The sequence below is a fragment of the Macaca mulatta genome, chromosome 7 (assembly GCF_049350105.2).
Source record: "Macaca mulatta isolate MMU2019108-1 chromosome 7, T2T-MMU8v2.0, whole genome shotgun sequence".
Classification (NCBI taxonomy): Eukaryota; Metazoa; Chordata; class Mammalia; order Primates; family Cercopithecidae; genus Macaca; species Macaca mulatta.
The window spans coordinates 6,849,712-6,921,800 of record NC_133412.1 but is presented as its reverse complement, the minus strand read 5'-3'; the positions used below and the strand labels follow the sequence as shown (position 1 = coordinate 6,921,800).

The following is a 72,089-nucleotide window of genomic DNA, read 5'->3' as shown; positions in this document are numbered from 1 at the left end:
CAAAACACTATGCTACTGGCATAAAATCAGACCACAGACCAGTGGAACAAAAGAGAGAGCCCCAAAATAAATCAAAATATATATATACAGTAAACTAATTTTTGACAATGGCACCAAGAAGACAAAATGGGAAAAGGATAATCTCTTCAATAAATCATACTGGTGAAACTGGATTTGCATGTGCAAAAGAATAAAACTGGGCCCTTGTACCATACACAAAAATCAACTCAAAATGGATACAAGACCTAAATGTAAAATCTGAAACCATAAAACTCCAAGGAGAAAACACAGGAGAACAGGTCCTTGACATTGCCCTTGGCAATAATTTTTGAATATCACACCAAAAGACTACAAAAGCAAAAATAAATAAATGGGAATACATCAAACTGAAAAGCTTCTGCACAGCAAAAGAAAACAATCAACAAAATGAAAAAATAACCTATAGATTGGAAAAATAATTGCAAGACAGATATCTGATAAGGTTTAATATCCAAAATTTATAAAAAGTTCACACAGCTCAATAGCAAAAACATACAACCCAATTAAAAAATGGGCAAATTATCTGAATAGTTATTTCTCCAAAGAAGACATAAAAATGATTCACAGGTTAATGAAAACATGCTCAATGTCACTAATCATCAGGGAAATGCAAATCAAAACCATTATGAGTTATCACCTGACACCAGTAAGTGGAGATTCCTAAAGAAATTAAAGTTAGAAGTAGCATAAGATGCAGCAATTCCTCCTCTGGGTGTGCATCCAAAGGAAAGGAAATCAGCACTATAGAGATATCTTCACTGCCATGTTCATTCCAGCATTCTTCTCAATATCTAAGATAAGGAAACAACCTAAATGTTTATTGGCAGAAAAATGGATAAAGAAACTGTGATATATGTGTGCAAAGGAATATCCTTTCGCCTCAAAAAAAGGAGATCCTGCCATTTGCTACAACATGGATGGAATTGCAAGACATTATGCTAAGGAAAATATGCCAGATGCAGAAGGAAAAAGATTCCATAATCTCACTCATATGTAAAGTCTTTTAGACAAATTCAAATATGTAGAAATAGAGAATTACACAGTGGTTACCAGGGGCAGTATGGCAGGAAGGAATTGGGGAGAAGTAGGTCAAGGGTTACAAAGTAGCAGATAAAGAGGGTAAACAAGTCTAGAGATCTAATGTAAAACATGAGGATTGCCAATACTAATAGTGTCTTGTATTCAGGATTTTTGCTAAATGAGTTGACTGTAGATACTTCAGCCCCACACACAAAACATGGGTACATTAATTTGCTTCACTATATTAACCATTTATATATATATATGTATGTATCTTTTAACATTATGATGCAAACCTTAGATATACACAATTAAGTGTATTTTAAAAATCCATCATGAAGTGCACCTTATATACATAAAATAATGAAAATCAAATTTAAAAAATGAGATTCTCCCCCCTCCCACAAAAAGAAAGGCTTTGGAAGGACTTGAATATAAGATGGCAGAATAATTTGGTAATAAATGCCCTCAACTGAGATCTGGTATATCTGTTGACTGAGATGCCAGGTGCCACATTGCATGGTATGGCATGAGGCCAGAGCCATGGGGCAGGCATTGTAGGATATGTACCAATGTCCAGTCTCCTCCACGGTGACTCTCTCTGTGCTCAGACCATCAGGAACTATTTTCTGTTGCTCTTTTGGTGTCTCTGTAAATCCTAGTTTATCTCCCCAAAATTTCCTCCTCTCCTCTGCTTTAAATGCAATGTCCTTTGAGGCCCAGCTCACAGGCCACATCAGCTATGCAGCAGCACAGCCCTGGAGGAACGAGCCCAGAGCCTGGCTTCTTCAATCTTCTCATCCTGACCTCTCTAATCGCTGCCACCCTTCATCTTTGATCCCATTGGTGGGCTTGTGCAAATGTGCAGGATGGAACCCGAGTTCCAGCCCCTTATGTTGACAATCACAGTAGTTACTTACCAGCATCCTATGTCTGGGCCCTCTTCCCCTCAGAGGCAGGTTGCCCGGAAAGAACAGAAAGAACAAAGGAATCCATTTCTGTCTTTCTCCGAGGGACTGACTGGAGCATCTCCAAAGACAGGGACTACGAAATGCGATTTGCATCACAGCCCACAACAAACAAAAAACTGCATTTTTGGAAACAGAAAAATTAAAAAAAAAAAAAACGGGACCAGTTTCTGAAGATTTGCAGATCCAAACAAACCACGTTCTTGGGAAGTGACATAAAAAGACACACAGAGAATTGAAGAGCTCTCTAGTAATTGAAGAGAAGAAGGCCATGTGATCTTAGCATAATCTCCCATGAGTTTCAAGTCAGGGTCTGTCTCTAGGTTGGCTTGAATGCTCACACCCAGCTAGAAGAGACACAGGTCAACATGAAAGCAAAGCTCACATCTGCGTCCGGTGGTGGACTGGCCATGTGGCTCCACTTCCAGAGGAGGATATCTGATCAGCCTCTGAGGCTTCATCCCCTCAGCCCCTGGCAGGTGTTGCAGCTGTTCCTCTCCTCAGGCTGCAGGTGAACGTGTGGGTGGCCACGCTTTGTTAAGTGGCATGGCCATCGAGAGTCATCGGCTCTGTTGAGGCATCATTGTCCTTTCCGCTGGAAAAGCTGAGTCTTCCTGAACCTTGAAGACAAACCACAAGCTCATTGGTTGTTGTTTGTATACATGTGTGACAGAAGAAAAAAAAATTTCTCTTGAGAGAAGTGTTCAGGGCCCCCCTCATCCTCTTGCCCAGAAGGCACCCCTTTTAGCGCAGGATGCCCACTGTCTGTGAGTGGAGCAGGGGCAGATGCTATGTGCCTGGGGACAGGCCACTTCATCTTTATGGGCCTCGATCTCCTCACCCGCGATGAGATCTGGATCACACTTCTGCTGCGTGACCGCTACCAGGTAGCCACCGGCCCATGTTTCAGTGGAAAGGAGAACAGGAGCCCAAAGATAAGAAAAGACACAGCCCTACTGTCAAGAAGCTCACTGCTAGGAAATGAGATGCCCTTTCCTTAGTTCCTAATCAAAATTCCCATTTCAGGCCAATAACCAGGATGGTTACTGGGGTGATGCTGCAGTTAGCAAGACGTGCATCCCACCCTCTGGAAATTCATGGCACCAGAAGTTGTCACAGAGTGAGTTGGGGGCAAAATGACGCTAAATGGTGTATCTTTAACCTTATGTCACAGATGTCAGCAAAATTAGTCCAAGAAGAAAAGGCAATCAATACTAATTAATACTGTTTTTACACATTATTTTGAAAGGCATTTTGATTATGCAAATAACCCACATTACATACAGAATAATTATGAAATACAGGTAAAAGGAAAATGAAAATTACAAAATTACGGATACCTAGAAATATGTGCCTCTGACTGTGGCTCTGTCTCTCCATCTTCATTTGCTCAAAAGTAAAATAATGACAGCTTTGCTGCCCTGCAACCTGCTTAGGACTCAAATGAATTTTCCATATTCATATAAATGATGAAATCCCAGCACTGTTGTTCTAATGAATGCAGAGTGATTCAGTTCAGATGTACCATGATTTGATTATCCTAAAGAAATTACAATAACCATCTTTACATCTATATATCTGTACACATCCTTATTGATTTAGAATGAATTCTCAGAAACCGAATTGCTGAAGAAAAGCACATTTCACACATACTGCAAAATGGCTAAGTCTTTTGGGTAATCTACTTCGTGGATAATAAACTGCAATATGGTATACCAAACCTTACTTCTTCCCAGCACGTCACAGATCTGCCCCCACAAGTTACCGTTCTGACTTCAAATGACACACTTGAACAAACTCAAGTGCCTGATGTTGACTCACCTATGTTATTGCACCATAAAGATGTGGAGCGCATCATGTTTTCACACAAATTAGCATGGAAAGGTGGTAACTTTATAGTTTTACCACCTCAAGTTTTTAATACCTTTCTTGCTGCAATGTATTGCCAACCAGTGTGAACCATAATAGCACCGAGAGAAAACAGGATGCAGGAGGGAAGGAAGAAAAGTAATATTCCTTAAAATGTGCAGCATCATGTTCTCTAAATTTTGAAATATTGAACAAAAAGCATTACCAAGTTTGTAAACCTTTAACACAAATCGAGGTCTATTTCCTCTGCTGGCCCCTGGGAAGGGTATGTGGCCCAGTGGTGAGGACCTGAGGCTTGGCTGGAAAGGCTCTGGGTCTTGTTCCATACTTTAAAGCTCAGTGAGCAAATCTGAGCAGATCAATTAAGTTCCCCATCTGGAACCGGATGAAAAAGCTTGCCAGATCCACCTCACGTGATACCACAATTTCCTATGAAGATTGCTGTTCAATTAAGTAGCTATAATGAAGACCAACTGGCATAACTGCTTGGGTTTGGTTATCCTCCAGAAATGATTAATACTATACTTATTTAATTAGTTGTTTTTTTCAGTTATTTGAAAGGCTCCTTTCAGGAGGATGTTGGAACACAATTACATGTGACACTTGGTTGAGAGCAGTGACTCCCAGGTCATGACCTGTCCACCTGCGTGTGCCCACAGCAGCATCAAGCAGGTCTGCGCAGAAAAGCCAAGACAGTGGGAAAAGGATCACCAAATGATCACTATTAGATTCTGTTTTCCTTAAGAAGGGGGAGGCTGGCTGGGTGCGGTGGCTCACGTCTGTAATCCCAGCACTTTGGGAGCGGAGGCAGGCGGATTGCCTGAGGTCAGGAGTTCGAGACCAGTCTGGCCAACATGGTGAAACCCCATCTCTACTAAAAATACCAAAAAATTAGCCAGGTGTGGCAGCGTGCTCCTGTAATCCCAGCTACTTGGGAGGCTAAAGCAGGAGAATCACTTGAACCCGGGAGACAGATCTTGCAGTGAGCCAAGATCGCACCACTACACTCCAGCCTGGGCGACAGAGTGAGACTCTGTCTCAAAACAACCAACCAAACAAACAAACAAACAAAAAACCGGTGGGGGAGGCGGGAGGCTATATTGCAATAATAAAATATCATCCACATTTTCTGGGACCTAAAGCGACAAAGTCCCAGAAGATTTTATGGTACTATGTGTTGGTTTTGGACTGGCCAGGCTGCGCTGTATGTTATTTTGCGCTACCTGGCAGATAAGAGACATATCAAATCACACACGGTCTCCTGAAGCTCCAGCCAGAAGTGAACAAACAGATGCCACAAACCAGAGCACAATCCCAAGGCCAGGCCTGATTTGAAAGGGAACAGGCTGTGCCTAAGGGGAAAAGGATCAGAAATATTAGGTGCCAGCAGCAGTGACCCCATACATGTGTTCTGTCATTTACCTCCCCAAAAGACATTTACAGAAGAGAAAATGGGGCATGGAGAGCTTCAGGGACCTGTGTAAATGCCACACAGCTAAGTAGAGACGAGCTTGGCCTTGACTCCAGGCAGCGGGACTCCACAGTCTGTGCTCTGTTTGTAAATTTATTTATTTATACTTATTTATTTATTTATTTATTTATTTATTTATTTATTTTTATTTATTTTTTTGAGAAGGAGTCTTACTCTTGTTGCCCAGGCTGGAGTGCAATAGTGCGATCTCGGCTCACTGCAACCTCCGCCTCCCATGTTCAAGTGATTCTCCTGCCTCAGCCTCCCAAGTAGCTGGGATTATAGGCATGTGCCACCATGCCTGGCTAATTTTGTATTTTTAGTAAAGACAGGGTTTCTCCATGTTGGTCAGGCTGGTCTCAAACTCCCAACCTCAGGTGATTTGCCTGCCCTAGCCTCCCAAAGTGCTGGGATTACAGGTGTGAGCCACTGCACCCAGCCATAAATTTATTTTTTTTAATTGACAGATACAAACTATATATTTATGGTGTATGACATAATGTGTTTTCTTTTTTTTGTCCTCATCGACTGTTCTAAGAATAACATGATGTTTTGATATACAGTATGCGTACACTGTGGAATGGCTACATTGAACTAAGTAACATATGCATTGCCTCACCTACTTACCAGTTATCTGTGGTGAGAACACTTAAAACTACTCTCTTAGAAGTGCTCAAGAATACAAGACACCGTGTCTGGCTGTGGTCACCATACTGTACAATAGATCTCTTGAAGTTTCTCCTCCTAACTGAAATTGTGTATCCCTGACCAAGTTCTTCCCAGTCCTTCCCCTGCCCCGGCCTCTGGTAAGCACCATCCCACTCTCTGCTTCTGTGGGTTGGACATTTTTAGGTTCTCTATAGAAGTGAGATCATAAAGTAGCTGTCTTTTGGCACCCAGCTTATTTCACTTCACGTAATGTCCTCCAGGTTCATCTATGCTGTTGCAAATGACAGGATTTCCTTGTTCCCTAAGGCTGAATAGTATTCAATGGTGTATTCATAACACATTTTCTTCACCTGTCGATGGACACGGAGGTTGATTCCATATTCTGGCTGTTGCGAATAGTTCTGTGATGAACATGGGTACAGATAGAGGAGTCCTGCACTCCTTACCATCGCTCATTTCTATCTCTCTAGCTACTGTGGACAGCGCCAACTATGTACCAGGCCTGGAATGCAACATTATTTATATCCGTTACTCCTGCCAATCCTGATATTATTCGTCAGATTGTACCAGTGAGGACCATGAATCTTCCCATGAGGACAATGAAGATGTAGAATGTATTGCAGTCTCCTAAGCAGTAGTCAAAGTTTGAACCTTAGCATGCCTGACCCCAGAGCCTATGTTCTTCAGCATTACCTTATGAAATTCTCAGGAGACCTAGCACAACTCTGAATTTAAGAAATATTAACTCAGCACCTACTCTGCACAAGATACATGAAACTCAACCCTCTCTCTTGCTGGCTTGTAGTCAGTCGTTAGTGATATTTGAGAGCGGTAGGTCATCCGGAGAGACTGGACGCGAAGCAATCACAGCCTACGAGCTGTCTATGAGGATTAGAAAAGAGGCACTTCTTTCTCAAGACATGTTATTTCTATCTCTTGGGATGCTGTCGTATTACACCATTTTGTTAGAATAAGATCTTCTACTACCATCTGCTAGAGAACTGTTGTAAAGCACATGCGAGTCTGTGGAAGCTGTGATGGGCATGGTGCCTGCAAGGATGTGCACCGAACTACACAACCTAAGTGGGTGGCCTGGCTATGCTCACCAAAGGGCATCTTGCTCTCCTTCTGCATTTTTCCCAGGCTGGATTCCATTTGCATTTTGTGTTCTAGGACACACAGAAGCAGTTTTGTTGTCAAGATGCAATGGCAGTGATCAGAAATGATCACCCCTTCCATGAGAAAAAGCATGAGAATCTAAAAATATGCAGACTTCCTACCTTACTCTAATGCTGAAAGAGAGTAATTTGAAGTCACCACATGTCTACTTTTTTTCAAACAGGTTTTCACTTTGCCTCCCAGGCTGGCGTGCAGTGGTGCGATCTTAGCTCACTTCATCCTCGACCTCCCAGGCTCAAGCGATCCTACCACCTCCGCCTGCCAAGTAGCTGGGACTATAGTTAAGACTATTTTTTTTCCAGTCAGGCGCAGTGGCTCACTCCTGTAATCCCAGCACTTTGGGAGGCCAAGGCAGGTGGATCACCTGAAGTCAGGAGTTCAAGACCAGCCTGAACAACATGGTGAAACCCCGTCTCTACTAAATATATATATACACACACACACACACACACACACTCACACACACACAAATTAACCAGGCGTGGTGGTGGGCACCTGTAATCTCAGCTACTTGAAAGGCTGAGGCAGGAGAATTTCTTGAACCTGGGAGGCAAAAGTTGCAGTGAGCTGAGATCGCGCCATTGCACTCCAGCCTGGGTGACAGAGTGAAATTCTATCTCAGGAAAAGAAAAAAAAAAAAAAGCAATTTTTTCCTTCTTTTTAGAGGTAGGATTTCACTGTCACCCAGGCTGGGGTGCAGTGGCATGATCATAGCTCAGTTCAGCCTCAAACTTCTGGGCTCCAGCAATCCTCCAGCCTGAGCTTCCTGAGTGGCTAGGACTATAGGCACATAGCACAATGCCTGGTGAATTTTTCTATTATTATATTTTTTGTAGAGACAAGTCTCACTATGTTCCCCAGGCCAGTCTCAAACTTGTGGCCACAAGTGATCCTCCTGCTTCGGACTCCCAAGGCACTGGGATTACAGGCATGAGCCACCACGCCTGGCCCTGCAAATGACTTCTAGTCCGCAGAGCTGAGTGTTCATTTCAGCTCTGCCACGTTCTTCCTGCTGACCTTTCACGAGTCACTCTGTCTCTGGACATTCAGCTGCTTCTCTTTGGAAAGGAATTGTGTCCCCAGCCTGTGTGCCTCACACCAGGGCCATGGTTCTGCTTTGTAAGGGCTTTGAAGCACTAGGGGAATTGGGATGCACCACATGACTGCTAGTTCTGCATCACTAAGCTCAGAGTGCTTCTTACCCTCATGAGACGCATGTGAGTTCCCACTACTAAGCCAGGCTCTGTGTCAGATGTTGAGACACAAGAATGGAGAAAACTTTACCTGCATAGTTAACTAGTGTCTACTCACCAGAAGGATTTGTTTGAGAGTAGAGAGTCTACATGAAGCTTTTCTCTGCCACCCCAACCTTGTACCTAGGACAGCTCCAAGGTCGCCAGATGAGCCTAATGAGATGTTTTTCAGTTAGGAAATATTAAGAATAAATCACCAGTGTCTCCGTGGTGTTACATTTTTCTGTGGTACCAGACGATCAAACTGAAGTTAACCTTAACTAATTTTCTCATTTCAGAAAATAAGTACTTATTATCTTAACCCAATACCTTATCTAGTTTTTAAACAGTGAATTTGGGAGGATTTAGAGGAAAGTGTATTGATTAATACAAACTGATAACAATAATACTAATCGGTACATTTTGCTGAATGATTCCTGCGTATCAGGTTTACAGCTCCAGGTTTACCAGGTGTAAGTCCGTTCTAATGGGAAAAAAACAAAACAAAACAAAAAAAACCCGTTATTGCCCTTTAGACCAGAGTGTGGAATATATCTCTACTTCAGCCGAGTACTTGACACTGTGTCTGTATCTTGATAGATAAGTTAATTTCCTGGGTAAAAGAGAATTTACCTGGGTTTAGAGATCAACCCAAGTGATTTCCTGGGTTTAGAGATCCTAACCCAGATCTCTAAAGAGTATTGACTAGCAGGTCTGTGTCAGATTGAAAGGTGATTCTGAATGTTGGCTCATCAGCATAGATTGTTTAGTACGTTTATCAGAAGCTCAAGTGGAAATAGATTTGCAGCTTGGCTGCGGAAGACAGCTTCAAGACTTTTAAAATGACATTGACAGATAAGAATGAGGAGCTCCAGAAAAATGAAGTAAAATTTATTAGGAAAAAGTGTAATAGCCTGTATTACAGAAAGTCATTTGCAAGGTACAAAAGATTCCTGGCTTGGTGATGACTCATGTGAGGAAGGAATGAGACTTAGATAAATAAAACCTCACATAAAGAAATCCTGTGACAAGGCTGCCAAAACAGTGAGAACAATTGAAATCTACCACCCAATTAGAAGGCAGCAATAATTCTGCTTTCTCTGTGAATATTACTATAACTAGAATTATTATTCCATTCGGAATTCATTTTTACATTCTAAATACATTTATATCTATTGAAAATTTTCCCATCAAAATATACATAATATTACCAATGGATCTGAAAAAATAGAAATACCTTAATAATTCAAAATAAATATTTAACTCCAGAGAATAGGATAGCTTTTCTCATGTTCATCATTGTTGAAAATGCTTATAGCAGTTATTTATATACATACCTTTAAAATAATTTTTATTAGTTCTGCTAATTGACAGAACCAGGAAAGATGACAAATTCCTTTTATAAAGAGAAAAATGAAATGAGATGTGACCCTGTCATAGGAACTCATTCAGGAACCTCATATAAGCATTGCTAGATGAGTCATTTTGGTGGGAGCAGGGCAGGTCATTTTAAGGATGATATTGACAAAGAGGGGATAACACAGATGGCAGAAAACATGAAAACCATCTTATGTGTAGAAACCTAGAATATTTATCCCAGGAGTCATAAATAATAAAGGTTTTCCACTATGTGAAGGCACAGCCTGTGAATAAGTAATCCCTGTGTTCTGAATATCACCAAATGTCAGAGCTAGGAGTCCCAAACAGGATGACTAACACAAGTTATGAGAAATAAATATACGGCCGGGCGCGGTGGCTCAAGCCTGTAATCCCAGCACTTTGGGAGGCCGAGACGGGCGGATCACGAGGTCAGGAGATCGAGACCATCCTGGCTAACACAATGAAACCCCGTCTCTACTAAAAATACAAAAAAATTCGCCGGGTGTGGTGGCGGCACCTGTAGTCCCAGCTACTCGGGAGGCTGAGGCAGGAGAATGGCGGGAACCCGGGAGGCGGAGCTTGCAGTGAGCCGAGATCGCGCCACTGCACTCCAGCCTGGGCGACAGAGCGAGACTCGGCCTCAAAAAAAAAAAAATAAATAAATAAAATAAAATAAATAAATAAATATATATATAACAACAAAAATGTTTTCAGAATGAGATAAGCTGCCTCTTAGAATAGACTTCTCTACTAGGTACATTCTGGAGAAAATCTTTAAATTTTAGGATAATCTATGGGGTGATTCATGAGGTCCTTTCTGACTATAAGGTTGTGTGCCCCGTGGTGATGATTTCTGGAGCCAAATTATCATCTGAATACTAATCCACATGTCTGGGCTCATTTCTGCCATGACAGCCACTCCCTTCGCCACAATTCCAAAATGTTTTTATTTGCAAACTCAATCTGGTGAAGTATTGAAGTGTTTGAACAAATTCTGTGATTCTTGATATGAGACAACTTGTGGAATGTGTAAGTGACTTGAGGCTTCCAGGAATATTTAGGTTCCATTTCTCTCCATGTATACAGATGCTTCCCTATTCTGGTAACAGTGGATTAACTTTGTGGGAAATAGCTAGGTTGTGAGTGAACAAAAAGCAAAGTGTTTCTAATCATCAGTATGTTTTTTTCTTCCCATGAGAAAATATACTTCCTATAAACTTAGAAGGAAGTCAAGCCACCTTACTTACTTTCTTTCTTTCTTTCTTTTTTTTTTTTTTTTCAGGTTTAAAATACTCCATTTTTGCTGTTCACTTTTACTTGAGTAAAAACAGTTAAAGAAAAACCCTGGAGATATCTAAAAAAAGGTACACTATTTAGGTTCAGTATCATGAAAGCAAGGCCTAGAAAGCAATAGCGTCTTTGTGATCAAACAGAATTTGGGAATAAGGCTGAGAGAATTTTCCTTTAAAAGCGATATTTCATGGGACTTATAAAACATAAATAAATAGTTATAGAATAATAACTACAGAAAACACTCTATGATACCAGCTGACAAGATGCATGAGAAACCTTATCTATCTCCTGCATAAATCCCTATTACAAACAGCCCCATGGCCAGGAGGAAATCCATATAATTAAACCTCCCAGCGGGGAGAACTTCCTCTGCCAAACTTCAAGATTAAAGGAGGCTTTGTGGAATACGTGGCATTGGATCTGGTTCTGAAAGATAGGAAGAATTTGAAGTATAAAGTGGAATATTACTCAGCCATAAAAAGAAGGAAATCCTGTATTTGCAACAACACAGATGAACCTGGAGGACACGTTATGTAAAATAAGCAGAGAAAGACACAGACAGACAAATACTGCATGATCTCACTTACTTGTGGCATCTAAAAGTGTCCAACAGGGCCGGGCACGGTGGCTCACACCTGTAATCCTAGCACTTTGGGAGGCCAAAGCAGGTGGATCACTGGAGGTCAGGAGTTCAAGACCAGCCTGATCAACATGGTGAAACCCCATCCCTACTAAAATTACAAAATTAGCTGGGTGTGGTGGCGCATGCCTGTAATCCCAGCTCCTTGGGAAGTTGAGGCAGGAGAATCACTTGAACCTGGGAGGCAGAGGTTGCAGTGAGCTCAGATTATGCCATTGCATTCTAGCCTGCGCAACAAGAGGGAAATTCCAACACATAAATAAATAAATAAATAAATAAATGTGTCGAACTCATAGAAGCAGAGAGTAAAACGGTGATGCCAGGGGCGGAGGAGAGGGGAAACCAGGTGAGAGGCTGGACAAAGGATACAAGCTTTCAGTTATAAGATAAATCAGTTCTGGGGATCTCATATACAGCATGGGTGGTAATGGATGTGTTAATTAATTTGATTTTGGTAATCATTACACAATGCATACATATGTCAAATCATCATGTTGCACACCAAAAATATTCAATCTTTGTCAATTAAATATTTTAAAATGTAAAAAAATACATTTTAAAATAAAATCTAATAATGAAATGAACTGTCATCATGGTTAAGTAACCTACCCAGATTCAAAGAAGACATAAAACTAGATATTCCCAAGTATGCAGAAAGAGCCACTAACACTATGGAAGTCAATAAATGTGACACACCACATAAACAGAATTAAAAACAAAAATTACATGATTATCTCGATAGACACAGAAAAAGCATTTGACAAAATCCAGCATCCCTTAATGATTAAAAGCCTCAACAAAATCAGCATAGAAGGGATATAACTTAAAGTAACAAAAGCCATCTCCAACAAACCCACAGCCAACATAATACTGAAGGGGGACAAGCTGAAAGCATTCTTCCTGAGAACTGGAACAAGACAAGGATGTCCACTTTCACCACTTCTATTCACCATAGTACTGAAAGTCCTAGCCAAAGTAATCAGACAAGATAAGGAAATAAAGGGCATCCAAATCACTCAAGAGGAAGTCAAACTGTTGCTGTTTGATGATGATATGATTGTATACCTAGAAAACCCTAAAGATCTCTCCGAAAAGCTCCTAGAACTGATAAATGAATTGAGCAAAGTTTTAGGATACAAAATTATTGTACACAAACTGATAGCTCTACTACACATCAACAGCAACCAAGCTGAGAATCAAATCAAGAACTCATCCCCTTTTACAACAGTTGAAAACAAAACAAAAAAATCTTAGGAATATATCTAACCAAGGAGGTAAAAGACCTCTATAAGGAAAACTACAAAACACTGCTGAAAGAAATCACAGATGACACAAACAAACGAAAACACATCCCATGCTCATGGATGGCTAGAATCAATATTGTCAAAACGACCATATTGCCAAAAGCAATCTACAAATTCAATGCAATTCCCATCAAAACATACCATCATTCTTCACAGAACTAGAAAAAACAATCCTAAAATTCATATGGAACCAAAAAAGGGCCCACGTAGCCAAAGCAAGACTAAGCAAAAAGAACAAATCTGAAGGCACAAACTGATATACTCTAAGGCCATAGTTACCAAAACAGCATGGTACTGGTACAAAAACAGGCATATAGACCAATGGAACAGAATAGAGAACCCAGAAATAAAGCCAAATAGTTATAGCCAACTGATCTTCAACAAAGCAAACAAAAACATAAAGTGGGGAAAGGACACTCTATTCAACAAATGGGGCTTGGATAATTGGCAAGTCACCTTAGGAAAATATTACCAATATAAAAATCCATGGCAATACACTAAATTGTATTTGACAACTGATTAAAACAGGAATTGGGTAGTAAGAATTGGCAGTATTTATTGGTACTCTCCAGGTGAGAGGCATGTTGGGGATAGAGAGTAGTCTGGCCTTGTCCTGTATACCTATATGGATCTGGGGTAGTCTCCCACATTCATATGACTTGTGTGAAATATCCCTTAAGAGCATCCAATTCCTCCTGCGCCAGGCTGTGTTGCATCCAGGCCACTTGTACCTCCCCTCCTTCTCTCCCTGGGCCCCCTCCCTGCATGCTCCAGGCCTCCTTGGACTTTAAAGGAAGCTCTATTTGGGAACGAGAGCTATTAATTAACCACCCACTCACTCAGCAATTGAGTGTTGTGCTAGTTTGCTTTCCTGTGGGGACAACCTCAAAATCTCAGTGGCTTATACCAACAGCTATATTCCACTTGGGTTAGACGAGGGCTGCATGTTATCTGTTGGTCTGATCCATAGGTTGTTTTTACTCCAAGGTTTAGGCTAAAGGACATGCCCTGTCTTGGGGAATGCCATGCTCCTGCTAGAGGTAATCTCTGCTTGGACTAGGCACACTGCTACTTTGCTGTTCATTTCATCAACCCCAGCCAGCCACTGTGGGGCAAGCCAGTGTTCCTTGCTTGTCAGAGATGCTGTACTTTGCATACAATGGTGAAGAGAGTGAACAGCGGGGTGTGATTAAACAGTCAACCACAGCCTGAAGCCACTTTCCCTGCTAAGTGAACCTCAACTCAATGACCTCATTCTGAAAGATGTGGCCTAAATTCTTGCTTGGAATCGTAATTCCTCTTTAATAGATTCTGCTGTTCTCTTACCAGTCAAGAGGACTGAAGGGGATTGAAATTCTGAACCTAGGCTCAGTGGTTACTGCCCCTCCTCCACAGCCACTGGCTTCTGGCAGACATTCCTGATGCGGATGTTCTCCTCAGAGTGCTGAGCTTTGGGGGAAATCCTGTTGCATGGTGCCAGACCCTCTTTCTCCATCTCATAACTCCATCACAGAGTTGGTATACCATGGATGAACTTATCCTAGGTTTGAGATATTCTGCCCAGGTGACTAGGCTTCTCTAGTGACAGATGGACCACTGCTCTTACTCCCTCATACCTGCTTTATCTGAGCTACTGGCCAGCTGGCCTCTTCCTCCACAGGCAACTGGGCCATGACAGTTGAGTAATAAAAAACAATGCTCTGCTTTGCTTTCAGACTCACCAAGAACCCTCTGTGTAGCAGATTTGCATTTTGATCCACATCCTTAGGTGCTTATGAAATAAAACTTGGATGCCTTTTGATACTCATGTTCTGGGTGTGTACCCAAAAGTGGACTTGCTAGCTCATAGGGTATATTTTGTGCAAAACTGACATGCTGTCAATAGTTTTCCAAACTAATGGTAATAATTTATACCTACACCAGTAATATAACATGTTTCTATCAATCTTTAAATTTTAGCCAACATGAAGTTAAGTAATGTGATGCCTCTGGTTTTGTTATTTTTGCTTAGGATGACTTTGGCTCTTTTGGGGTCCATATGAATATTAGAATAGTTTTTCTAATTCTGTGAAAAATTACATTGGTAATTTGACAGAAATAATGCTGAATCTATAGTATGGACATTTTAACAATATTGATTCTTTCAACACACCAGCATGAAATGTTTTTCCATTGGTTTGTGTTATCTATGATTTCTTTGAGTAGTGTTTTGTAGTTCTCTTTGTAGAGATTTTTTACCTCCTTGGTTAGATGTATTCCTAAGAATTTAAATTTTTTTTTTGTGGGGGGTGCTATTTTGAATGGGATTGCACCCTTGATTTGGCTCTCAGCTTAAAAACTATTGGTATATAGAAATGCTACTGATTTGTGTATGTTGATTTTGTATCCTGCAGCTTTACTGAAGCCATTTACCAGGTCTAGGAGTTTTTTTGGTAAACTCTTTAAACTATACAACAAGGCTACAGTAACCAAAACAGCATGGTACCAGTACAAAAAGAAACACATAGACCAATGAGACAGAATAAAGAACCCAGAAATAAGGCCACATGTTTACAACCAACTGATCTTTGACAAAGTCAACAGAAACAAATAATGGGGAAAGGACTCCATATTCAACAAATGGTGCAGGGAAAACTGCCTAACAATATGCAGAAGAATGAAACTGGACACTTAGCTCATATACAAAAATTAACTCAGGGGGATTAAAGGCTTAATTGTAAGACCTGAAACTATAAAAATGCTAGAATAAAACATAAAAAATACCCTTCTTTAGCATGGCCTTGGCAAGGAATTTTGGCCAAGTCCCTGAAAGCAATTGTTACAGAAACAAAAATTGGTGAGTAGGATTTAATTAAACTAAAGAGATTTGCACAACAAAAGAAACCATCAACAAAGTAAACAGACAACCTATAGAATGAGAGAAAATATTTGCAAACTGTACATCCAACAAAGCAGCAACTATAAGCAACTTAAATCAACAAGCAAAAAACAAATAACCCCATTAAAAAGTGGGCAAAGGATGTGAACAGATACTTCTCAAAAGAAGACATACAAGTGGCCAACAAACAGGTGAAAAAAAAGTTCAACATCATTAATCATTACAGAAATGAAAATCAAAACCACAATGAGATATCATCTCATATCAGTCAGAATGGTCAATATGAAAAGTCAAAAAATAACAGATGTTGGTGAGGTTGTAAAGAAAACGGAAATTTTATACGTTGTTGGTGGGGATGTAAATTACTCCAGCTACTGTAGAGAGCAGTTTGGAGATTTCTTAAAGAACTAAGATTTGAGGTACCATCTGATCCAGCAATTTTATTACTGGGTGTATGCCCAAAGGAAAATAAGCCATTCTACCAAAAAGACACCTGAGCTTGTATGTTCATTGCAGTGCTATTCATAATAGCAAAGACATGGAATTAATCCAGGTGCCCATCAACTCTGGATTGGATAAAGAAAATGTGGTACCTATACACCACAGAATACTATGCAGCCATAGAAAAGAATGAAATAATATCCCTTGCAGCAACATGGATGCAGTTGGAGGCCACCATCCTAAGTGATTTAATGCATCAACAGAAAACCAAATGTCACATGTTCTCTTATAAGTGGGAGCTAAATTGTGGGTATATGTGAGCATAAAGATGGGAACAATAGACACTGGAGACTCCAAAAGAGGAAAAGGAGGGGAGAAGGGCTAAAAACTTCCTATCATGCAGTATGTTCACTACATGGTTGATGGGATCAATAGAAGCCCAAATCTCAGCATCACGCAATATACCCTTGTAACAAACCTGTATATGTACCCCGTGAATCTAAAGTATAAGCAATGTAAGCAAATAAAATAAAAAATTTAGGCCTCTTGATGAGTATACAGTGTTATCTGTTGGTTGGTTTACTTTGCAGTTTCCTGATGATTAATGATGTTGAACCACTTTTAATGTGAGCATCGATCATTTGAATACCCTTTTATTATGAAGTGCCTGTCCAAATGTTTTCCCAATGTTTTAATTGAGTCTTTTTCTTACTGGCTTGTAGAAGCACTTTATATCATCTAGGCATAGGACCTTTGCTGCCATGCTTAAAATATTCTCTCCTACTCTGTGATTTATGTTTTCATTATTTAAACATTGTATTTTATTGAAGATATGTTCAATATTTTAGTGTAGTCTAACTTATCAATCTTTTTTATGTTTAAAACTTTCTATAGTGTTTTAAAAAATCTGTTCCTACACCAAGATCATTAATACACTGCATTAGAATATATTCTAAAAATTTTATTGCTCACTTACCGCATTTAGATTTAAATTCCACAAGGAAGTTACAGTGTGTGTGTCTATGAGATGTAAAATAAGGCTCAAATTTCTTTTTCGAACATGAATACTCAATTCAGTCAACACTGTCATTAAAATGACTGTTCTTCCTTCACCGTTCTGCAGTGTTACTGTTGTCTCTATCGAGTGTGCATGCAGCTAGTTTTGTTCTTTTGTCATGTTCTGTTGGTATGCGTGTTTATATTTATGTCCCTACCACACTGTCCTGCTAATATATCTTTATAATAACTTTTAATATTTAATATTGACTTCTTTATGAAATAAGCTTGGCACAGAAAGACAAATAGTGAACCAGGTGTAGTGGCTCACGCCTGCAATCCAACACTTTGGGAGGCCAAGGAGGAAGGATCCTTTGAGCCCAGGAGTTTGAGACCAGCTTGGGCAACACAGGGGGACCCTGTCTCTACAAAAAAGAAAAAAGATTTAAAAAATTAGTCAGGTATGGTGATACAGCCTGTGGTCCCAGCTACTTAGAGGGTGCTGAGGCAGAAAGATTGCTTGAACCCAGGAGTTCAAGGCTGCACTGAGCTATGATCACGCTACTGCACTCCAGCCTGAATGACAGAGTGAGACCTTGTCGGAAGGAAGGAAGGAAGGAAGGAAGGAAGGAAGGAAGGAAGGAAGGAAGGAAGGAAGGAAGGAAGGAAAGAAGGAAGGAAGGAAGGAAGGAAGGAGAAAGAGAGAAAGAAAGGGAGAGAAAGAGAGAAAGAGAGAAAGAAAGAAAGAAAGAAAGAAAGAAAGAAAGAAAGAAAGAAAGAAAGAAAGAAAGAAAGAAAGAAAGGAAGGAAGGAAGGAAGGAGAAAGAGAGAAAGAAAGAGAAAGAGAAAGAAAGAAAGAAAGAAAGAAAGAAAGAAAGAAAGAAAGAAAGAAAGAAAGAAAGAAAGAAAGAAAGAAAGAAAGAAAGAAAGACAGGGAGGGAGGGAGGGAGGGAGGGAGGGAGGGAGATGAAAAAAAGAAAGAGGAAAGAAAGGAGAGAGATGAAAGAAGAAAGAGACAAAGAGAGAAGAAGGAAGGAAGGAAGGAAGGAGAAAGAGAGAAAGAAAGAGAGAGAAAGAGAAAGAGAGAGAGAGAAAGAAAGAAAGAAAAGAAAGAGAAAGAAAGAAAAAGAAAGAAAGAAAGAAAGAAAGAAAGAAAGAAAGAAAGAAAGAAAGAAAGAGAGAGAGAGAGAGAGAGAGAGGGAGGGAGGGAGGGAGGGAGGAAGATATCACATGATCTCACATACATATGAAATCTAAAAACCTTGTAGGAGCAGAGTGTAGAATGGTGGTTACCAGGGGCTGGGGAGAAGGGGAAATGGGGAGATATTGGTCAGAGGACACAAAATTTTAGTTAGACAGGAAGAATGACTTAAAGAGCTCCATTGTACAACATGGTGACATACTTAACAACAATGCATTGTATACTTAAAAATCACTAAGAGAGTAAATATTAAATGTTCTCACCATAAGAAAATAATAGCAAGTATGTAAGTTAGCGCATATACTAATTAGCTCCATTTAAACATTCTACATTACATACATATATCAAAACATCATTCTGTATACCTTTAACATACAATTTTTTTGTCAATTAAAATTAAATATAGGCCAGGCGCCGTGGCTCACGCCTGTAATCCCAGCACTCTGGGAGGCCAAGGCGGGTGGATCACCTGAGGCCGGGAATTTGAGACCAGCTTGACCAACATGGAGAAACCCTGTCTCTACTAAAAATACAAAATTAGCCGGGCGTGGTGGCGCATGCCTGTAATCCCAGCTACTCAGGAGGCTGAAGGAGGAGAATCACTTGAACCAGGAGGTGGAGGTTGTGGTGAGCCGAGATTGCACCATTGCCCAGCCTGGGCAACAAGAGTGAAACTCTGTCTCAAAAAAAAAAAAAAAAAATTAAATTAAATTAAATACCGTTCATGTCCTTTGCAGGGACATGGATGAAGCTGGAAGCCATCATTCTTGGCAAACTAACACAGGAACAGAAAACCAAACACTGCATGTTCTCACTCATAAGTGGGAGTTGAACAATGAGAACACATGGACACAGGGAGGGGAACATCACACACCAGGGCCTGTAGGGCGGTGGAGGGCAAGGGGAGGGAGAGCATTAGGACAAATACCTAATGTATGCAGGGCTTAAAGCCTAGATGACAGATTGATAGGCACAGCAAACCACCATGGCACTTCCATACCTATGTAACAAACCTGCACGTTCTGCACGTGTATCCCAGAACTTAAAGTAAAATTAAATATACATATATAAACTAATTCTAAAAATAAAGAAATACATACATAGAAAAAAATATGACTTGTTTAATCATGGCCACTTGATTTGCCATGTAAGTCTTAAAATAAGAGTTTTGTGACTTCTTTCTAACTTTCACGTAATAAACTTTCTACTTTCGGAATAATTTTAGATCTTCAGAAAAGCTGCAAAAAAAGTAAAGAGAGATTATCTTATCCAGCTTCCCTTAAAGTTAACACGTTACACAACCATGGTACATTTGTCAAAACTAAGAAACCAACATTAAATTCTGAATTTTCCTTAACAGTAACGTATTTGTATTACACTAAGTTTTCACACTAATGTTCTTTTTCTGTTCCCAGTATCCAGTTCAGGATACTATATGGCACTTAATCATTACGTTTCCTTGGGTTCCTCTGGGCCTGTGGCCAACTCTTAGCCTCTCCTTGTTACCGGGCACTGGCAGTTTTAAGAGGACTGTTCGGGTCCTTAGAATGCTCTTTAATTTGTGTTTGTCTGATTTTTTTTTTTTCATGATTAGGCTGGAATTATGAGCTTCTGGAAAAAATTCCGCAGAGGTTAAGCTTCCTTCTCATCACATCATATCAAGGGGATGTGATATCAGCATGCCTCATTACTGGTGGTGTTCACCTTGATCATGTGGTGAAGATGGTGTTTGCTAGGTTTCTCTACCACACAGCTACTCTTTCCCTGCTTTCCATACTCTGGTCTTGCATGTGAATCACAAGGTGGCCTGGGAGGTAGACACTAAGGTCGAATTCCTGGAAAAGACAGTATCTATTCATATTATCTGGAATTCTTCTACAAAGATTTGTCCTTCTTCGTTCTCATGTATTTACTTCTTTGTTTAATCATTTATTTATATCAGTGTAATCTCATGTGTACTTTGGGTTGTAAGCCAATACTGTGTTATTTATTTATTTCAGGGTCGCATCTGTATCTCTCTGATATGCCCCATCCTTTTGTTTTCTTGAGCATTTTCATTATTCTGGCACTTGAAGGTGATCCAGGCTTTTCTGGCTATCTCTTGCCTCAGTGCACAGACTAGCACCTCCAGTATCATGTTGGATAACAATGGTAAGAGCAGACATCCTGTTGTTTTAATTTCTAATCTCTGAGAAGGCTCTTACAACATTTTTCATTCAATATGAAAATGCCTTTCTCACATTAAGAAAGTGTATTCCTATTTCTAATACAGTGATAGTATTTTTTAACAATCATAACTAGACAGTTCGATCTTTTAAAATGTTTTTTTATGGGGAATTTTGTTGATTTTCAAATGTTAAACTAATCTTGTATCCCTGGCCCCCAACATGACCGTGATGTATTTTCCTTTATGTAGATGTCACTAGATTCAGTTTGCTAACATTTTCATTTGAATTTATTTTGTACTTTTATTTTTTGAGACAGTCTCACTTTGTTGCCAAGGCTGGAGTGCAGTGGTGCAATCTTGGCTCACTACAACCTCTGCCTCCCAGGTTCAAGGGGTCCTCCTGCCTCACCCTCCCGAGTAGCTGGGATTACAGGCACGCACCACCACGCCTGGCTAATTTTTTTTGTATTTTTAGTAGAGATGGGGTTTCACCATGTTGGCCAGGCTGATCTTGAACTCCTGGCCTCAAGTGATCCGCCCGCCTCGGCCTCCCAAAGTGCTGGGATTACTGGCATGAGCCACTGCACCCAGCCTGGATTTATTTTTAAGTCATATTCAAGAGGGAAATTGTCTTTCAAGAGTTTAGAGTAACTTGTTAAGAATTCAAGAGCAATTTTACTTTTTCCAATACTCTTATTTTGGTTTCAGTTGTGTACCAAGATTATCTTTCCCTCATTGGAAAGTATTTTCTCTTCTTCTATTCTCTAGAATGATTTGTGTAATATGACTTCTTATTTCTTCCTCAAATATTTGGTAGTAAAAATCATCAGTAAATTCTTTGGGACTTGGCATTTCTTGATGACAAATTGTTTAATTCCAGATTCAATTTTATAATTATAGGGTTGTGAAGACTTTATATTTTTGAATTTACCTTAATAAATCATATGTTGGGAGGAAGTTGTCTGTTTTTCAGCAATTTTGTATAAAGATTTTCATAGTATAAAGATAATTTTGTATAAAGATTTTAATAGATTTACTAGTTATTTTTTAATACCTGTATGATCTGTGGTCATATCCCTGTTTCAGTCCTAAAATTTGTTGTGTCTTAATTACCTTAGAATTCATTATAAATTATTTTCATATAATTTATATTTATAATCATATCATTTTTAGACTTATATTTATATTGACTATATAAATTATATAAACTATAATTAACTGTATAAATCATTATGTGTAATTACCTGCGCGCGTGTGTGTGTGTGTGTATGTGTAATGAATGAGACAGAGAGTGAGAATAATATAATCAACCACCATTAACCTATCACCCAGCTTCAAAAATTATCAACTCAGGGCCAACTGTTTTATTAAAAACCCCATAAATTCTCCAATATGAACAGAGATGTAAAATTATTTTTAAATAAATTACAGAGATCTTTTCAAATGTTTATTGGGCATTCAGTTCATTCAATCGAGAATTACCTTTTCCTTTTCCTCTTTTTTAAAATTTTGAGACAGAGTCTTGCTTGGTCGCCCAGACTGGAGTGTAGTGGTTGCTTACTGCAACCTCCACCTCCTGGGTTCAAGCGATTCTTGTGCCTCAGCCTCCCAAGTAGCTGGGACTATAGGTGTGTGCCACCACACCTGGCTAAATTTTGTATTTTTAGTAGAGATGGGTTTCACCATGTTGGCCAGGCTGATCTCGAACTTCTGACCTCAAGTGATCTGCCCACCTCGGCCTCCCAAAGTGCTGGGATTACAGGCGTGAGCCACCGCGCCAGGCTGAAAATTGTCTTTTTCTATTGGGTCATTTTTCTTTTCTATACTGATTTTTACATAACCCATTAGGTTCAAAATTATTCTTTTTATGAACAGCCAATCTAAAATAGCATCTCCCGTCTCTCACCAAGTTCTATTCTCTCACCTGCTTTAGTTCTCTCCTTGGTACTTTCCGAAATCTGAGGTTTATCAACATATGTAATGATGTATTTATCAGTGTCCTCTCCTATGAGCGGAGGATATTAGTTTTGTTTCCTACAGTTACCCTGGTGACTAGGACAGGGCCTGGCACATAGACATTCAATAAGGATTTGTTGGATGGATTAACTTGATTGATATATAATCTGAATATACTAAGCCCTTGTCAGCTATATCACATGGTTAGATATATGTGATACCTAATCCTTGCTGGCTTATGGTGCCTTTTTGTATACAGGTATGTTTAACTTTAATGTTGTCAAATTATTATAGTAACTATTTTCTTATGATTGTCTACTTTAGTATATCTGTCCCCATCCTGAGAACAAGAACATTATCCTTGTTCTTCCAAAGACATGCTTAATTTTGCTGTTCACTTTTAGGTTTTAATCTATCTGAAACATGTTTATAAATGGTGTCTGATAAAAATTTACAATTTTTCCTGAATAAACAGTGTTTGGATCATTTTATCCCATAATTTACCTCTTAATTGCTGATCTGCAATGCATTTCTTAGCACTTAAGGTTTGATTCTCTTTTGCCTACTAGCTGTGTCTATGCACTGTCACGTTCTTTAATTTCCATAGATTCCTAGTAGGGTTTGATAGTTTCAGTTGGTGGGTGCCCACCCACTTTGGTTCCAGTGCATGATTTGCTAGAAGGACTCACAGGACACAGACATGGCTTCCAGTTGTGCTCCACATGACTGACCTCAACCACTCAGTCTCCAGTCAGCTGTCTGCCACCCCCAGAGGTCAAAGTGACACAATGTGACCCAAAGCCCAGGCATACATAAACAGATGGTCATCATAAAGCATGTTGATAGCATGCGGTATGACCCAAAGCTTCAGGTTTACAAAGGCACTCACATCACACAGAGTATTACAAGGGCTCAGAGGTTTTATCTCCAGGAGCCTGTCAGGAACCGTCCTGCAGCCCTTTGGAATATGCAGGATTTGGGCAGCCCAGGCCTGCTGAGTTAACACTTTACTGCACAGTTCTTCTTTCCCAAAATTGTTTCATTTTTTTTCTTGGCCCTATACACTTGCATATAAATTTTATATTTAACTTTTTTCAATGAAATACCCTGCTGGCATTTATATTTTCATTGCATTTGATTTAATTATTAAATATTTTCATAATACTTAGGCCTCTGATACAAAAACTTTGCCTATCTACTCATTCAGTTTTAGTTTATTTTCTATGTTGAAAGACAATGCTACATTTACTTCTGCATAAAAGTTTTGCCTATCTATGTTAGATTTAATTTTAGGTATATTGCTCTTTGTGAGTAAAGCATATACCTTATTTTTTGAATTGAGGATATTTGCATCTCTCTCCATAGATGAGCTTGGACTATAATGCTTTATTCTCACATATTTGTATGTATTTATTTCTATTTCTTATTCTATTCTCTAGTACAGATGATGTAAGACTAGAAGTATCTGTACCTTGAATAGAATTTATTAGCAATACATCTTTGGTACTTTGTCAAAGTTAATTTTCAAGAGTTGATGTAATTCATTTAATTCATATAGGACCATTAAAGTTTTCTATCTTCTGTAATTACTTCAGCTGGTATAAATTTTTCTAGAAAACAGAGAACTGTAGGTTGCCATACTGTAGGTTGTCTAGTGGACCTGGAGCTTCTGCCTCACTCTCCCTGGCTCTTAGATCTCTTCATTTCTGGAAGAAGTCAGCCACCACCCTGAGAGGACACTCAAGCAGCCCTGGGGCAGGAGGCTGTGTTGGAAGGAATGGACTTCTCAGCACCCACGTCCCAGAAATGTGAGTTAGCTGCCTTGGAAGTAGGTTCTCCAGTTGAAGTCTTTACATGGCCGTCACCCAGACATCTGCCTGAAGCCTCCTGAGAGCTCCCAAAACAGAAACACATATTTGAGCTGCTCCTAAGTACATGAATCACTCACAAATGAGAGATAATCAGATTATTGTTTTTGAAATCACTAAGTAGGGGGGCGACCTGTTGTGCAACAATATATTACTAATGCAAACGTTTTCTTATCATTGCAAATAAAAATTGTTTTTGACTAATGACTTAAAAGGATTTTTAATATTAACACATAATCTTTTTTGTTTTTTGTTTTGATTTCTAATTGCATTGCCTTATGATTGAAGAACAATTGGATAACGTCTGCATATCTTTATTGAAAATGTTCTTATATTTATGGCACATAGCCCATTTTTATAAATGTTCCATGAGTGAATGAGAAGAATATGTGCATTCTAATTATTTGTTGCAGTTAAATATTGACACACTTGACAAATATGTGATCACTTTACTTACCAATTTCTTCTTGAAGTTCTGACTGTGCATAGTTGATATTATGTTATTAGGTTTAGACAAAAACTGTTGTCTGTTTCTGAGGAGTTGTACACTTGACCCTCATGTACTGAATGTGTTTGTTCCTACTTTACTGTGTGGTTTATTTTTCTGAATGCTAATAATACCATGGTGGTTTTCTTCGGGTTAGAAAACGCCTGCTTTATATTTTCCTTCCTTTTACATTAATATTTCTATTTCCCTGTACCATATACATGTTTACTCTCAACATTTTTCTGTTATAAAATATTTCAATATGAATATCTATGTCTTTTTACTGCCATGTATTCATCTCCTCTTCATCCCATTTGTGGAGGAGAGATTCCCACACTAGGGTTATGGAAATGACTGGACACATGACACCCAATACCAGACAGATGAGTTCACACCAGCTCATTAGTCACAGGCACACACAGCCCAGGGGAGGATGGAACCACATGATGTGGGACCACATGAGGGCTGCACTTGGGAACAGAGTGAACAAGCAGGAGCTGAGGGAGTCAGGCTTAGTAGTAACAAGAGGGTGGAGTGACCCTTGCTTCCTGGCTCTGCCACCCATGATAAGGAAGGTTGTCTAGTGGACCTGCCACCGGACCAGGGTGGGTACGGGCATTATAGTTAGGTTATTCAAGGTCCCCCATAACTAGAATAACTAGGTACTAGAATAACTAGTTATTCTAGGTACTAAAGTGGCACATCATATTAATTTTGTGCCTTATAAGAAACCTCTTTTGATTGTTTATATTTATTATTTTACCAATATATTTAGAGGTATTCCATTCTTTTTATTATATGCTATGTATTATGCTCATTTTTCTGTTTTTGCTTTTTAGTATCTTACTGGAGAGCTATACATTTCTCTATGTTTGAAGACTCCCTTTCATATTTTAATAGATATAGTTAACTATACAGTTTTAATTCCACCAGTTAACCAGAATAATTCAAAGACCTTAGGATTCATGAATTCTAATCAGCTCTCTTTCAACACCCGCTATTTAAAATCTGGTGTTTTAGCTTCACCTGGTTTTTTAAATCCGAAATTAATTATGCTGTAGTTACGAGAACTACCATCATTTTCTATCTTTATCCTGCTAGATGGGTCAACTGGAATCCTAGGTGGAGGGCCTGCCCTTCACAGCTGCCTTGTGTTTGCTTCCGCTAGATCCCCGTGGTGACACAGTGATGGCCACCCTGATACCCCTTCAGGAGTAAAGGCCTTATTGCCCCGAGACTGACAGTGCTGCCAGCAGAAGCCCCGGACAGACAGTCCTTTCAGGAGTAAGGACTTATTGCCCGCCCCATCTGACAGTGCAGTCAGGCACCAGCCCCTTCCGACATGGCCCCACCACCGAAAGTCATGACCCCCTCCCAGAGCATCCCAAGACTGATTCACTTGGAGCACTAAGGGCCTCGCCTCTCGCCCTACTCCAGGTAATTTTTAAGAGCCACATAATGGTTAGAACTCCTTGCAAGGCTGGCTGAGTCTTGCCATCTTCCTCGGCCCAGTCCCAGTCCTGCTTTCTACTCCTCACTTCCAGGCAGATTCCAAGAGCATTCCCTCAACCCTCTCCTGCATGTCAGTCTGTCTCAGAGCTTGCCTCCCACATGTCCCAGTGCTATTACCATCCAGGAAACAATTTCTATCAGTGTCTTACCTTGTCCACTCCCAAGCCACAAGGAGAGCATGAATTCACACGTGAATACACTGGAGGCATCAGCCTTTGTCTATAAATTCTTAGGGGAGACTTTACCACCTAGAACCTGTGATCAGTCAAACAGGCTCTCTGTTGTTTCTCTGAACCCACAGGAGGCTGGATGTTTCTCTAGTCTCTGGCTTACTGGGAGGGAGGGGCAGTGTCAGCATATAGGACTGGTTTACTGTGGATCTAGGTCTAATTTCTACCCGATGCAGCCCAGAGCACCACCTCCTACTATAAAAGGAAGACGTCAGTGAGGTCCACTCATGTGCTTTACAGTTCTGGTTTGCAGATTCCTCTTACACTGTGGTCTTGGGACTTTGTTGGAATTTCAGCTCTCTATTTGAAACTATGCTCGCTACAGTATCCAGTACTTCTGAATGTTCTGCACTAGGGAGATATTCAATGATCTGGTCTGCCCTTTTGCCGGGAATGAACATCTTCTCATTATAAATGATACTAGCATCGTTTATGCATTTTTTATGAGCTTGATTTGTGAGATTCATCCTGTCAGAGATCTATTCTAGTAGGAACTGGTATAATCAGGTTTCCAAACCTAAAATGCATAGAACCCGGGCTCTGCTGCTTGTGGAAACTCCTCTAGGTAGAGACACAATTGTACAGACAGTGCAGTGCAGCTAATATTCTCATCTCAAAGAGATCTGTTTAGTTAAACGCATTATCTACTACAGAAACCAGGTCCTTGGGTTCATTTGATAAAGAAAGTCCCACTAGATTGCATATTTCCATCTTTTTTTTCTACCTCTATGACTCCAGAATCTGGCTCAGGGCCTGGAAATCATAAGGGCTTAACATAGTTATTTTGATGAATTCTTTTAAGAAGTGATTTTCCTCATTCTGTACTTTCTTCCAAAGAGTGAAAAAGAAATAGACATTACTGAGTTTTCTGGAATAAATCAAATATGTTAGATAGGGTTTTTCTACCTTATAGAGGAGTACCGTTGCCATGGTTTCTGCAAACCTGAAACAGCACCGAGTGGCTGCTCTCAGCCCAGCCAGGAGTTCTCCTGAACATTATCTGTGAGTAATGACCTTCAAGTTCACATGAGTAACACTTTTCAAATGGGCCCTCAAACATTCTTCTTTAACTTTCAAAAGACTTGGAAGTCATATTTCTCTGAGTTACTCGATGCACAATGAATGTCCTTCTCTGCCAGTGAAGGTGTCTTCGCACTAAACAACTTTGCTTTTCGCACCAAAAATAAATGTGTTCCACTAAGAATTACACTGGAGTACATGCAAATGTCTAGCTTAAAAAGAAATGGTTCACTTTAAGGTAAAAGCTCATAGTTTAAAAATCAGACTTCCACCTTCTTGTCAGGAGTAATGCCGCATCCTTTCCAACTGTACTTCGATGAAGAAGATTAGCAGATGAATGGATACAACTCTTCAAGCTGAAAGAATCCTTAGAGGTCATTAAAGGGAGCTCCTTACCTAAGATGAGTATTGACATTACAATAGATGAGAAAGAATGGGCTTGGGAGGAATCAGACATGGGTTCCTTGAAACCACAGCCACCCCTTCTTGCCTTTCTCTGTGCTCTGCTCGAGATTACCATCAGTAATTCCCTCTTTCCTTTCTTCCATCAAGACAAACCTGATCTGGCCTGCGCTGCACTGTCTCAGTTTTTACCAGGTGACAGAGTGCTTCCTGCTAAGTTGTTAATAGTTTTTTGCTTTTTTTAGATAGAGTTTCACTCTTATCTCCCAGGCTGGAGTGCAACAGCACAATCTCAACTCACTGCAACCTCCGCCTCCTGGGTTCAAACGATTATCCTGCCTCGGCCTCCCAAGTAGCTGGGATTACAGGTGCACACCACCACGACCGGCTAATTTTTGTATTTTTTAGTACAGCCAGGGTTTCACCATGTTGGCCAGGCTGGTTTTAAACTCCTGACCTCAGGTGATCCACCTGCCTCAGCCTCCAAGAGTGCTGGGATTACAGGCGTTAGCCACCATGCCCAGCCAGTCATTAATAGTTAATAATCCCTTGATCTCAAACTTTCCTGCAGAATGTTCAAGTGAAACATTAACTTTATTTCTAATTTAAAATAGAGATCTTTGAGGCTTATGTATGTTATTTTATAGGGCTGAATCCAATAATTTGGTTTAATCCTCTTTTTAATGCTCCCAAAGTCAGAATGCCTGTATTCTACCTGTGAGGCTACTCCCGACGTGGCCTCTAGAAGGTTTTCCTTCATATCATTTGCCAGTTATCTGAATCCCCCTGTCTTGGAATGGAGATTGAGTTTATCTGAATCCCCCTGTCTTGGAATGGAGATTGAGCACACAGTCAATATGCATTAAACACAGATGACCTAAGTGAGCATTTAAAAGCTCATCTTGGCAACTTTAGTAATGCTGGGAGTAATGTCAATTATTTTTAAATTATAAAATCATAAAATTACTCTGAATGTGCCATATTGACTTGCTTTTCACTACGACATTCTAGAAAGCAGCCTGGATCAAGGCTTTTTCTTTTGCAGAATCTATCAAATTTCAGGAGGGAGAGACAAGAAGGACCCGAGCACAGACTGGGGTAGACAGTGTCTCCGATCGGTCCTGGTGATTCCTGCCTCCTGGTAGGCAAGCCCTCCCCCGAGTTTCAGTGGGACTTAGTGACTCACTTCTAACATACAGAACACAGCAGATGTCACTTCTGAGATTAAGTTACAAAAAGGCAGTGTCTTTTGCCTTGAGCACTCTCTCTTGCTCTCTGCTCAGTTTGAGGGAAACCAACTGCTATGCTGTGAGCTTCCTAATGGAGAGACTCACAGAGTAAAGAATTGAGGGTGGCCTCAGCTAATAACCAGCAAGGAACTGAGCCCTCTGCCCAATCACCTGAAAGGGGCTGAATCCTGCCAACTCTACAGGAGTAAGTTTGAGTGGCTCCTTGCTCAATTAAACCTTTATACAAGATTATAGTCTGAGCTGACACCTGGATGGTCACCTTGTGACAGATTCAGAGCTGAAGATGCATCCAAGCCATATCCAGTTTCCTGGCACACAGAAATTGTGAACGAACGGCGGTTTTAAGCCTACATGTTTTGGGATGATTTGTTGTGCAACAGTTGATACCTAACACACATGGTAAAATATAGAGAACTATTCTGATTTAATCTTTTATTCTGAACTAAGAGCAAGAGGAAACCAGTTCTGGTTAATAAAAAAGTTAAGAAGTGATGTGGCCAGTTAGCAATTTTTTTGTATTTCTTTAAAATATTGCACGTCTTAAGTATTGCATGTGCTTATCTCAATATAAGGCAAAATACGTTTACAATTGTGTTTTAGAATTCAGGCTTCACAGCCAACACTCAAGCACCATGGTCAATGATTGCTTTGGACTCTAAATGAAAAACCTTTGAATGCTGAGCTTGCAAATGCAGCATTATAAGATATCAATTGTGGCAGGCATCAGAATTCTCCTGTCTCTAACTTAAAATTGGGGGCCCGGCATAGCTTCTCCCCCATTATTCTTTTTATACTTTTAATCAGATACAATCATCAATATTTTTCTAAACAATTATTTGAATTTGCTCTGCTTAGCAATACCTATTACTAGACCCTCATCACCTGAACTCAAGTAAAAAAAAAAAAAAGAGATAGCAAGATATCTTATGAGCACCTGTCAAGTATGAGGTCCCATACCTGATATTTATAGAGGCAAAGATGGAGTGGTCTAGTGTCTATGCTCAGGTAAGTGGCTGCAAATTAGGGATAAGTAAACACTACACAATGCATCTAATACAAGGCAGAAGATGTCCAATGCCACAGAAACATACCAGGAAAGTGACATGAGGTTTCAAACCAGAGACTTCAGAGCTACTTGAGAAGATCAGAGAGGAAATGTGAAAGGTCTCACACCCAGCAGCTCGCTGCCTTGTCAGCTCCATGCAGGGATGGATTACTCTGCAGGTGCATGAGAAAGGGGCCCAGCTTCTCAGGGAGCATCTCTTCTGAGGCCACGTCTTCTTTTCTGCTGACACCCATCACAGTGAGTTGGCCTCAGGTCCACCTTTTACCTACCTGCCCGAACTCCTCATTGGGTATGAGGTTCCGTTTCCCCAGTACTCTGGGACCTGGTCCCCTTTCATTCCCCACATGCAATGTTGTGCTTGGTCATGGAGGGAACAGGTAGGCCACACTTCCCAAGCCAGCCCCATCTGGTTTCCCAGTCCTGAGTTCTCTGCTTACTTTGAAAGGCAGCTCAGACAGAGTTGACATTTGTGATGCGCCTTGAACAGTGAGGAATGGGGTGGATGGCAGTGTAGAGGGAGATGCTCAGCCACACTGCAGTGAAAAACACCAGGCACACAGCTTAAAGCTGTAGGTATGTAAATATTATACCCTCTTCTTTGTGTTCAAAGTAGGAAGCTTCCAGGATCAAATATCATGGTTTACAGAATTGTCCTTGCAATCGAAGGTTTTCTGTAATGGACAGTGTTTGTTTCTAGGAGAAGGTCTAAAGGAATTTGCCTCTATGGCTGGTTTTATCCTCTGTAATTTAGGGGACACAAAAGGGGTACTTAAAAACATATGCTTTCAGTCGATTTTATTTAAAAAATCTACATAACTTTGGTATGCTGGGAGGCAAATAGGGGGTCTAACTGCACTTTATAAAGTATGGGATGGCAAAAGATGAAAAAAATACCAGCAGTTATCCTCTTAGACTCTAATTGAATTCACTCTTTTGCAATATAGGTCATTATAGTAACAGCAGGGGCTATGGAATTATGAGAGTGGAGAAGATATAATTTTGAGATCCTTAAATTCATGGTGAATAGAGTTTTCTTTCAGTGATACTTGGTGAGGAGTATATTTAACACCCAAGAGAAATTTGGAATATCATTAAGTCAATACATTCTGCGAAGACCAAAATTCTTTTCTCTATTATCATGGAGTCTTAGGACAAAAAGGTATTGTGAGAAGCCAGAGGATGTAACAGATTTTGGGAGCAGTGTGAATAACGGTGCTATATTGGGAAAGAGTAGGGTAGGGTGAGGATTGGAATTTAAAGATCTATTGAAGGAAAAAAAGACATCACAGGGTTATCAGTTGAATAGAACTGATCCAAATATCAGAAAAAAATGATCGGACATGGTGCCCAGTATAGAATGAGTGAAAAGAGGATGAAGATAAGTTATTAGGAGGGGATTGTAACAGCTCAGGCCAAAAGAATGAACATGTATTACTGTGCCTGCCTTAGTCCAAAGACAAGCAATGATCTCTAAGACCATTTAGTGTGCTAAATTGAGAAGACAGTAAGAGACCGTTTTGAACCATTACTAAGTTATTTGAACTTTTGATGAGAAAAGCATGCAATTCCCTTACTCAGGTTATGTTGGGATTTGAAATGAAGTATTTCTAGCTTCCCCATAATCAATTTCAATTTTGCCAAGCTCTGAGGCAATGGGAATTCAATGAGGGTCATTAATCCTGCTGAGAATAAAGCAGACACAGTCCACAGAGTTTCAGGCTGCTTTTCTGATTGTGTGTAGACTCAGGCATTGTGCATAGGCCACGGCCTAGCCAGCTGCACAGGAGTTCCATGGAGGCCCAAAGGCAAAGTAAGAAACAAGGTATCAAAAAAATTAGGATCATGGCTTTGTTCCAGCCACTGGTCCTCAGCCCCGTGGGGCATGGTTGTCCTTCTCCCCTGACCAAAGCACATGTGCACTGCCGGCCTCTGGTTCAGGGACCTTCTGCCCTGGTGAGCTCTCACTCTCTGGGCTACTGAGAAGCTGAGTCTGCAGCCATCATTTACCTGTGTTCAGTTGTGATTGCTTTGCTGGATGAAATGTTTGGACATTGATACAACCTCGGCAAACACTAAGGCATAATTTGTTCATACCATGTCCTCCTCAGAATCATCAGAGAACTGTGAGATCTCAGAGTTAGATATCTATGCTCCTTTGGGTCTTAAAAACCCTTTGAATTTTATGAACAGTGGTATTTCCCACTTACACTAACTGCTAGGAAGCTCTGGATCTGTGTTCTCAGTTCTAACAAAGTGTCCAGAACCTGAGTGGATGTTTTATTTTTTTCTGTACTTTTCCTATCTTTTTTTTTTTTTTTTGCCCTTTTCCCATGATTTCTCTGACTTAATTTTTTTTCTGAATTTCAAGTCCTTGTTGAAAAAAAACTGGTGATACAAAATTATGTTTACAGGAAAAAGTAGCCCTTCAGCTTATTATTATCCTTTTATAGTGATGAGCACCAAAATCTCTTTTTTTAAATCAATACACACAAGGCTTTTTTACTTAACAAGTTATTTCCTAATTTGAGACATCCTTTCTCACATATGATCATCTTTTGCAAGTTAAATCACTTACACTTATTTGTCAGCTTTGAGAAATCTCCTCCAACTACAGTATTTCCACGATGAAATGCACATTCTCATGAACCACCCGTCTTTTATAAATGTGCTGGGATCTGCAGCCATAAAATGGCCATCCGCAGTTACTGCTTTGCCACCGAGCCCGTCTGCACCAGCACCTCCCCTGACCATCTGTGGCCCAAACTCATGCATCCTGCAAAGGCATTTGTTCACTGGCATTGCTTCCTGTCAGCCTCCAGTCTTCCCTCCTTCTATCTAGTCACAACCTTCTCATGAGTTTTAGTGCCAGGACAACTGTAGAACTGTGATCTGATTCCAGGGCCCAAAATGTCATGGGAAGCTTGAGATCCCTGATTGCCACTCTTATGGAAGCCCCATTGGCCACGCTGGCATCTTGTATTTGTGGACCACAGGGTATAGAGATTAAACCATCTCTGTAGTGCTTAGCACCCTTTTGTGAATAGAAAAGAGAACCCCAGAGACCGGAGGGAGAATCCAGCCCAGACTGAGGGATGGCCAATCCTAAACCAGCCTCCCTGCAGCTTCCGGACACAGACACTTCTCCATAAGCATCTTTGGCAAAAGGCATTTCAGGATCAATTTTCTTCACATATGCATGGAATTGGTTTGAAAAGAGCCACATCCTGTTTACTCGCAATGCAGCTAAAAAGGAGCCACATGCAAAGAAAGAGTGGGATATTGTGAAAATACCATGGGATCGGATATCAGTGACCCTGGATCCTACCACGGCATAGTCTGAGCTGGGGGTGTTGGTTTCACCATGTGAAAATATGGCTAATAAGGTGTTCCTTATTTTTTAAAAATGCAAGGGGATAATGTATATAAAAGAATCATAAAATGTTTGGTTTCATATTTTATGATGCTTATTTACATACTTATTATTCCAAACAAGAGGTTATACTTTAAAATCTGGACAGTTATTTCCAGTCTGGTTTCTCCAAACCTATTACTTTTATGGAGAGGAGAAAATAGGAACCTATCTTATTTGTCAAGATTGTAAATTAAATCAGTACTTGATGCCCTCAGCAGCAGATTTAATTGCCCATATAAAAAGTGAAGGTAAGCTTTGACAATAAATGTAAATGTAAACAAGGTCATCCTGAAACATCACAGCATTCTGGCACATTTATTACCTATATTGATTATTTTGTTTCCGTGATAGTTAATTTTACATGTCAAATTGGCGAGGCCAACCTACTCAACTATTTGGTCAAACACCAGTCTGGAAATTGCTATGAAGGTATTTTTTAGATGAGCTAAACCTCTAAGGCAGTAGACTTTCAGTAGGGCAGATTGCTTTCCGTGTGTGGAGGCATCATCTAGTCAGTAAAGGCCTTCCTGAGAAAACAGATTGGAATTTCCTGGGAAAGGGGGAATTCTGCCTCCAGACTGTCTTCAGAGTCTAGATGCAACTGTTTCTGGGGTGTCCAGGCTTCTGGCCCACCCTGCAGATTTTGGACTTGCCAGACTTTACGATTAAATGAACAAATTATTATATAAATTATGAACATAATTCTTTATATGAATCTCTCTTAATCTCTGTCTCCTGCTCTCCTCTCTCTCTCTAAATAATAGAGACATGCAGTTGTCCATATACATATACACATATATACATTCTGTGAACATATATAAACACACACGCACACATCTTATTGGGTCTATTTCTCTGTAGAACTCTGACTAACACAGTTTCCCTCCTTTTCCCCAAGGACAGGAGAGACTGAACTGTGAGTGGGCAAAGCCACAGGGAGACAAGAAATGCCGGCCGCTCACCTCTCTGCTCAGTGTCTTCCCGATGGTAGTAAAAAGGTTTCCCTGCCCTGCAGATGAGCCGCTCAAGCTCCCTGGTGGGTGCAGGGAAGCTCCACTGCCTGTGTGTGACTGTCTCTTTCTCTCGTCCCTCTTTCTTTCCCTTCCCCACCCAATTCCTGAGTGGGAGATTGACTCATCTTGGGGCTGGTGGACCAGGTGGATGCCCCGTGGCAATGGCCTGTGAAAAGGCAGGGGTCACACGCACATGGTGCTCTGAGCTCTGGGAGGAAAAGCACTTCCAGCAGGGGAGAGCAAGTCCAGACCCCACTCCAGAGCTGGCCATGTCCTTTGTCTATGTTTCACAGCCCTAAGGAGTGTTCAGATTTCATTTAGATGAAAACAAACTTTTGACCTAATAGATATTTATTTAGATATTCATTTCATTTATCCACTTGACCCTTTGGATTTGGAGCCTAGCGGAGTGTCCTTTCTCTCCAAATCACCGTCATCACTAACTGAGGCAGAAGCAGCCTGCCAGCCAAGTTGGTGGCCTCCCTACAACGACGGCTTCCTGGTGCTGCAGGTGGAAGTACCAGCATTCATTCCAAACTCACACTCAATCGAAAGCCCACCGGAAAATGACTTGCTCATAAATTACCCTGAATTTGTGTTTCAGATCAGATGTGAGTAAATTATAGCTATCATTTATTTTCACTGTTTCCAATGTAAGTGAATGATAAATCCTCTTCCTCCCTTTCTTCTTCCTTCTTCTTCTGTTTTTCTTTTTTTTTTTCTATTTTTTTTTCTTTTCTTGGAGACAGAGTCTCACTCTGTTGCCCAGGCTGGAGTGCAGGGGCACCATCTCAGCTCACTGCAACCTCCGCCTCCTGGGTTCAAGCAATGCTGTGCCTCAGCCTCCAGAGTAGCTGGGATTACAGGCATGTGCCACCACACCCGGCTAATTTTTGCGTTTCTAGTAGAGACAAGGTTTTACCATGTTGGCCAGGCTGGTCTCGAACTCCTGACCTCAAGAGATCCGCCCAGCTTGGCTTCCCAAAGTGCTGAGATTACAGGCCTGAGCCACCGTTCCTGGCCTCTTCCAGTATTATAAAACATGCTATCACACATTTGAGCTTCTAGAGCTAGTTGTCTACACACTTTCATGCATTTACTCAGCAAATAATAATTGAAGGTCTGCCACTTTATCAGACACTGTTAGACCCCATAGTTTTCATCACAGGCCAAAAAATCAAGTTTCCTTGATTTCCAACATTCTAATTGATCATGGCAGTGGTGGATACAGAAGAACTCCAAATCCCAAAATGTACCATATAAGATCATAAGTACTCTAAAAGAAGAGGGGAAGAGAGAAGAGGTAAAATAAAGTCATGTGGGAGGTGGGTGTGAAATGGTGATGAATGTGGGCCTCCCTGAGAAAGTGACATTTAAATCAAGACTTGCAGGAGGTAAGGACTGTGCCCTGAAGATCCCAGGTGAACAGCAGTCAAGGAAGAAGGCGCAGCACTTACAAAGGTCCTGAGGCTGGAGAGGAGGTGCTATGATCCACAACTGTAAGAAGCAGGTGTGCCTACGCGGAGGACGAAGGGAAGGAACAGGAAGTGAAGACGAGACTGTAGCTTCAGTCCGAGGGAACATACGAGCCACTGCTTTGATCGCTGGCAAGATCTTTGCCAGGAACTTCAATACTCTACTCTAGGGAACAAGTTTTGAGCCTACTTTGGTGCTTGTAGGAAGAATGTATATCTTTTCCTTTATTGCAACTAAGGCAGAGAATTCTCTAACTCTAGGGGAAGAGCTCAAGTCCCATGACATTTTCCTGACCCCAAGCTGAGATGCTTAGCATGAGTTAAGAATGGAAAGAGGCCGGGCGCGGCGGCTTATGCCTGTAATCCCAGCACTTTGGCAGGCCGAGGCGGGGGGATCACGAGGTCAAGAGATTGACACTACGGTGAAACCCCGTCTCTACTAAAAATACCAAAAAAATTAGCCGGGCGTGGTGGCGGGCACCTGTAGTCCCAGCTACTTGGGAGACTGAGGCAGGAGAATGGCGTGAACCTGGGAGGCGGAGCTTGCAGTGAGCCGAGATCGCGCCGACAGAGCGAGACTCCGTCTCAAAAAAAAAAAAAAAAAAAAAAAAAAAGAAAAAGAATGGAAAGAGCTGTTTCACTAAATTTATACCAAACATTGGGGGTTGTCTTGGATCTGTGGAACAGTGGGTGACACCAGCAGTGAAAGAAGAATGTTTTTCCCACTGGAGGTTGGGACCCCAGCCAAAGCAGCAGCTTTAATTGGCTTTGAATCAGCTTTGAATAACCAGGGAGCAAATCCACGTGTCTCTGAACAGCCAGCTGCTCATGCTGCGTGGACCTCCTATGTGTCTGAGTGAAAGAAGACAAAACAAAAGAAAACAAAACAGAGAAACAGAGAGAGAAGAACATAAAGTGTGAGTTCTAATGAGCTTTATTTTTCTAGGAACATGTCTTTTTCATATACATTTTCAAATGTAAGATACAAAGTTGTATATCATATCGTCTTACCATTATGTAATGTTTTAGAAGACTATACTGAATTCCATGTATTATTTCTGTCATTTGTTGTGTCCCTGCCCCTTTTTCCTCAGTCATGCTCACTGGTATTGACCAATGTCATGACTAGTAAGATTGGTATTATTCTTTCTTATATATTTAGCAAAATTTACTGGTGAAACCTTTAGGTCTGGAGATTTTGCAGAAGTAATATTTTTAATTTAAAAATGTATTTTCTAGGCCTGGCATGGTGACTTGCACCTGTAATCTGAGCACTTTGGGAGGCCAAGGAGGGTGGATTACCTGAGGTCAGGGGTTCAAGACCAGCCTGGCTAACATGGTGAAACCCCGTCTCTACTAAAAATATGAAAACAAATTAGTCAGGGAAGGTGGTGCATGCCTGTAATCCTAGCTACTCGGGAGGCTGAGAGGGGAGGACTGGCTGAACCTGGGAGGTGGAGGTTGCAGTGAGCTGAGATCATGCCACTGCACACTCCAGCCTGGGCCACAAAGCAAGACTCCATCTAAATATAAAAAAAAAAAAGTATTTTCTTGTTGGCCATTGGATTATTAATGTCTAATATGTCTAATTATAAATGTCTAATATGTCAGTGTTGGTATGTTACATTAAAATTTTGAAAGGAACCACTTTTGGCCTTATTGAACCTCTCTATTGTACATTGTTTATTTTTATTAATTCATTAATTAATTCATTCATTTATTTTTGAGACCAGGCTGGAGTGCAGTGGCGCATTCTTGGCTCACTGCAACCTTCGCCCCCTGGGTTCAAGCGATTCTCCTGCCTCAGCCTCCTGAGTAGCTGGGACAACAGGCAGATGCCATCTTTTTTTTTTTTTTTGAGATGGAGTCTCGCTCTGTCGCCCAGGCTGGAGTGTAACAGCATGATCTCAGCTCACTGCAACCTCCACCTCTCAGGTTTAAGCAATTCTCTGCCTCAGCCTCCCGAGTAGCTGGGATTACAGGTGCCCACCACCACGCCCAGCTAATGTTTTGTATTTTTAGTAGAGATGGGGTTTCACCACCTTGGCCAGGCTGTTCTTGGAACTCCTGACCTCATGATCCACCCACCTCAGCCTCCCAAAGTGCTGGGATTACAGGCGTGAACCACTGAACCCGGCCCAGCACCCAGCTAATTTTTGTATTGTTAGTAGAGACGGGGTTTCATCATGTAGGCCAGGATGGTCTTGATCTCTTGACCTTGCGATCCACTCCCCTTGGCCTCCCAAAGTGCTGGGATTACAGGCATTTGTATTTTGCAGAGTAGTAGGAGGAAACAGATGGAACATGCAAATTAAAATAATTTGAGAATAATAAAAAGACTTTTACCAAATGTGGGCCAGGATGGGAAAATCACAGGGATGGATAATACAGTATCCATCTGTATGGGTGGATACATACAGATGGATGAGGGGTGACGTTGGGGTTACAGTTAAAACCTCTGGGTCTAAAAGGGCAAGGGAAGGAGCAACTGCCGAAAGCCAGCGCCAGAGGTCTGGCAGAGAGGGAGGCCTGAGAGGAGGCAGTTGGGCTGTCCATGTGGAGAGAGAGTGGGAGGAACCAATGTTACAGCACCACACTCCTCTTATCTTCTTCCAGGGTGTCACAGAAAGCCCAAAGATGAAGGAGCCCTTGCTGGGCGCGGTGGCTCATGCCTGTAATCCCAGCACTTTGGGAGGCCAAGGCAAGTGGATCACGAGGTCAGGAGATCGAGACCATCCTGGCTAAGACGATGAAACCCAGTCTCTACTAAAAACACAAAAAATTAGCCAGGTGTAGAGGTGGACACCTGTAGTCTCAGCTACTCAGGAGGCTGAGGCAGGAGAATGGTGTGAACCCGGGAGGCGGAGCTTGCAGTGAGCCGAGATCGTGCCACTGCACTCCAGCCTGGGCGACAGAGCGAGACTCCATCTCAAAATAAATAAATTAATTAATAAATAATAAATAAATACATAAAATAAAATAAAAAGATGAAGGAGCCCACAGATGTAGTCAGCCTCCCAACGGGGAGATGTGAATTGCGAAAGGTCAACTGTAAGTCTGGAGAGGCAAACAGAAAGTGCCCAGCACAGGCTCCTCTTGCTCCTCCATCTACATACTTTTTCCAGGTAAAAACTCTGTGTCCTCATCACAGGAAAGGCAGCTTGACCATTTGAGGTAATGCTGATTCTATCATATGCCCATGTAAAACATATACCCAGACCAGCATTCTCTAGCATAGCCAGATGGATAACCTTAAAAAGTACTTCAGACACTAAAAACACTAGAACAGGACTAAAGGATTAATGAAGATCAAAGCAGGAAGCCCAAAGCTAGACTAAAAGGAGTTCCCAAAAGAGAAAACAAAGAAAATGGAGAGGTACAAATTGCCTAAAACAATGGATAAATGTATTTCAATGTTAAAGAAAGACAAGAGTCTTCAAGAAAAGGCCCACTAAGCTAAAAATATAAAAGAAGAAGATATGAATTGACCTTCATCTAAAGATAATATCATAACAAAAATATTCTAAAAATCTTTCAAAGAGAAAACAAGAAGGGAAGCTACAAGAAATTATACAAAGCTTGTCATTTGAGAGAAAAGCCACATTTTTAGTTGGAAAGTTTTAACTCTTAAAAGTCAGCTATCTTGAAGTTTACCCAAACTTTAATACAAGCACAAAATTGAAAGGTGATTTTAAAATTCATATGGAATTGAAAATATAAACATACGCACAAAGCAATTTTGAAAACAATCTTGCAAATCCAGGCCTTAAGAAATAAGGACTAATTAAGTCCTTACTTAAGAAAGAAGGACTTTTTCCTACCAGATAAAATAATAAAATGTCAAAACCTACTACTGAATTCATTAATTTTCCATAAATAAGTGTTATGTAAAAACCATATATTACATAAAATGTATCAATTTGAAAACACATTCTTTCACTCTCCCATTTCATAAAATATATGTAGGATGGCAGGTATTCAAGGGTATTGTAGAAAAGATGAGACATTGAATATCATTACTGCTGTATCTTGATGAAGTAGGAGGTATCATGGCTAATGCATATGGCTGTGCTGGTCACACACTGCACAGCTCCAGAAGAGGTCTATGTGGTGAACACTTCCTAATGTTTTAGTAGACATTTTGGCCTGTAAGCTATGATGGCCCCGAATGAGGCCATCAGCTAAAAGACTGACAGTATATCTCAGAATCTTCAACAATAGATTTTAGGTCCTATCATTAGTGGTTTAGGAGCATCCTTACATAAAATAAGACTGATGCCTCTGACATCTTCAATTCCTTCACAAGCTCCAAGGAGGAAAATGAGGCTAATGTGCAGAAAAGGCAGAATTAAGAGAGAAGGCAGAGTAATGTCAACACAGTGGTGGAAAAAGAGCATTCTACCATTATCCCCTAGCAGAAGTATTAAACCTGACAACTATCTACAAGAGCACTTTTGTGGGGTCCAAGAATCCAACGGATAAAGTTTTAGCACACCATCAGAGCAAAAACTCTGAGAATAGATACACTGAAAAGGATAAGAAAAACAGTTTCACTTCGCCTGCATTACCTTTCTTCCAAGGCAGCATAGCTCAATGCCAAGAGAGATCAGTGCAGTCCATGATTTCTCCTGGAGGGTGGGGAGAGTGCAAGCATGGTTAATGAGTGCCCAGCTCCCCCAGCTTTGTAGGATACTGAACAAGATGTCCACTTTCTCATCTTATCCAAACTACAATGGTAATTGGTATGGTTTAGTGGTTGGAAGAGAACAGTGACAGGGAAGAGAGGTGGGGATCTAATTTACTGCTCTCTGACTGCATCAGGAAGTGCATCTATAAGGCACTCGGAACACATTGTGTTTGGACCCCCTGAACTAGTGCATAGGCCCTCAAAATGTTTGGCACAACTCGCTCCCAAGATTGGTTCCCTAAATGCACCTGTGTGAACAGCAAATGGAAGCATTTCATGCAGATATCTGTATCAACTACGCAGGGTTGGAGGAAGACATACAAATTTGAGAATTTCAGTGCACCACTCTAGAAAATCAAAACAGGAAGCTCTCAGCACTGGCCTAGCTTTGCTAGATTGAGAGAAAGTATATAATCTTAAGCATTTCCCTCCCCCAAAATGGGTAAGAGGTGCGGAGTGGGTGAATTCACAGAAAAAGTCTGAGAGAGCCTCATAATCACTAACCAATCTGGTTGGTGAAGGTATTTATAGTAAGTAAAACTGAAGGAGGTTACTCCTCCTTCAGATGGAAAGACAGCAGCAGAAGACTTCAAGAAACATGAAAAATCAAGAAAACTTGACACCACCAAAGGAACACAATAATATTCTGGAAACCAATCTCAAAAAAATTGAGATCTACAAATTGCCTGACAAAGAATTCAAAATAACTATTTTAACAAAGCTCAGTGAGCTACAAGAAAACATAGGTAGACAACTAAATGAAACAGACAATAGAAATCAACAAAATAATTCCAATGAATAGATAGAAATCATGAAAAGGAAACTGAACAGAAATCCTACAGCTGAAGAACACAGTGAATGGAATTCAAAAAATGCAATAAAAACACCAACAGACTTGATCAAATAGAAGAAAGAATCTGTGAACTTGAAGAAAAGTCATTTGAAAATATCCAGTAAGAAAAGGAAAAATTAAAAAAAAAATAGTAAAAAGGAATGAAGAAAACTGATGAGATTAGTGGAACACCATCAAGACAGCTAACATTTGCATTATGGATATTCTAGAAGAAGAACGAAGACAGAAAGGGGAGAAAGCTTATTTAAAGAAATTATGGCTGAAAACTTCCAAAGTCTGGGAAGAAATCTGGACATTCAGGTATACAAAGCTTACAATCTGTAATAAGGTTCAATCCAAACAAGGCCTCACAAGTCACATTACAGGTTGAGCATCCCTAATCTAAAAACCTGAAATCTGAAATGCTTCAAAATCTGAAACATTTTAAGAACTAAAATGATGCTAAAGGAAGTGCTCATTGGAACATTTCAGATATCAGATTTTCAAATTAGGGATGCTCAACTGGTAAGTATAATGCAAATATTTCAAAATCTAAAAACAATCTGAAATCTGAAACACTTCTGATTCTATGCATTTCAGATAAGGGACCCTTGACCTACATAATGAATTGTCAAAAATCAAAGACATAGAAATTTGAAAGCAACAAGAAAAGAGGCTTGGCACATACAAGCAAACTCTGATAACACTATTAGCAGATTTCTCAGCAGAAGTCTTACAGGCCAGAAGATGGTAGAATGATATAGATACATTCAAACTGGTGAAAGAAAGAAAGGTATTGGCAACCAAGAATATTTTACCTAACAAAGTTGTTCTTCAAAACTGGAGAGCTAAAGCCTTCTAAACAAACAAAAGCTGAGGAGTTTACCACTTTAGACCTGCTTTATGAGAAAAGGTAGAGAGTTCTTCAAGATAAAATGAAAGAAAGCTAATTAATAACATGAAAACATATGAAAGTATAAAACTGACAAATGTAAGTTTATCAGAATACTCTAATAATACTCTAATAAACTCAGAATACTCTAATATTGTAATGGTGTGCGAATCACTTAAAAGTTTAAAAACAAAAGTATTAACAAAACTGTAAATACAACAGTCTATTGGTAGATACATAATATTAAAAAGATATAAATTTTGACATCATAAACAAAAAATAAGGCATGTAAAAGTACAGAGATTTTGTATGTGATCAAAGTAAATTTGTTATAAGCTTAAAATAGACTTTTATAACTAAAAGGTATTTTCTGTAAGCCTCATGGTAACCATAAACCAAAAACCTCTAGTAGATCTATGGAAGAAAAGGAGAAAGGAATCAAAATATACCACTCACTACAAAAAAAATCATCAGTTCACAAAGGAAGATAGCAAGAGAGGATGAAAGGAACAAAGAATCTACAAGGCATCTAGAAACCAACTAACAAAATGACAATAGTGATTCCTTACTCAATAATTACTTTAAATATAAATTGCTTAAATACTCTAAAGATAGACTGCTCAATGGATTGAACACACACACACACACACACACACACACTATATGGTACCTACAAAGGATTCACTTAAGCTTTAAGAACACACTTACAGTCAATATAAGTAAGGAAAAGTTATATTCTATGCAAATGGAAACCAAAAGAGAGTAGGAATAGCTAAATTTATACAAAATAAAAGTTAAGTCAAAAACTCTTGTAAGATACAAAGAAAATCATCATATAATGATAAACAGGTTCAATTCATCAGGGGATATAACAATTTCAAATATATATGCACCCAACATTACAGCACTTAAATTATATAAAGCAAATATTAATTAATCTGAAGGGAGAGATAGACTGGATACAATAATAGTAGAAAACTTTTAATACCTCACTTTCAACAATGAACAAATTGTTCAGATAGAAAGTCAATAAGAAAATATTGTAATTGAACTGCATTTTAGACAAAAAAGGGCCTAACAGACATACACAATGCATTCTGTGAAAAAGCAACAGAAGACATATTTTTTCTTGTACATATAAAATTATTTTGAGTTTACTTTAAATATTAGGCCACAAAACAAGTTTTAACAAATTTAAGACGACTGAAACTGCATCGAGAATATCTTCTGATTACAATGGTATGAAACTAGAAATCAATAAAAACTGGAAAACTCACAAATACAGGCAAATTAAACAACATTCTTCTGAGCAACCAAAGGGTAAGTGGTAAATTTTCCACAAGGGAATGTTTAAAAGATCTTGATACAAATCAAAATGGAAACACAGCATACAAAAACTTATGGGCTAGGCCGGGTGTAGTGACTCACGCCTTTAATCCCAGCACTTTGGGAGGCAAAGGCAGGCAGATTACCTGAGGTCAAGAGTTTGGGATCAGCCTGGCCAACATGGTGAAACCCTGTGTCTACTAAAAATACAAAAATTAGCTGGGCGTGGTAGCATGTGCCTGTAATCCCATCTACCTGGGAGGCTGAGACAGAAGAATCACTTGAACCCAGGAGGCGAAAGTTGCAGTGACCAGAGATCATGCCACTGCACTCCAGACTGAGCAACAGAGTGAGACTCCATCCCAAAAAATAAAATAAAATAAAATACGAAAACAAACAAACTTATGGGCTAGAGCAAAAGCAATTCTAAGAGGGAAACTTTCAGTGATAAAATCCTACATGAAGAAAAAAGAAAGACTAAATAAGCTAATCTTATACCTCAAACACTAGAAAAAGAAGAAGAAAGTCTAATGTTAGAAAGAAGAAGGAAATCTTACAGATTAGAGCTGGAAAACATGAAGTAGAGACTAGAAAAACAACAGAAAAGTAAACTGAGTTGTTTTTTAAAAGACAAACAAAATTCACCTTTTGCTGGACTAAGATAAAATGTGACAGGACTCAAATACACAAAACCATAAATAAAAGTGGAGACTTTACAACTAATACCACAGAAATAAAAAGGACCATAAGGGACTATGAATAACAATTATATGCCATAAAAAAGATAACCTAAAATGTAGGTAAATTCCTGGGAACTATATCTTACCAAGTCCGAAGCATGGAGAAATGGAGAAACTAAACATACCAGTAATGATTAATGATATCGATTTGGTTGTTAAAAATCTCCATCAAAAAGAAGTCTATGGGCCAGGAACAGTGACTCCTGTAATCCCAGCACTTTGGGAGGCCAAAGCAGGTGGATCACTTGAGGTCAGGAGTTCAAGACTAGCCTGGCCAACATGGTGAAACCCCAACTTTACTAAAAATACAAAAATTAGCCAGGCATGGTGGCAGGCACCTGTAATCCCAGCTACTCAGGAGGCTGAGGCACAAGAATCATATGGCTTCACTACTGAATTCTAGCAAGCATTTAAAGAAGAATTAATGTAAGTATATCCCAATTGCTTCCAAAAAAACTGAAGAGGATGGACCACTTCCGAACTCATTTTACTATGCCAGCATTACCCTGATATCAAAGCCAAATCCAGAACACTACAAAAAAAGAAAATCACAGACCACCAACTCTGATGAAAATAGATCCAAATATCTTCCATAAAAGACTAGAAAACCAAATTGAATACTGCATTGAAATGGTCACAGTTCTGCAGGCTGTACAAGAAGCATGATGCCAGCATCTGCCTCTCCTGAGGGCTTTTGTGCTGTGTCAAAACATGGTGAAGAATGTAAAAGGGGAGGCGGGCATATGTGAAACGAGAACAAACCCAAGGGGTATCCTGGCTTTGTAACACCTACTCAAAGGGGAACTAATTTATTACCCCCAAAACCAATCCAGTCTTGCAAGATGAGAACTCAGTATTCCAAGATGGCACCAAGCCATTCATGAGACCCCAAACACCTGCCATGAGGCCCTACTTCCCAATACTACCAAATTGGGGATCAAAATTGAACATAAAATTTAGTGGGGCCAAATAAACCAAATCTATATCATAACTACCATGACTGAGGAGATTTATTCCTGGGATGCAAGAATGATTCAACATACAAAAATCAATAATTGTGATACATCACATTAACAGCATAAAAGATAAACATCATATCATCATCTCAATAGATGCACAAAAAACATTTGACAAAATTTAACATCCTTTCCATGATGAAAAAACTCTCAAAAATTTAGGTATAGGAAGAATTTTTCTCAGTCGGGCGCAGTGGCTCACGCCTGTAATCCCAGCACTTTGAGAGGCTGAGGCCGGAAGACCGCTTGAGCTCAGGAGTTCAAGACCAGCCTGGGCAACATAGTGAGACCCTATCTCTAGTTGAAACACACAAACAAACAAACAAACAAACAAACAAATAAAGACACATTTCAACTTAACAATGGCCATTTATGACAACCCCACACCAACATATTTAATGGTAAAAAGCTTTCCCCCTAATACGAAGAACAAGGCAAGGATGCTCATACTAGCCCCTTTGTTTTCCAACATAGTACTAGATAGAAGTCCTAGCCAAAGTGATTAGGCAACAAGGACTAATAAATGGCACACACATTGGAAAGAAAGGCATATAGTTGTTTGTTCGCTGATGTCATAATCTTCCATACAGGCATACTTCACTTTATTGCGCTTCACTTTATTGTACTCTGTAGATATTGCAGTTTTTCTTTTTTGTTGTTGTTTTTTGTTTGTTTTGTTTTACAAGCGAAGGTTTTTGGCACCTCTGCATTAAGCAAGAAGATCAGCACCATTTTTTTTCCAACAGCATGTGCTCAACTCATGTTTCTGAGTCACATTTTGGTAATTCTCACAATATTTTGAACATTTTCCATGACTTCAAAACATCAACCTTCCTTCTCAAAAGAAAAGCATCCAATGCACCCAAACACACCATGTCCAGGGTTGTTCTGGGCCTGTTCCCATGTTCTTTCAGGAGCCTAGAATATCTGCTTTTCACCTGTCCTCATCTGACATCTCCAAAGTCCAGTCTCTTACTTTTCTAGATTTCCCTCAAAGCTGTTGTTCCTTGTTCATTATCTTGTGAGGGGAAAATGAAAGTGTTCACAATCTTTAGTACAATGGCCGCCTGACCCACGGAAAAAGTTTAATGTTTTCATGCAGTTTATTCCCCCTGAGCTAAACTGCATAAAAACATTAAACTCTCATTCTTTTTCCTTTTTTTGAGACGGAATCTTGCTCTGTCACCCAGGCTGGAGTGCAGTGGCGTGATCTCAGCTCACTGCAAGTTCCACCTCCTGGGTTCACACTATTCTCCTGCCTCAGCCTCCTGAGTAGCTGGAACTACAGGTGTCCGCCGCCACACCCGACTAATTTTTTGTGTTTTTAGTAGACACAGGGTTTCACCTTGTTAGCCAGGATGGTCTTGATCCCCTGACCTTGTGATCCGCCCGCCTTGGCCTCCCAAAGTGCTGGGATTATAGGTGAGAGCCACCACACCTGGCCTAAACTCTCATTCTAATTGGACAATTTTAAGAAGTATTTTTACTCCCAGACGCATAAAACAAGCTTTACAGCCAGGCGCAGTGGCACACGCATGTAATCCCAGCACTTTGGGAGGCCAAGGTGGTGGATAACTTGAGGCCAGGAGTTGAAGACCAGCCTGGGCAACAGAGCAAGACTCAAACTCTACAGAAAATTTAAAAAATTAGCTGAACTTGTGGCACCCACCTGTAGTTCCAGCTACTCATGAGGACTGCTCGAACCCAGGAGTTCAAGGTTGCAGTGAGCCGTGACCACGCTACTGCACTCCAGCCTGGGTGACAGCGACACCCTGTCTCAAACAAACAAACAACAACAAGCCTACAACACTACATCTTTAGTTCGGAAGCACTCTAAAGTATATTTTAGATTAATAATCTCCAAACCAAGAAAATGAAAGCCTAAATTAATTATAAGACCCCAAACAGAAAATATCTTTTAAAACAATCAAGACCATAACATTCACATGCCTTCTATGTGTATAAGATCCATTGCTTATCTTGTTTAAAATAAATATCACAAACTATCCAGAGACACAGATCTTTGTTGCAAAATCTGAATGTAAATGCAAAGCTTCAGAGCCTGAAAACATCTAAAAATTATACCCATGACTGACAACTGGCCTAGGCTCAATCTCTTTGGAATTTGCTCTACTAAATTTGCTACCGTTTGAATGGGTTCCCTTCAAAATTCAGGTGTTTCTAATGTGATGATATTAAGAGGTAGGACCTTTAAGAGGAGATCAGGCCAAGAGGGCTCCTTCCTCCTTAATGGGATTAAGGCCGTGATGAATGAGGCTTCACACATGGGACTAGCTTGCTCTCCTGCCCTACCTTGCTCTACCATGTGAGGATGCAAGAAGAAGGTCCTCAGACACCAAATGTTGGTATTTCCATCTTGAACTTCCCAGTCTCCAGAACTGTCAGAAAATCAATGTCTGTTCTTTATAAATCACCCAGTCTCTGGTATTCTGTTATAGCAGCATAAAACAGACTAACAGAAAATTCCTTGATGATTTTTCAACAAGAGACAGTGTCACTACCTCTGGTGCATAGTTCCTAACATGTTCTCAAATTCTCCTTTTATGCAAACATAACATTTTTTAAACTTAGTAGTTCCTCTTCCTAAAAATAACCAAATGCAGGCTAAGGACTGATTAGTATTAAATATAAATAAAGCTTTGGTGCTAAAAGTTAAGAGCTTTTGTTTTCCAGAAAATCAAACCCAAAGAATTCAGATAAAGCTACTTGCTCAAAGGTGTATCATCAGGTAGAGGTAAAAGAGAGTTGAGAAATTATACTCCATTCCAAATACAATGTGCTTTCAATTTTTCCACATTAATAGTAGTTTACAAAAGAGATTTAGAGAATTCCTCAAATCAAAAATGAGGACATTTATGAAATGTCATTCTTATATAAAATACCTACTTCAGCTGTGTCCTCTTCTTCCTCTTCCTCTGAAGTCACTTCCTCTGTTGTCCCATTCTGAAATAAGAGAAAGAATCTGCCAGGGTTACACAGGCTGAATACAGGCTAAGTCCATTAGAAGACTGGTGCCATAGCTTTAGGGACAAACTCTCAACCATCTGTCACTGCAGTGCCGCTACCAGAGAGCTTATTAACATTAAATGTTTATTTTTAAATCCAACTTTGATTTGACAAACAACAGTTATCAGCTTTTAAAAACAAAACAAAAAAATAAAAGAATTAGGAATAAAGAAAAGCAATCAGTCAAATATAAAGCAAAACCAAAAAAATGTTAAAACAGAATCTAATTTAAAATAAAAAAACATTTTACTTACATGTGTATAAGATCAATTGCTTATCTTGTTTAAAATAAATATCCCAAACTATCCATTCCTTAAAATAACTACCTTTTTAACTTTGAAAAGCCTGAATCATTACATAAATTCAATTCCTTTTCATTTTAAAAGATCAGATGTCTTATTTATAGACACTTCACAAAACTAAGAATTATGAAATGATTACTACCTTAGTAAAAAGCAAATTTTAGTTTTAAAAACATGTTATTTACTACATAATACCTCTCTACAAGACAGAATTTACCAACTGACACAATTTACAATGATTAAGTTTAGAAATGAATTTAGTGGGGTTTTAGGAAGGGCCTTCATACCCAGTTTGGGCTGAGTTCAAATGATAAGCTCCTAAGATACTGGCCATGGCACAGTATATAAATGCATCTTTAACCACAAAGGCCAGTACAGGTTAGAACTCAGAATATGTAGAAGATCAAGAAACTAGGATCCAGAGATCCAGTAAGACCAAGAAAGGTCTCAGCAGTTTCTAAGCATCTGTTCTCAGATACTCTGATGGAGGAATACTTAAGAAAAACAAACCCATGATCACAGAGGGTGTTAGAACTCTTCTGGATTAGTGAGCTGGAGAATGCCATGTAGATAAACATACCCATGCAGAATTAACTTGTATTTCCTTTAAATCTGCATCTTTTTAGACATTGTCTTTTAAAATCTAAATGGAAAAAGGAAGCAAGCAGCAGCTTCCAAAACATAATTCGCCCCTTTTTCATCTCCCTAAATCGATACATTCCAAATCAAACTATTCTGGGTATCTAAAGAATATATACTTAGCCTAAAAGTCCCAAAGACTTTGGTTGCGTCAGTGATTGAAAGAGCATTTTTGAAATGCTCATTTCAAAGCCTACCCAGAGATTCTGTTTTTGTTTATGTTTTTGTTTTTTTTGAGACGGAGTCTTGCTCTGTTGCCAGGCTGGAGTGCAGTGGCACAATCTTGGCTCACTGCAACCTCTGCCTCCTGAGTTCAAGTGATTCTCCTGCCTCAGCCTCCCGAGTAGCTGGGATTACAGGCGTGTGCCACCATGCCCAGCTAATTTTTGTATTTTTAGTAGAGACAGAGTTTCACCATGTTGGCCAGGATGGTCTCCATCTCTTGACCTCACGATCTGCCCACCTCGGCCTCCCGAAGTGCTGGGGGCAATCTGTTTTTAAAAATCTCTCTGAGGTGATTCTGACATGCATCCATGTCTGTAACCATCAGCCCAGTTACTCTCTTTCATTTTACAAACGACAAAGCTGAGTCCCCACCCCTCAAAAAGGGTAAGTAATTTAAAACAAAAAGTGGGTTAGGGTTGTGAAATCCTAAGATGAATTTCATTTCAAGATGTGGCCTGGTCCTCCTTCCAAAATGTGGCCTGGTCTTCCCACCAAAATGACAGTATTTTATTAAAAAGAGTAAGTCTGCCGCAGCAGCAAAAAAAATAACAGATACAAGGAGAATACTCTGAGTGAACCAAAACCACAGGGACATGCTGGAAGACAAAAAGCAGATGGAATCAGACTGCTGGGCTTGACAAAGCCACAAACCCAATCCAAATAATGGAGGGACCACTTTTTTCCCAGAACAATCTAACATTCTTTACTGTATTTCTCCCAGCTACAGTTGGTAAGGATCACCCTCCCATATAGGAAGCCTATCTTGATGGCCTCTTACTATGAGTGTGAAAACCAGAGAAAAAAGAAAATGTTTTTAATATCACTCAACACAGCAGCAAATCTTAGACTCCATCTCTGCCTTTTAACTGAGGAGCTAGAAAGCTCTCCTGCCAGCATCTCCCCACCCTGGTGCCACAGGAGGAGCATGGGTCTGCAAACCAGGAGACGGAGGCCACAGCAGGAAAGAGTGACAATTCTGAAGACACGTGTGATGGTTAATACTGAGTGTCAACTTGATTGAATTGAAGGAATCCCAGCACTTTGGGAGGCAAACGTGGGTCATTTGAGGTCAGGAGTTTGAGACCAGCCTGGCCAACATGGTGAAACCCCGTCTTTACTAAAGACATAAAAGTTAGGCAGGCGTGGTGGCAGGAGCGGTTTTTTTTTTTTTTTTAAGTCTCCTTCTTATCCCCCAGGTTTGAGTACAATGGCTCGATGTTGGCTCACTGCAACCTCTGCCTTCCGGGTTCAAACGATTCTCCTGCCTCCGCCTCCCAAGTAGCTGGGATTAAGTCGCCTGCCACCACGCCCGGCTAATTTTTGTATATTTTAGTAGAGATGGGGTTTCACCATGTTGGCCAGGCTGGTTTCGAACTCCTGACCACAAGTGATCCGCCCGCCTCGGCCTCACAAAGTGCTGGGATTACAGCCGTCGGCCACTGCGCCCGGCCAAAACCCCGAAAATCTTAAAAGCCTTTCCCCTTCCCCACCTGGGCTCACAACAAGGCCGGAGCCGCCCTACCCTGTCGCGGTCCCGGGAGCAGGCCGGCTGACTGCGGGCGACCATGGGTCCCGACAGGGCTCCGGCGACAGGGCTCCGGCCGCCGCGGGCTCCCACCTCCGGGAGCGGCGACGGGGACCGAAAGGGGCCAGTAGCCCCCAAGCCAGCCCAGTGCGAGGAGCCCGAGGACGCGCCCTCCGTCTCCTCCCACCCGTGCCTCGCGCAGTCCGGGACCGGGCTGGGCCAGTTGCGGGAGAAAGGGGCGGGGCAACCGGGGCCTCTCCCGGGCAGGTTCCCCTTTGTCCCTCCGGGGGCCCCTCTCTCTCCGCCCTCGCCTTGCCCCGCGAGGCCGCCGCGGGGCGCCTCACCGTCCTGTTGCAGTGGAGCATGAGCCTCCGCTGAGGCTCCTGGTTCTTGTGGAAGATAGACGCCAGCAACTTCAGTTTGGCCTTGAACCCTGACACAGACATCTTCCCCCCATCTCCGGTAGGAGGGACGCGGAAGGGAAGCCGTCTGGAGCCGCTGTCATGGCCACGACCACCCGGCGGGGCCGCCTGGCTCAGCTCTCCTGGCTCCGCCTCTCCCCGCCGCCCGGACCCTCCTGGGAACATCGCTGGAAAATGGCAGGGGCACGAAGGCCTTGGCAGGAGCTGTGTGGCGGCCTGGGGGGCTGCTCCCTTTGTAACCAACTCCACCGACAGGAGGAGTGACTCCTGTCAAGCTGCAGCCTAAAAGGGCAACAGGGCAACAGCACCACCGCCCCCGCCTGGGAAAGGGCTGCCCCGCCCCCGCCCCCGCCCCCGCCCCCGCCCCCGCCCCCGCCCCCGCCCCCGCCCCCGCCCCCGTGGCCCCTCGCCCCTCGCCCCTCAGCGCACCCTCTTTCACGGATGCGCAAGTCTACAGTCTACAGCGTGCGCGCGCCCCCGGCTGCCCCCTCCTCCCTTAACCCAGCACCTTTCTGCCTGACCCATCTGGTCCCTTCATCACATTCACCTACTGTAGCCTCAGGGCGGCACAACCACCAACTGTGTGTGTGTGTGTGTGTGTGTGTGTGTGTGTGTCTCCAAGGGAACAGAGCACTGCTGAGTTCAGGCTGATTATTAGCTCGTGGACTGTCAGCAAAATAGGGTCACGAGAAGGCTGTGTGCTGTTTTGTCTTTTGTGGTGACATCAGGTTGCTGATGTTTTATGTTTTTCAGTTCGTTAGTTTTTTTTATTATTATACTTCATGTTCTAGGGTACATGTGCACAACGTGCAGGTTTGTTACATATGTTTACATATGTTGGTGTGCTGCACCCATTAACTCATCATTTACATTAGGTATATCTCCTAAAGCTATCCCTCCCCCTTCTCTCCACTCCACAACAGGCCCCAGTGTGGGATGTTCCCCTTCCTGTGTCCAAGTGATCTCATTGTTCAGTTCCCACCTATGAGTGAGAATATGCGCTGTTTGGTTTTCTGTTCTTGCGATAGTTTGCTGAGAATGATGGTTTCCAGCTGCATCCATGTCCCTACAAAGGATATGAACTCATCCTTTTTTATGGCTGCATAGTATTCCATGGTGTATATGTGCCACATTTTCTTAATCCAGTCTGTCATTGATGGACATTTGGGTTGGTTCCAACTCTTTGCTATTGTGAATAGTGTCACAATAAACATATGTGTTCATGTGTCTTTATAGCAGCATGATTTATAATCCTTTGGGTATATACCCAGTAATGGGACGACTGGGTCAAATGGTATTTTTAGTTCTACATCCTTGAGGACTGGCCACACTGTCTTCCACAATGGTTGAACTAGTTTACAGTCCCACCAACAGTGTAAAAGTGTTCGTATTTCTCCACATCCTTTCCAGCACCTGTTGTTTCCTGACTTTTTAGTGATCACCATTCTAACTGATGTGAGATGATATCTCATTGTGGTTTTGATTTGCATGTCTCTGATGGCTAGTGATGATGAGCATTTTTTCATGTGTCTATTGGCTGTATAAATGTCTTCTTTTGAGAAGTGTCTGTTCATATCCTTTTCCCACTTTTTGGTGGGGTTGTTTTTTTCATGTAAATTTGTTTGAGTTCTTTGTAGGTTCTGGATATTAGCCCTTTGTCAGATAAGTAGATTGCAAAAATGTTCTCCCATTCTGTAGGTTGCCTGTTCACTCTGATGGTAGTTTCTTTTGCTGTGCAGAAACTCTTCAGTTTAATTAGATCCCATTTGTCAATTTTGGCTTTTGTTGCCATTGCTTTTGGTGTTTTAGACATGAAGTCCTTGCCCATGTTCTGAATGGTATTGCCTAGGTTTTCTTCTAGGGTTCTTATGGTTTTAGGTCTAACATTTAAGTCTCTAATCCATCTGGAATTAATTTTTGTATGAGATGTAAGGAAGGGATACAGTTTCAGCTTTCTACTTATGGCTAGCCAATTTTCCCAGCACCATTTATTAAGTAGGGAATCCTTTCCCCATTTCTTGTTTTTGTCAGGTTTATCAAAGATCAGATGTCTGTAGATGTGTGGTATTATTTTTGAGGGCTCTGTTCTGTTCCATTGGTCTATATCTCTGTTTTGGTACCAGTACCATGCTGTTTTGGTTACTGTAGCCTTGTAGTATAGTTTGAAGTCAGGTAGCATGATGCCTCCAGCTTTGTTCTTTTGGCTTAGGATTGTGTTGGCAATGTGGGCTTTTTTTTGGTTCCATATGAACTTTAGTTTTTTCCAATTATGTGAAGAAAGTCATTAGTAGCTTGATGGGGATGGCATTGAATCTATAAATTACCTTGGGCAGTATGGCCATTTTCATGACATTGATTCTTCCTATCCATGAGCATGGAATGTTCTTCCATTTGTTTGTGTCCTCTTTTATTTCCTTGAGCAGTGGTTTGTAGTTCTCCTTGAAGAGGTCCTTCACATCCCTTGTAAGTTGGATTCCTAGGTATTTTATTCTCTTTGAAGCTATTGTGAATGGGAGTTCACTCACAATTTGGCTCTCTGATTTTCTGTTATTGTGTATAAGAATGCTTCTGATTTTTGCACATTAATTTTGCATCCTGAGACTTTGCTGAAGTTGTTTATCAGCTTAAGGAGATTTTTGGCTGAGACAATGGGGTTTTCTAAATATACAATCATGTCATCTGCACACAGCGACAATTTGACTTCCTCTTTTCCTAATTGAATACACTTTATTTCTTTCTCTTGCCTAATTGCCCTGGCCAGAACTTCCAACACTATGTTGAATAGGAGTGGTGAGAGAGGGCATCCCTCTCTTGTGCCAGTTTTCAAAGGGGATGCTTCCAGTTTTTGCCCATTCAGTATGATATTGGCTGTGGGTTTGTCATAAATAGCTCTTATTATTTTCAGATACATTCCATCAACACTGAATTTATTGAGAGTTTTTAGCATGAAGGGTTGTTGAATTTTGTCAAAGGCCTTTTCTGCATCTATTGAGATAATCATGTGGTTTTTGTCTTTGGTTCTGTTTATATGCTGGATTATATTTATTGATTTGCATGTGTTGAACCAGTCTTGCATCCGAGGGATGAAGCCCACTTTATCATGGTGGATAAGCTTTTGATGTGCTGCTGGATTTGGTTTGCCCGTATTTTATTGAGGATTTTTGCATAGATGTTCATCAGGGATATTGGTTTAAAATTCTTCTTTTTTGTTGTGTCTCTGGCAGGCTTTGGTATTAGGATAATGTTGGCCTCATAAAATGAGTTAGGGAGGATTCCCTCCTTTTCTATTAATTGGAATAATTTCAGAAAAAAATGGTACCAGCTCCTCCTTGTACCTCTGGTAGAATTCAGCTGTGAATCCATCTGGTCCTGGACTTTTTTTGGTTGGTAGGCTATTAATTATTACCTCAATTTCAGAGCCTGTTATTGGTCTATTCAGGGATTCAACTTCTTCCTGGTTTAGTCTTGGGAGAGTGTATGCGTCCAGGAATTTATCCATTTCTTTTAGATTTTCTAGTTTATTTGCAGAGGTGTTTATAGTATTCTCTGATGGTAGTTTGTATTTCTGTGGGATTGGTGGTGATATCCCCTTTATCATTTTTTGTTGCATTTATTTGATTCTTCTCTCTTTTCTTCTTTATTAGTCTTGCTAGCAGTCTATCAATTTTGTTGATCTTTTCAAAAACCAGCTCTCTGATTCATTGGTTTTTTGAAGGGTTTTTTGTGTCTCTATCTCCTTCAGTTCTGCTCTGATCTTAGTTATTTCTTGCCTTCTGCTAGCTTTTGAATGTGTTTGCTCTTGCTTCTCTAGTTCTTTTAATTGTGATGTTAGGGTGTCAATTGTAGATCTTTCCAGCTTTCTCTTGTGGGCATTTAGTGCTATAAATTTCCCTCTACATACTGCTTTAAATGTGTTCCAGAGATTCTGATATGTTGTATCTTTGTTCTCATTGCTTTCAAAGAATATCTTTATTTCTGCTTTCATTTCATTATGTACCCAGTAGTCATTCAGGAGCAGGTTGTTCAGTTTCCGTGTACTTGAGCAGTTTTGATTGAGTTTCTTAATCCTGAGTTCTAGTTTGATTGCACTGTGGTCTGAAAGACAGTTTGTTATAATTTCTGTTCTTTTACACTTGCTGAGGAGTGCTTTACTTCCAACTGTGTGACTCCTACTATTAAGTGAAAAAAAGAAATTCCAGAAGGATGCATACAGCATACTTTATATAACATGGAAAAGGAAATGTATATATAGGCCAGGCATGGTGGCTCATGCCTGTAATCCTGGCACTTTGGGAGGCCAAGGCAGGAGGATTGCTCGAGGCCAGGAGTTCAAGACCAACCTGGGCAACACAGCAAAACCATGTCTCTACAAAAACTAGAAAAATTAGCCAGGTGTGGTGGTGCAGGCTTGTAGGCCCAGCTACTCATGAGGTTGAGGTGGGAGGATCTCTTGAATTTAGGTGTTCAAGGTTACAGTGAACCATGATTGCACCACTGCACTGCAGCCTGGGCAATAGAATGAGACCCTGTCTCTAAAGAAAAAAAAAAAAAAAAGTAAAAAAATTTAAACACAAACTGTGGGCTGGGCGTGGTGTCTCATGCCTATAATCACAGCACTTTGAGGGGGGGGCGAGGTGGGTGGCTCACGAGGTCAGGAGTTGAACAAGGTGAAACCACGTCTCTACTAAAAATGCAAAAATTAGCCAGGTGTGGTGGTGCGCACCTGTAATCCCAGCTACTCGGGAGGCTAAGGCAGGAGAATCACTTGAACCTGGGAGGCAGAGGTTGCAGTGAGCCGAGATTACACCATTGCACTCCAGCCTGGATGACAGAGCAAGACTCTGTGTCAAAAAAATAAAAAAGTTGGTTTTTTGAGAAGATAAACAACATTGACAAAAGGAAACATGACTACTGATACTGCAAAAACCCAAAGGATCACTAGTGGCTATCATCACAAACTATATGCACAGAAATAGGAAAACGTACTAAAAATGGATAAATTTCCAGACACATCCAGCCTACCAAGATTGAACCATGATGAATCCAAAACCTGAACAGACCAATAACAAATAATGGGATTGAAGCGGTAATAAAAAGTCTCCCAGCAAAGAAAAGCCTGGGACCTGAGGATTCACTGCTGAATTCTAGCAAACATTTAAAGAAGAACTAATACCAACCTTACCCAAACAATTCCAAAACTAGAGGAGGGAAAACTTCCAAACTCTTTCTACAAGGCTAGTATCGCCCTGATACCAAAACCAAAGATACATCCAAAAAAGAAAACTACAGGCCAATATCACCGATGAATATTGATGCAAAAATCCTCAACAAAATATTAGCTAATTGAATTCAACAACACGTTAAAGTCGGGGTGCAGTGTCCCAGGTTCACTCGACCCTTCCCGTTTTCCTCTCTGTGTGTGTCTACTTTGCCGTGTTCCCTGGTGGCAGCGGCGGTGGCAGTGTTGGCACGTGGGCCTCCCAGGACAAGGGGAAATTGAGTGTGCCCTTTTCTTGCCTCCTGCCAGGCGTCTGCAGCCTGGCACAACCTCTGGTCAGGTCATCAGGCCAGGGACCTGGAGATGTTCTTTTCCAATTTCTGGATTGATAACTTGAGGCAAATTCTGGGCACTAGAGTCAGAATTAAGACGAGACTGAATCAGAGGGAGTCTCGGGTCCTGAGGCAGAGACCTGAAACTGTCAGGAGCGTGTGGGAAGCTCGGTGCATGTTCAGCCCAGTTGCTTCTCTCTGTGCCTCAGTGTTCCAGGTACCCTTGGAGGGGCTGAGATCCTGGGGATTCCTGGAGCCTGGCTGCATGGCCTGGCCACCCTGATGCCCTTGTGTTCTCCATGACCGGACAGCAAGGCTGACGAGAATGGTTCTCACAGCTTCATGAACTCCATGGACTTGCTGGAGCAGCAAATGGAAACCACCCAGAACCTGGAGGACTCGTACATGGCCATTGTCCACAAGACCATGTGGGACCTCATGGTTGGTGTCATGGCCAAGACCATCATGCATGTCATGATCAACAACGTGCATGCACCACCTCATGGGGGCAGGGGGCTCCTGTGGCACTGGGGATGCAGGTGGCCATGTTGGTCTGAGGGAGATGCAGACCAATCCTATGGGACCAGGTCCAAGGAGGGAGGCACGGTCTAAAGCAGAGCTGTCTCATAGAAATATAATGTGGTACTGAGGACAGTGGCCCATGCCTGTAATCCCAGCACTTTGGAAGGCCAAGTCGGGAGGATAGCTTGAGCCCAGGAGTTCAAGACCAGCCTGGGCAACATAGTGAGACTGGTCTCTACACAAAAATTTTTTAAAAAGCTGGGCTTGGTGGTGGCACGTGCCTATAGTCCTAGCTACTCGACAGGCTGACATTGGAGGATCACTTTGAGCCCAAGAGGCTGAGGCTGCGGTGAGCGGTGATCTCGCCCACTGTACTCCAGCCTAGCGACAGAGCGAGATCCTATCTCCAAAAAAAATTTTTTTTAAAACTAAGTAGATGGGCATCCTGGTGGCATGATAGGTCCTGGATCCCCTCCCAGACCTGTGACCTTGGGTGGGTGACTTTTCCTCTGGACCTCAGTGTCCCTATCTGAGTGAGGAAAGGGTGGTGGGGAGGCAGATCTTTGAGTCTAAGCGGTGTAGAAGCCGCGTCTGAAAAGCCATACTCAGGGCTCCAAGTCCAGCACACAGTCCCAGCAGGGCCTGGCAGGAGGCCAGGGCAGCGCAGGCATCAGGTCCCAACCTCCTTCCCTCTTTGCCCACTCTCAGACCAAGGAGTTCATCTTCTCGGAGCTGCTGTCCACCCTGGCGTCCTGAAATTGAACCTGCAGGACAACCAGGAGTCCTGTCCCTGTACTCGTGTGGGGACCAGAACACGCTGATGGAGGAGTCAGCAGATCAGATACAGCGGCGCGACAAGATGCTGCGTATGCAACATGTACTGAAGGAGGCACTTAGCATCATTAGTGACATGAACACGACCACCGTCAGCATACACACACACAGGGGCCCGTGGACAACTCCTGGCTGCAGGTGCAGAGCGTCCTTGCCAGACGCAGGTACCAGGGCTGGCACCAATGGCCCCAAAGCCCCCCATCCCCAATGGCTGAGCCTGGGGGCTCTTGGAACAGGCTCCAGACCCAAGCTGGCAGACGTGGGTGCTCTCTGGAACTGTCAGAGAGCTCGTGGTTTATGGTGTCAGGGCTGAGAGCTGGGAGGGGGTTGTGTGTGGGGCTGTACTCTGAGGCCACCAGAGGCCTAGAAATGTCATTCTGGGCACGCTGTACCTGTTGTGCAGTCTGAGTCATGCTGCCAGGGCAGAGTATCCGCCTCCCAGCCTGGGAGTGCTGAGAGCCAAATCCACTGCAGAGCAGGGGTGAGAGTCAGGGTCCCACCTCCTCTATCTGTCGGCAATCCAGTGGTGATCTAGGATAAAACTTCGAGAGTCCCAACCCACAACACACCTCACAGGCCAGGCGGTGACACACAGCCCCTTCCCTCCCTCCCAGGTCCCATCATAGCTGCCAGCCTGTGACGGAAGGCAGGGTCCCGGGCCCCCGCTGAAGCACTATCGCTGGCCAGCAGGCTCACGCACCTTGGCCTGTTGCTCCAAGAGGTTGCCTCTGCTATTCAGCCAAGGGGACCACAGTGCCTGGTGTGCCGGCTGAGCTCTGCCCAGCAAGCCCACCCACCTCCCCTGCCATGGACTCTCCCAGCAGGAAGGGCCCAGCCTCACCTATGTGACCTGCAACCCCCAACAAGCTGAGGCTCCGCTATTAGACTTACAATTCTACAGCCAGTGGCATCCAGCTGCCTGCCCTCTCTGCCTCTCACAGGGTCCCTTCAGAGGGTGCTGGGCTTTCTGACTGCCCAGAGGGGGCTCCAGCGATCACTCCAGCCATCCATCACTTTTAGCTTCATCATCCTGGTTCAAGCAGTGTTCCTTCTCTGTCAGACCTGGTGGCTGTTGCGTTGGGCTCCCCAAGGTGAGAGGTGGCCCCAGACCAGGGGTTGGAAGACAGGGTGACCAGAGAAGAGGGAAGCCCGAGGGGGCCGAGCACTGGTCTGACCGGTGGGTGCACTGCCTGGGTGCCGTGGATGAGGCCAGCGTGTGTGGGGTAGGGAGGGCCGCCGCAGCCCCCAGGCACCACCTGTGAAGCTCCAGGTCCTCCCTTGATCATCCTCCCCTTTACCTTCCAGTCCCTCTTTTCCAGGAAGCTTGCCACACCCACACCTGCGCCCTCCCCTCCCGGGCCTTCTCACAGCTGCTGTGGCACACCTGTGCTCTGCACTTGCCTCACCAGCTCTCTGCTCACTTTTCTCTCTCCTGTTTTCTCTCTGCTTTCTCTCCAACTGCCAGCCGATCGGGTCCGGCAAGTCCATCCGGTCCTGAGAGCCCCGGGCTCCCCTTTGACCTCTAAACAGATCCGTCCTCTTCTCAGAGACCTCCCTTTCCAGGCCTGCCTGGGCGGCTGTTCTGTGATTTGACAGTGGCTCCCCCAGCCCCAAAGCCAGCCCCCTTCATCTGTGACTTGGTCTGCTGTAGTGGTGAGCTGACACCTCCAGGTGTGACTGTGGCTGAAAACGTGTGCCCCCCTCTGTGGTATGCCCCTGCCCTGTTCTATAAATATCTATAAATACATGTATGTACATATATACACATACATATATACACATACATATACACACATACATATATACACATACATATATACACACACATATATACACACACATATACACACACATACACATACGTATACACATACATATATACACATACATATATACACATACATATATACACATACATATACACATACATATACACACATACATATATACACATACATATATACACATACATATACACACATACATATATACACATGCATATATACACATATATACATACACAAACACACACACACACACCCCAACACGTGACCAACCGACTCACCTCTAGCACTGGGAATCAGTCACCGTGCTGTCCGTCTGGAGTCTTGCGGCCCAACAAGAGAAAGCTGTCCCCTGACATCGCCCCTCCAAAGTGCAGCACCTCCAGTGAGCCTCCCTGTCCTGCTCGGCCTACGGACAGCCCCTGCCATCCCTCCCGCCCCCACCAAGCATGGGAGTGCTGTGCAGGCAGCGGTGTGGCCTGACAGTCTCTACCAGTCCTGCTGTCCCTTGGCTGAGAATCAAACCCATTTCTGGGAAATGTGTCCTCTGCTGGCTGTGTTCTCTGTGGAGCTCAGGGGAGGGGAAAGGCCAAGCTATTTCTAGGGTGCTGTTGGGAGCAGTGAAAAGGCGATACCCTTTCCAAGGTTCACTTTTCCTGGAAAGCCCCTGGAGCTTCCCTGGCTCTTATCCTGTGAAGCCGGCTCTGGCCACCAGGGGGCAGGGCCATGAACGCAGCCTGGAGGGAGCCTGCGGGGCAGCCGGCGCTCTGGAGGGACAGACAGAAGAGGCCACCAGGTGCAGACGGGAGAGGGAGGCACGGGGACGGAATGGAAGACGCCTGGGCTGGGTGGAAGTCAGTGCCCTTAGGTGCTGGTACCTGTCTTCCCGGCCACCGCTAGATCAGGCTTCTGAGCCTGTTGGCTGTCAGGGTGGGACCGCGCCCAGTAGGCGCCATGGCAGTCCCCGGGGAATCCCCCAGGTGCCACCAGGCAGCATACAGGTAACAAGCCTGGAAGGTCCCCAACAGCCTAGCTGGACATGCTCAAGACACTCTAGGGCTCCTCGTTTGGTAGCACAAACTCCAGGACCCAGTGAGGGAAATGGGAGCACACCAGGCCGAGGAGTATGGCTAAATCGGTTTATTCCAAAATAAAAAGCAAAATAAACAGGAGTCGCATCACCAGGGAGCCACGACCCCATCCCCGCCTCCTTCCTCTGTCCTATGCTAGCAATAAATAAGTTTCCCAGCCACAAATAATTATTAAAACCTCCTCCCCATGTGTCAGTTCCAACCTCCACTAGGTCCGATACAGGGGCGGCCCTACCCGCTGGGATATACAAAAGGTTACACAGACAGAATAAGTACACCAGGGAAGGGGGCCACCCCAGCAGCCCGTGCCCTTGCCTGGTCCACAGTTAGCCCCACTGTCCTGCCTCAGCTACCTCTCTGAATAAGAAGCTGGGAGCCTCCCTGAGGGAAAAGTTGCTATGGTGAGAGAAAGGAGGCCATCAGGCCTCCTCCAAACAAACCAACTCCACCAGCCTCTGGCTCTTAAATAACAATCATCATCATCCAGAAATTTAAGGACTCAGCCCTGGTCAAGGTGGCAAAGGGTCTGTTTGTCTTTCCGCATTAGACAGAGGTCTTGTCTTGCTACCCTAATTGTAAAGGGGTGACTGGGAAGGGGTGGCAGGGACATGGTGGCGGTGGAGACTCCAGCCCAGCTTCTCCAGGGCTTGCTGTCAGGGGCCTGCTTTTAATTTTCATTTTTGTCCCATGACTTTAAAATCCCATAACTTCTTTTTCGTAAGTTTTTTTTAGTAACTTCCCATAAAACTTTTTTCTCCTTTTTTGCCACAACTTTTTTACTTTTTTATCCCATAACTTTTTCACCCCATAACTTTAATCCCATAACATTTTATTTTGTGTTCTTTTAATAAACACCTGCATAGTTATATTACAATTTTATAAAAATGAAACAGATTATCTCATGCCAAGCATGCCTAGCATTTGCACAGTATCAATACCTTTAATATTATAGTTTTCAAGACACGCAAAATAAAATTTTAAGGAAAAAAACAGCACTTTGCAACAATTAAATCATTTATTACATTACAGTAGCATCACACCAGCAGTCAATAATGCCACTTTAGGCAAAGGTCTTTCAGTATTTCTATTATACATTCTGTTTACAAGAATTCATAAATTGGTAAAATTCATTCTAAGAAAACTTGACAAATAAAGCTTTGGGCTGGAATTGGCATTTCTTTCTTTGCTTTTTCTTCCCACCATTTGTTTCTTTTAAACTACAGTGTTCATATTTTAAAATGTTTTAACTTATTTCAGAACATTAAGATAGCAGTTACATTTTTTAATAGTTATATTGTTTTAAAAATGACTCTTTAAGATAAGATTTTAGACTAACTATATTATGGATAGGGCTGATTTACATTTTCAAATTCCTAAAAGTCAGCTTTGGTTTTAGAGCTCATTTTGTTTTTTTCATTTCTGGAAAACCTATCAGGTTTAATCAAATACTTTTAAAATGATTATTATATATTGTAATCTTTAAATAGGTGTTTTGATTCTTCCTACAGAAATTCAAATTTATTCAGTTGAACTCACATTTTAAAATTCTATGTTTCTGATGAACTCTAACCTTCCAATGTTGCCTTCTAAGCAAATCGAAAGCTGCCTTACACTGAATGAGGAAGAGCACAAATACTTGGCTGAATGAGGTATCGCAAAAGACTGCGTGCACTTTGAAGAAAGACTTAAGTTATTGTCATATCATTTCCATTCTTTTTAGCTTTTTCTTAAATATATGACAAATACCTACACAAAGAGTGGAATTTCAGTTAATACAGTAAATTTATTTTCCAGATGGACATTCAGCTGGAACATGCCGGTGTGTGATTTAACCCATCGGCACCTGATGAACACAGTATGGTCAGATTGGTCACAGATGCTAAACACTATCTGAAGGTCATGCCCAGTCACTCATGTTTATCAGGGTAAAAGTGAAGTTATTTCAACGATAAAAGTACCTTTGAAATAATTTATCCATGTATTAGATAAACCCAGTTTCAGAATGATAAAGAAAAAACATTAGACCAAATAATATGGCTAATTAACAGTGGTCCAATTTCTAGCCCGAGGTTTTACAATGGACTTAAAGTAACTGTCTTTAAACTGAACTCAAAGAATGCAAAAGTGGCAAGTTCAGAAAATAAAAGGCAAGAACAGGACTTACCCACGGGCTAGAAATCGGACCACTGCTAATTATCCACATTATTTGGTCTAACATTTTTTACTTTATCATTCTGAAACTGGGCTTATCTAATACATTGATACATTCATACAATTTGGAAGACTCCATTGAAGTCACAACGACCCAATATTTGTGCTCTTTCAGTGAATGCAGGCAAATCTGTTATTCCATCGGTAAAATCGTATTTTGCTCTCCTGTTAGAATATCATATTTATAAAAGTGTCATAAGGATGCCAGATGCTAAAAATGGAGATGGTCTGGTAACTAGAAATCCCCACCCCAGGGAGCACACGTACATATCTCCCTACATCCTAATACTGTGATGTGTTTTGGACACAGACATTAGAACCTCATGAGGTTTTAACTGTTGATTCTTTCCCAAGCACCATCAAGTTATGATTTAGGCAATGTGTGAATGAAATTCATTCATTCATCATGCATAGGCACGATCACATAAATACTGCACAAAATATGTCGCTAACTGAAACTGAGAGGTACAAAAACATATTTCACTCTTCGTAAAGAAATTTGCGAAGAAATATACCTATGATTGTATAGACACGTTACCTCGTAATACACTGACATTCACAAACAGTAGATTGCACTGCAGTTTGTAAACATCTTAAGTTGCATAAAGTTCTCCTTGATTTTCAAAGACAGTATAATACTGTCTACTAAAACTCCTTGTTTCAATTAAGTACTCTCACATATATTAATTTATAATAATGTTTGTTATTATTTTTTAAAGTGTTTTCCATTCAAGGAAAACAAGTAAATTCCTATGTCAGAGTAACTAAGGTGGTTGAAGAATAGGTATTAGCCAGAGAGGTCTAGATGGTAAAATCAGTCTTCAAGCCTCAAAGAAGCTCTGTGAACAGAGGAATGCCAGGTGTCACACAGCTTTCCTTCACTCTAATTCATTCTTGACTAGAGCCTGTATGCCTGTTCCAGGGACATTTAAACTCTTAAAGGATTTCTTATGATCTTTACTAAATACATTAAGAAGAATGCCAGCCAGCGCCCTTTTGTGTACTGGGACATGTAGTCATGTGATTAAAACAGGTAACATGAACTCTGATTTTCAAATGTATTACAGATACAAATGCTCTAAGCTAGGAAAGGTTTTCCACATCCACAGTCAATCATGGGAGCCTTTCATTCCTCAGAAATAATCCCTTTTTAGGTGACAGATAAAGAGTACACTGCTGCAGCTCGTGATGCAATATCTTCATGAGCCCAGAGCACACACGAATCCTAAGGGAACTACCATAGTACAGCGCTCATTCTTGGCACCGGAACAAAGGAAACACACTGTATCCCGCACATTCCTGCCGGAGCAGGCCACTGTCCTCTTCTGTGAGATTTAAAAAGCTCCCCCAAAACGTTATTACTCCCATCACCAGTACACAGAAAATGGGGGAAAGGCTGTTTCCAGTTCTCAGACTTTAAACAACTCTAATGTCAGTACTCACGCTGGCATATAGTACAAAGTAATCAACAGTGCACACTTGAGGGCAAACCGCATATTGAGCTAATGAAGGGCTCACTGTGATTAAGATTAAATCAAACATAATAGCAGAACATAAGCAAATTTTATCTGAATTCTGATGCTGCAATAACATTAAAAAAGCATGGCAGCCTGTTCCAAACAGCGAGAATAGTTTTGTGCAAACAGTGGGTCTTTGGGTGTTTGAACTCCCACCACGTAACGGCAAACTCGATATACATGCTAATGACCTACAATTATGAAATTAAAACAGAAAAATGCTAAAGGATGCCAGAGTGAACCTCAGTGAAGGCCACAGAGACCCACTCTCCTTTAACTTTTTACAAATAAACTTAAACTATAAATTGGAAACAAAAATAATCAAGAGTGGCTCTAACATTCAAATGAAGTAAATGGATTGTGTAGGAGATTCACCCCATAGCTTTGTTTCTTTTTAAAAAATGTCTTGACCAGCTCTTTGATGATGGTGATGTTTATCTCCTTCTTCTTGGCAGCCAAGCCCAGCAAAAGAACGGCACACAGCGGTTGCTGCCCAAGCCTGGGTGCTCCTGGTGCTCCTGGTGCTCCTGCGCGATGGTCTGTGCAGCAGGGTTGTTGTGGGGAGACCCCTCCCTGGCTTCTCCTTGCCCAGTCTCGGCGCTGACGCTGAGGCTCAGCTCACAAAGATCTTTGGAGAGAGGGAGGCGGGGATCTGAGCACAGTGCAAACCCCCTGCTCCTGCCTACCCGCCCCGCCTGAGGGCTCTACTCACCACCATGCTGGTTGGCAGCCCTAAGCTCCTGGGGGGCTGGGGCTCCTGGATGGGGCTCATGAGCAGGGTTCTGGGAAGAGGTCAGGAATTTGCTGTGCTCGTTGTGGTCCGCACAAGCCATAATAGCATCTCCTGCAGCTCCACCTGGAGGGAGGGGTGCTCAGCTGTCACGCTGCTGCCTGCCGGCGCCCACCCTCACGCCCACCCCCACCCCTGCAGAGATGTTGCACACCCTACCTTCATCTCCCTGTGCTGGACCAGCCTGATGATGTCCTCCTCCCATTGCTGCATCCTCGGCACCGCCCCCTGCCTCTGTTAGAAGCTGATGGACATTCCTGCAGGAGGACAGGGCTCAGACGCTGGGGCCCCTCCGAAGGCCCTGCAGCTCCCCCTGCCCTGCCCTGGCCTCCCACTCACTGATGGCATCTCTCTCCCCAGTATTCGATGAACGGAAGTTCGGGTTTCTCCACCAGCTCACTCAGGTCCGCCATCTCCTCCCGGTGGTCCATAAAGCCGCTCTAGAGCCAAAATAATGGGGTCACATCTCGGCAGCGACCTGCCCTCAGGTGGCATTTTCAAGTAAGTCATGGAGAAGCTGGAGGTGAGTTCTGGCATGGGCCAGCTTCTCCACGACTTCCTGCAGGGCCCGGTGGGTCTCCGCACTCACAGACTCGCCCCCAGTCCCTGGGCCTGGGACCGCTGCCTCTGGCTCCTTCTGGGCCGAGGCCACCAGGTAAGCCAGGTGCTGGCAGCACACCCTCTGCTCTGTCACCCGCTCTCGTAACCCTGCCTGCTCCTCCTGGGCACTGGCTCCAGCGGATTTGAAACATGCCACCTGAGGGCAAGACGTGAGCATTCTTGTAGGGGCATACACAGAACAAATGGGGCAGAGAGGTGGAGCGCAGCCCCTTCCCTTGGGGCCCCAGAGAGTGCACCTTTTGGTCACAGGGGAAATGGGGTCTGACCACTGGCTCCCGGAAGGGATGAGGGCGCAGAGAAATCAGAAGGCAGGGAAAGTAAGAGCATAAAGGGGTCTTGCAGGGACCACAGAGGAAGGTGGTAAAATGGGTGCGGGGGGAGTCAGGCTCACCATGGCCTCCCAGCTCTCCTGGTCCTCTGGGACGCTCGGCATGGGCCGAGGTCCCTCCTCCTCCTCACTGTCCAGATGTTCTCCTCCATCTCCTGTGGGGAGTGGGCTCCTCAGACAACCCAACAATGGAGGTACTGTGGGCCCACCTCTGCCTCCACCCTCACTGGGTAACCCTGAGCCAGCCCCTCCCAGAGAGGAATGAGCTGCTGTTCTTTATTTTTTCTTTTAAGAACCAAGATCTTGCTACACCGCCCAGGCACAGTCCCACTACCGGTCGGTTTGGGAGTTCTGACCTGCTCCGTTTCTGACCTGGGCCAGTTCAGCCATCCTTAGGCAACTTGGTGGCCCCCCCGCTCCCAGGAGGTCACCATATTGGTGTCGAACTTAGTGCAGGCACCCGGTCAGCATAATGACCAGCTGTTCTAAAGGTCTCTTCCAACTCCTCAATCCTGTGCTGCTAACAGTCCCCCCTTCCTCCTGGGGCTCTGTCCTCTTCCTCTGAGTGGTCTCCGGTACCTTCCCCAGGGAGAGCCGTGAGGTTCAACGGGGCATTCAGCTGCTGGCTCTGCTGGCTGGAAGCTTCCAGGCACTCCTAAGGGGCCAGGAAAGAGTGAGAAGGCATGGAGTTTGCCAGGTCGTCCCCCTCATAGCCCCATCCTCAGCAGCTCCCTCCCCTGGGTCTCCTGCAACTTTTGGCGGGGCATCTCGGCCACCGCTTTGCCCCAAGCTTCCTGCTGCTGCAGCTGGTTCATTAGCTGGGTCTGCTGCAGTAACTGCCTGTGCAGCGCCTCCTTCTCAGAGGTCAGCTGCTGATAGGCGGCCACCTGCTGCTGATAGGTGGCCACAGACTGCCGCAGGTGACCCAGGTAATGGTCTGGCTGCTGCTGCAGACTCTGAGCCTCTTGGCTCTTCAGCTCTACCTGCAAGAAGACCGTGGGTGTGAGGGCACGTGGCGGCTGGCTTCCAGATTCTGGGCCCATTAATAGGGTCTCCAGGGCACTGTGGGGCTCTGTCACCTGCCCAGGACCCTCACCCCTTACTCCAGGCCTAAGTGACTGCCTCCCTTTCCTAGAACCCCATGCCTCCTTTCCCAGGCTCAAATCTCATACCCTCTTCTCACCATTTAAACTGTAGGCCACAGACTGGTGGAAAAGCAGTGGGAGCCAGCCGCCATCTGCTAAGTGTGCTACAGGCCTAGTGCTTTCCGTGTATTATCTCATTTAATCCACAGCACCTCTGTAAGGAAAATGCTAACTTTCTTTTAAAGTTAAAGAAACAGAAACTTAGAGATGCAAAGTACTTGAATGGTGACCAGTGGAACCAAGGCTGGAATCCAGTTGTAACATAAGGAGCCTTTTTGTTTTGTTTTGAGACAGAGTGTCACTCTGTGGCCTAGGCTAGAGTGCAGTGGTGCAATCTCAGCTCACTGCAACCTCCACCACCTGGGCTCAAGAGATTCTCATGCCTCAGCCTCCTGAGTAGGTGGGATTACAGGCATGCACCACCATGCCCGTTTTGTTTGTTTGTTTGTTTTTGTAATTTTAGTAGAGATGTTACCATGTTGGCCAGGCTGATCTCAAACTCCCGACCTCAAGTGATTCTCCTGCCTCAGCCTCCCAAAGTGCTGAGATTATAGGCGTGAGCCACCGTGCCTGGCATAAGGAGCCTCTTATACCACTGTCTCTTCACCTATGACTGGGGGCTCTATGCCTCTAGCTGGGATGACGATTTCCAGACCTGGGAGGAGCCCAGGGCTACCCACCTCTAAAAGTCAGAAGGCAGGAAGGAAGAAATAGTCACAAGACTGCCCTGGAGGGTGCTGGGGTAACCTGCCCCCAGGCTGCAGCTGCCTCGGCCTGGCACACCCCTCCCCAGAGGCTGGTGCCCGCCTCCCACCCCTTCTTGGATGGAGCAGAGGTTACCGTCTCCTTCACCTCGTCCAGCTTCTCCTGTAGCTCCTCCACTTGCTGCTCCAACTGCAGTGCACTCTTGTTCTCATTGTTCTGGACAGAGAGAGGGAATCAGCAGCCACCCACTGCAGCTGGAGACCCTAGAACTCGGTGTCTGCCTCCCATGGCACCGGGAAGGGTGGAGGCAGGTTAGAAAAATCATCCACTCTGTCCCACAGCCACCAGAGCAGGGCTCTGGCTCACAGGTGCCTTTAGAAGTAACATTTCACGTGAGGGCTACACTGCCCCATTTTACAGGTGGGGAAACAAAGGCCTGGAGGGCTAGGGAGGAGGGCAGGCTCCGCAGGTGGGGCAACGCACCAGCTCCTCGACGCCGCTCTGTGGCTCGGCCAGCTGCTGAAGCTTCTCCTCCTGCTCTCGAAGTCTCTCCTCCTGCTCCCGAAGCCTCTCCTTTAGTGTCTGGTTCAGGAGACTTACGTGTTGATGGTTTTCCACGTGGGCCTGGAGCTCTGCTGACACCCTCTCTAGTTCCGTCCTCAGGTGCTGCAGCTCCTCCTCAGCGGGCACTGCTGGGGGCTCCGGGGGCAGGGGTTTAGCTGAGAAAGGAAGCAGACAATAAGGGCCTCTGGATTCTCAAAAACAAAAACAAAAAAAACCAAACAACAACAACAAAAAAAACCCTCCTCTTGGTGCACAGCTCCTCTCAGGCTCCCCAAACTTGGCCTCACTGCTAATGATTCCTCGCACCCGGATGGCAGCCAATCTTCCAAACCACTTTCAGATGGAGAGCACTGTGGGTGGCTGACAATGGGCCCTCTGTGCTGATGGGGACACTCAGGCTCATGGAGATGACAAGACTTGCCGTCTCCTGGCACAGACCTCTTTCCCTCTGCCTCAAAGCCCTTCCATCCACCCACCTCCCTGGAGCATTCTAAGCCCCTCCACAGCCTCTGATGCCAGGCCTGCTCCCAGGTCACGCCAGCCCCATCTTACCCATCTGGTTTTTGAGTTTGGACAAGCTCCTCTTCAGCTTCTCCACCCGACGTGTATCATCCTTCTTCTCTTTCTTCAAGGTGCAAACCTGCCCAAAGCACAGGGGGAAAGGGCCCTGGAGAGAGGGGCTGGTGACTGCCATCTCCCTCTCTGTCCCCACCTCCACAAAGCCCAGACCCATGACCACATCTGGCTGTATATTCCCATGTTACAGATGCCCAGAAAGATCCAGTGACCGATCTAAGATGGGGGTGCTGAACGGTCAGACCTCACCTCCTGCCACATTTTTCTCATCCTCTGCTGCCACTGGGCCCTCTCTCCTTTTAGATGTTGAGCATATTCATCTCTCTCTAGATGGGCTTGTTTAAGTGAATCCTTCATCTGCAAGAATGGGCACAGAAGTTAGGAAGGGCTGTCACTGGTCCTCACCTGCTCCTGGCCACTTGGGATCATTTTCCTTCCACATCCCTCCCTCTGCAAAACCCCACCTGTGTCAGCTGTGCTTTCAGCCGTGCCTGCTCCTGTATGGACTGCTCTAACTGCCACTCAATAAGTGCTTGACTGCGGCTTGAGAACTGGATGGTGAAGAGTGAGAAGTTTCCATCTGGGGAGCCCGGGCCATTCCACACAGTGCCCCTTAAAAGGGCTAGGGCTAGGCTCAATATACAACTCGGTCAGTAAAGATCAAGGCATTTCCAAGCCCATGGTCTGGTTTTTAAAAGAACTCAGTAAAGTTGGAAGGGAGAGGGAAAGAGATCGAATTTACAGCTGGCTAACAGAGGCCCAGAGAGAGCAGATAATATTGCTATTGTTATTACTGTTATTACTACCACTGTCTGAACCTTTATGGAGTGCTTCACCAGGCACCATGCTAGCAATCCCATTTAATCCTCACAACCACCATAGGAGACAGTTACTATGATTCCCTCTATTGTGTAGATGAAAAATCATGAAGTATTTGAGGTTAAGCGCTTGCCGAAGATCACTTAGGCAGAGTTGGGATTTGAACACCCAGGTCTATCCGATTCTCTAAGCCCATTTTTCTTGCTGGGGATGGGGGCACAGATAGGAAGGGGACAATTAATCTTTTGTTTACTTTTTGAAAGGATGACACATTCGTATAGTCCAAAACTCAGAAGGTACAGAAGGGAAGTATCTCCCAGCCACCCTGTGGCTCTCTCCTGAGTTTTTTTTAATGAACCCTTGCAGACATGTTTTCTGTATATTATCATAATATGTACACACACACACACATACACACACACACACGTTTCCTCTCTACAGAAATGGTAACATACTAAAGGTACTCTTCTGTACCTTCACAGTACAAGTACCCAATACCCCACCTAGGACTTGGCCAAGACCACAGCCAGGTAAGGGCAGGGCAGGCACTTGGCCTCCACGCTCTACGTCCAGTGCTCCCCGCCGCACCCCCCAACTCACCCACAGCAGCTGACTCAGCCCCAGGCTGCCTCTAACAACCAGACATAAAAGCAGTGAGACATGGCCATGCCGCCTCCTGGGCAGGACACTCCATCCTGCAGAAGGGACTTTTAGGCTCACTCCTCCATCTGCGAAGCCGGGCTCCCAGGGGACAGGGCAGGTGGTTGAACTCACACTGATCTCCTTCTCCTCCTGTGTGGCGGGGACAGCAGACAGAGCCTGCTCTAACTCTTCTATACACTGCAGTGTTTGTTGCAGGCGGCCAGCCAGATCCTTGGACTCTTCTGTAATGAGAGTTGAGATGGGGCCCAAAGGACTCTCCCTAAAGACCTTTCAAAGTGCCAGGTTGAAGGGTGACAGG

General features: G+C 42.7%; 2 protein-coding genes and 1 pseudogene across 2 annotated transcripts; 1 reads left to right on the top strand and 2 right to left on the bottom strand.

Annotated features, from left to right (window-relative positions):
- Positions 1 to 35,573: 35,573 nt before the first annotated feature.
- On the bottom strand, positions 35,574 to 38,994 carry LOC106999100 (putative uncharacterized protein DKFZp434L187). The gene is given in 3 exon segments (XM_015141736.3): positions 35,574 to 36,774; positions 37,071 to 37,290; positions 38,857 to 38,994. Coding segments are annotated over 3 exon segments (528 nt in total). The 3' UTR covers positions 35,574 to 36,604.
- A 6,913-nt stretch (positions 38,995 to 45,907) lies between these two features.
- On the bottom strand, positions 45,908 to 58,092 carry LOC144329757 (uncharacterized). Its single transcript, XM_077938786.1, has 4 exons — positions 57,762 to 58,092; positions 51,647 to 52,038; positions 48,839 to 48,895; positions 45,908 to 46,228 (listed from the first exon to the last, which is right to left on the bottom strand). The coding sequence occupies exons 1-4, from the start codon at positions 58,090 to 58,092 to the stop codon at positions 46,223 to 46,225; spliced, it is 786 nt and encodes a 261-aa protein (XP_077794912.1). The 3' UTR covers positions 45,908 to 46,222.
- A 19-nt stretch (positions 58,093 to 58,111) lies between these two features.
- LOC144329756 (uncharacterized) lies at positions 58,112 to 66,740 on the top strand (annotated as a pseudogene).
- The last annotated feature ends 5,349 nt before the right edge of the window (positions 66,741 to 72,089 follow it).

Coding starts and splice junctions, on each gene's coding strand:
- LOC144329757 (XM_077938786.1), bottom strand. CDS start 58,092: ATGCATGATGGTCTTGGCCATGACACCAACCATGAGGTCCCACATGGT. Junction 52,039..57,761: donor CACGCTCCTGACAGTTTCAG/GTCTCTGCCTCA, acceptor ATCTTCCACAAG/AACCAGGAGCCTCAGCGGAG. Junction 48,896..51,646: donor GCTCCCGGGACCGCGACAGG/GTAGGGCGGCTC, acceptor CTCTTATTTCAG/AATGGGACAACAGAGGAAGT.